This window comes from Oncorhynchus mykiss, chromosome 2, assembly GCF_013265735.2.
Source record: "Oncorhynchus mykiss isolate Arlee chromosome 2, USDA_OmykA_1.1, whole genome shotgun sequence".
Lineage (NCBI taxonomy): Eukaryota > Metazoa > Chordata > Actinopteri > Salmoniformes > Salmonidae > Oncorhynchus > Oncorhynchus mykiss.
Window position 1 is genome coordinate 71,413,608 of NC_048566.1, and position 72,089 is coordinate 71,485,696.

Genomic DNA, 72,089 nt, shown 5'->3' on the forward strand with positions numbered 1-72,089 from the left:
GAAATCGTGTTTGATTTACTTATTGGCATTTACTTTTTATTTCAAATACTAATATGGCTATGGGAACAATAAAGTATTACCTAGAAACAGGTTAGAATGAAACTTAAAAATGACTTAGGCCTATGCCACAATTTGAGCTGAATTGTCTTTCATTTTAATCCCCAAATAAAATACAACATAACATTGATTTTTGTAGGCTAATGTTGGACCACCATACATACATTGTAGCCTATATAGAATATTTGAAATGAATAAAACATACAATTCTTAGCCTTCTAGTTAGTAGTAGTAGGGTAGTATTATAAGACATTATTCAAAATGCTGTCCTGGACTCTTCTGCTCCATAGTCTAAAATGTGTTGCCTTCGACACGAAAAGCGTTCGACAGTCCATATAATTTTTCTCAGGAGTAATGAATAGACAGTATTTTGAAAGTAGGCTACAGTGTATTATATCAACAACATTTAAGAAGTTATATTTCTATGTCATATTAACCTTTACTTAGATATTTAATTAGTATACATTTAAATATAAACGCATAATGACTTTGATCATCTTAGAAACAAAGAATTGGATTGGGATATGAAGTCCCCACCTACATGCATTGAGGTGGTTGGTGTGCAAAATAGCGCCATCTCGCTTTTGAAGTGAGAAATTCACTACAGTTTTGTGCTCAGTCCTTCATTGAAAACCCACCCCGTATGGTTTTAATATATACTCCATCTAAGGTTGGACAATAACCAACCCCTGTGATTGTATGCATTACACATTTGATGATACATAGTTTGGTTGAAATATGTGTGTATTTGAAAGGATGGTCGTTTATATCAAGGACCTAAGATAATTCAAATAAATGTTTTCAACAAATGCAGCTCAAGTTGTGTTCTTTTCATCTGTCTAAGTTTACCAATTTTACGTGTCATATATCCTAAAGCTGTAATTCCGATTTATTTTCACTTTATTTGCTGTATTCCCCTGGTCATTAAATATTCAATGTACAATGTACTGTAGGGCAATATACATTATTTACTACATTCACAGGACGTATAATTAAACATCTAGCCATTAGTTTACAAGCAGTTGCTTTCGACTTCACAGATGTCGGTGTGTAACTTTTCCGCAGCACTTGATAAGATTGGGCGGTGGCTAGTGAAGGAGCCTACCATAATCATCAGCATAACCACCTCAACATGTAGGCCTATGGCACGGAGGTTTGGGGGGAGAGTAGGGGGGCATCAGAGCGAACAACCATGTAAAGATGCTGAACATGTTGCTCGAGGGGCCTGCTAATGATTGCAGGATAAGAAAGGAGGAACCAACTGGGCTCAGATTTCAAATTCAACATCTATTTTACATTTGGTTGAGTTGTCAACTAACTTGAATTTAACGTGAAATTAATAAAACGTTCCACAATTTCATTGGATTTGGGTGAAAAAATACAAAATGCCCTTATGTTGATGTCTTTTTGCAAATCCAATTCGTTTTACACGTTGATTCAACATCATCACATGGATTTTAGGGTTGAAATGACCTAGAAACAACGTTGATTTGACCAGTTTTTGCATCCCTCGCTATCATTAAAGCAAATGCTTACTCCTTCAAAGTAGGCCATCAAACTGTACAACTCTCTGATGTTCAGGTACACTAGGGATATTATGTGTTGCTGTCGACATGGCTCTGCCCTCACGGAGCTGCCTCTTTGTTATCACAAAAGGGGATACAAGTCCTTCAGGGAATACTAGTTTTTTTTACCACTACAACTTGACCACTATACCAACACCACCACCACCAATAACTGCTACGTCATTATTATTATTACTAGTAGCAGTACTGGTAGGAGGAGGAGGCTACGATAAAGGTCCGTACAGTCAGGATGCTCACACTTCTCTAGGTTTTGCTTGAGTTTAACCCATTATATTTGGTTCCAAAGTTGTGAAACTGTCCTCCAAGTAAGTATTTAAATGTTCTTTGTCAAAAACAAATAGGCCTACATTAATTTGTGATATCTTTTTTTGTGTCTAAGAGATGCCGGGCATTACGTTTATTATAGCGTTTTTAATTGCCTTCTTACAGAATTAAACACATAGGCTACTCTATTTTAAGTTATGATAGGCCAATAAAATAACTAATAAAATATGTAGGGATAAAACGTGTAGACCTATAACCCTTCAAAAACCTTCACCACCATATTTTCTAAATAATAATGTATTAATCAATTAACTTGTCTTACCATCAATAATATAGCTACTATCAATGACATGTCATGGCATTCCTTATCTAAAACTAAAATAGCAATGTAACATACCTAATATAACCTAAATACTATTATTTGCACCATGCCTGACTAGTGTGCAGTGGATATGAAGGAGCATTGCCAAGTGCGCGTTTGACATCTCATGGTCGCGCGAAAGGTGTTCTTCAACCTCCGGGTTGTGGTGCGTATCTCAAGGAGGGGCCTAAATCGGCTTTGAGAGAGAGATGGAAAAACAACAGTTCGATCACAAGCAGTTGGGGACAAAGCTGTGTGTATTGGTGACGCCTCCATAAGAATACACGACGTTGAGCTGATCCGGTATAGGCCTACATGGCATTCCATCCGGTCTTTCTGAAAATAGGCTAATGAATAAGCGACAAGTGTTGAATTAGGCCTAGTTGATAACTGTTTATATGGACTCATGAGCAGCAGTGAGCTAAATTAGCTAATTTTGTGAGGTATGTCACGATCATTAGCTTATGCCACTTGTTAGTTACATTATCATCAACCTATTATTATCCTTATCATCATTGCTAGCGCGTCAGGTTTCTTAAATCATGTCGCAATGAAATGTATTGAATTTCATGCTGTGTGTATTTTAACTTGTCTCTATTAGCAAGATAACTTCATGTGCCTTTTCCCCAAAATCCAACAGATACAGATACAGTTCAAGGTCATTTGCAATTTCTAGCCATTACAACAAAGCAACAGTGCTCAGCACGCCTTTAGAAAATAGCGAATTCGCATTACTTCAAGCCTATATTAAAAGGGTAGTTGTAGATAGAGACATGATGTCCAAAGCGTAATAAAATCGTGATATTACATATTAGCTTGATGTAGTATAATATAATTTTTCTCTAACTTATTCTCTCCCAGAGTTCTCTCTCCCCTCTCCCCCCCCCCCCCCCCTCTCTCTCTCTCTCTCTCGCACGCGCGCGCGCACACACACACACACACACACACACACAGTCAGCTGGTAGTCCAACCTTGCATTACTTTAATGACTTCAATTTTAACGGCGTAATAAAAAGTCCAGTACACTGAACAATAATCACGAATAATAACAACAACAAAAACACACACAAGACAAATAAAAAAATCTAATCCAATTTTAGACTCGACCTTATAAGAGTTTATGGTTATTTATTATTCTCCAAATGTTTCGGGAGTCTATATGCGCGCAACACGAAGTAATAGGCTACACATCCATACATTCTTGTTGCTATGCTTAATTACACATGCCACGTGTTGTAATTCAGTGTAATAGCCTACAACATTTAAGCTATAACTTCGAATGTGATACATAGTGATTATTAGTTTAATTAAGTATGTTACCTATATCAAACGTTTTTATAAACGAATACATATCAATACATTATCAATAAATAATCCATAAAATATCCATACACTTTTATTGTAAGACAATATAAAGAAGGTGAGCTAGTTTGAGGATGCTGTAGCCTATATGCTACATTTCGAACACCATAGATGTGACCTTTGCATTCTCTTTTTGTATGTTGATAAAATCGTCTCGGTCTGTTAACTTCATCTTACCACATGCCATTCCTCAGTGTAATCAGTGAGGCTCCAAGTCCCATCACTCTCCATTGGCTCCGCGCTAATTATACTTCATACTCAAATACTTTAGGAATGGTACATGCTTCGCTCTCTCCATAAAACGTTAAGGAAGTGCGTTTTCCGTCTTCTTGAAATAACAATATTCTGTGCTTACTTGTCCAGTTGTTTTCCGGTTTCCCGCACCCACTCTTGTTCCTACATTTGTTTGTTAGTCCTCTATTATATCAGTATAACGGCAAATAATGTTCTTGTGTTCAGTGTTCCATGTACAATAGCAAAGTTTCCCAGACCATGACCAAGAGCTTGTGCGTTGTCAGCACAAGCGCCTCAAATAACATCTTTAAAACACTCAAATATAGGCTATACAAAAAACACACTCTCACACTCCTACCTCAACTGCAGTTGTCGTTCTTTTCCCTCAATTCTATAATCACAAAGCCTTGTTCCCCTTTGTAAGTCGGTGCAGTTTTTTCGAGATGAACTTTGCCATTTTGGTGTCGACTGGCCCCTTTTTTTGCATTTGCTCTGAGAACTCACTTTTAGTGCGGGGAATAGGATTTCGTGCAGAAGTGAGTTTATAAAAAGTTCAGAGAAACACGTTTACAATATTACTAACAGGACTGATTTGCAACATAGCCTGCAACTATGTAATGTATCCTGGTGTTAGTACTGTATCCACGTCGTTGAAGGACAAGCTACATTGTCATTCAGCTATCAAGTGTAAATTAGGCATGTGTCACTTCACAGCTTACATTGGCAGTTAAAACTGGAGAATATGCCAGTGATTGTCAGGTAGACCTATAAGGTGCAGCACAGAGCTCGACGTACGTGTAAAATAAATGCGTAGAAATTAACCAATTCGTTAAACATGTTGGGTGTCAGTCAACATTGCGAGAAAGAGATAGTGTGAGAGAGATCTTATACATCAAGTCTGATAGCGTTAGAACAATAAAAACACTAGATGTTCAATGTTATTTAAAGTTGTTCATTGCAATCGAGGGGATGGTATAAAGCGAAGCCTCTCATCAGCCTCGTTGGTCTCTCTCTCCCTTTGTGTTAAAGTTGTCTCGAGGTCTCGGGAGGGCCTGGAAGTGACAGTTCTGTGAATAGCGGGTAGATGGCACAATTTTCTAACATTTAGAGCGAGAACGCAGGAAGCCGGGAGCACCAAGTCGATTTAAAAGCACTTTATTAAAAATAATAAAGATAGCTGAGAGGCAGTCGAAATACACAATTCTCTATGCAAGATTTTAGAGAATAAGCCTAATTATAGTTTTGTTTAGTACAAAAGTAAGTGCATGTTTAAAGCGGAGTTGATTTGGAACAAATATTATTTAGAAAAGAGCATAGGTATATACGTAATTGTAATCTCAATAGGCACAGGTCTGAAGATAAGACTATAATAATAATAATAACAATAATAATAATAATAATAGCCTAATACTTTCCATGTCTAACTGTATTAAAGTTTATTTGACATTTATTATATTAGCATAGGCCTACTATCAACAGGATGGTGACAGGTTTACCAAGGTTTGTATGTTCACCGCTTGAATGGAGACGATTTCAAATTTCTTTGGGCCGCACAGGCTCTGAATGACTGGGGATCAGTCCTAGGCTCAAATTCTGGATGGACGATAGCCCCTCAAATGGCCAGAGGAGCAGTATAGTAAATGACACAGTACTTACAGAAATGTAACAAACATTTTAGATGGACCTATTTGTCATCAAGGCCTATCTCTGAGCCTGATTCATAATCAAGTCAGTGGCAGATATAGGCTAGGTTACAAGCTCTCTCTCTGGGGGTCAAAATAGTGGGTTGCCGGTCGTGCCGGGCCACCACATTATGTATAGGCTACTTTATCAATTGGCCTGCAATCTAAAGAAAAGTCAAAACAAACAACAGTATAAAATAGAGGGACGAGCATGATTATGAAATCATCAGCTAACTATTGTCTCGACCTTTCACATTTTGTCCAGGAGCGTTTTGGAACTGGACCGTTGCTTTGTAGATGTGGACTAAGGTTTATGAGCAGCACATTGATAACACCGTGATAGTGATAATAATAGTACGAAACACAGTTAAGTCTATAAATCATGCTGTAATTTGACTTTAAGCGCGGTCATCATTTGGGTACTTTGCCTTTGACGTAGGCCTAATGTTCCCACGTTTTTCATCACAAACATGACATTTTTACATATAAACGATACACATGCACACGCCTTGCTCGCACGCAAGCACACAAGTACGCACAGCACGCACACATGCAAATACTTAGCTAGGCCTACACACAGCCTATGCAAACAGAGAAACATATAACATACAAACATACACATATGCTACATACATAGACTACAGGCATACATATACTGAAGAAGAAGAAAAAACGTTAGGAATCTCACAATCAATGAGATTACAAAGCAGTGTTGGTTGTTCGTTTGCAGAGCTCATGCAGTGTTTGCAGTGCTCGTGCAGGACACAGGCATATCACAGGCATATTGACTGACTTTCAGGAGACTGTTGTAGGCTTGGCCTACGTGGAGCCCACCGGAGTTGGATGTTGACCTGACGCCAGCCTCTGTTCAAGACCTTTGTTCAGCCCAATAACTATATATACATTGTTTTTTGTTTTGTTTTCAAGCGTCTTTGAGAATACATGTATAATGAAAGCGCTATATGAAATAAATATATTATTCTTAAATTCAAAATGTTTTGTTTTTTTCACGAGGAAATAAATAAAAGTGACATTGTACTGAGGGAGACCTCATTAGTTCGTTGTCCAACGCTAATAAATGAACAGAAGTGCAAATTATAGAGTTCAGCCTCAACACACGCTCTGTCAACTAAAATCAGTCCGGTGAAGCCATGATCCGAATTACTTAAAATGTATTCCTACCGGGCTATTATCGTAAAGCAATTCATTAAAAATCCAAAGAAAATAAGACAATTAATATTGCCCTTTTCATACGATTTCTGAGTTGTAGGCCTAATGACTTTAGACCTATTACATGTAGGCCTAAGATATTTAGTGACATAAAACGTGCAAGTACATACAGTATATTTCCTGTACTGTATCTAGGCCTATGGTCTCAGATCTCAAAAGGTTGCAAAGATACATTGACAGGTGGAATGTCTGCATCAAAAAAACGTAAAACATGTCGTATAAGGCCAATCATAAACAACCCTTTCATTGTAGTCACAATTTAGTAACACTAACAGGGACAAACACAAACTGCATGGAATTACAGCATAATTAGATTTAGTTCACTTTCACCATTAATTAGACAGAAGCATGGTGGGATGCCTTTGCAATCTGAGAAATAGTAAAGTCGTCTGAAATTTGATTTATTTACACAAATAAATCCTGACACTGTGTTGCACAGTGTGGTTTAGGCTACACTTTTATGTCCTTTATCTGGTGCTGTATATTTATTGTAGTAGTAATCTGTAGGCTAGTAGTAGTAGTAGTGGTAGTAGTAGGACTAGTGGTAGTAGTAGTGGTAGTAGTAGGTCTAGTGGTAGTAGTAGTGGTAGTAGTAGGTCTAGTGGTAGTAGTAACACTACTAATAATAATCTCAAATGTAGTATTAATACAATAAAGAATAAAATATGATTTACCTATAGGCCATTTGTCTTGGATAATATGAAATAGCCTGTTGTTTACTATTTTTTCTTACAGAAATTGTACACAGAATAGGCATATTGAACTTAAAACGTATATATTTGAAGGTGCTGGGCATTAGTAAGTAATGAAATAATCATCAGGCTTTTGTCAAATTCTATCATGAAGACAACAATTCATAATTCACGATTTTGCAAGATACTCAGTGCTGGTTAGGCCTACTAATCATGGAAGATATAGTTGAATACCTCCGATAGTTTTATTGAGGCTCTGGGTCTCGATGAAGGGGGTCTATTTCTTAAGCAATGTGGTTTCTATTATGGAAAACTGCTTTGCTCCGGGGAGCCGTAGCATGCGTTGGATTGCAAGACGCCATATTGACTCAACTAATAGGACATCGAGTTAAAGTGCGCTTTAAGGCTGGGGGATCGCACGCTTGATCTCGCTTTACACACAACACAAATGTCACCTAATACGCAACTAGAGAGGTAGAGGTGGTACTAGTGTAGTAAAAATCAAGCAAACGACAGCCTATATATTGTCTGCTGCTTCCGGTAAAAACATAGGGTAGCCTATAAATATAGCATTTTGGACATATTTTTAACGTCCACTGTAGCATTTTATTTATGAACTCAAGTCAGACCTGCCAGTACCTGCAGGGTTGCCTTATTCGGCGAGGTGTTATAAGTTCACTAAAGGAATTTTATATAATGTGCAAAAGCACCAAGGCTATGTACAAATATAAATGAAACCTACATACGAACAGTCCTCTCCTCTGCAATGGTACACATAGGCCAAGTTCACTTCAATTCGTGAGGCCAAAAATTGGCCATACCCAAAAGCCTTTCTCTCACTCTCTCTGTCTCGCTCTCTCTCGCGCTCTTTCTCTCTCTCTCTCACGCACACACGATTTTGACTGATTAGTAATAAGAAAACATGGAAATACGTATTTTTTTCAAATTCATAAATTATAATTTAATACCAAGAACAAATTTACAGCAGAATGCTTGTTTACAATAAGCTAACACAAACAAACAAGAATTGTGTTCAACTATAAACTTCCACACACACTCACATATATCACTTGCAATTAATAATCATAATAATCATAATCATTAAAAAAAAGTATCTATACGTTATCAATACCCTGCAGTCATATATTTTTATATATTTATATAAAAACGTGGGTCAGTTTAAACTGTTCATAATTACAATCATGTATCATTCTCTGGTCCATATGTGGCATGGAAACAGCCGAAGAGCACTGTTCAATCACCTACACAATATGATCCCTTTTTATCCAACCACAACATGGTGTCTCGTGTGTTGAAGAAAAGCCCCAAAAACAAGGACACATTTTTTTCACACACACTCTTACACACACTCTCTCTCTCTCACTCACCTATTCTCGCTCTCTCTCTCTCTCTCTCTCTCACACACACACACACACACACACACACACACACACACACACACACACACACACACACACACACACACACACACACACACACACACACACACACACACACACACACACACACACACACACAGACACACACACACACACACACGCACACAAGGCATTTGTCACAGACCAAAGGAGCAGAACACTAAGTCAAAATAGCTTTCCAGACCAGCTCACCCTGTTTAGTCTTAGCCTATTGTTGAACATTTTGTTTCTTTTTTAAATACAAGGGCTAGTGTACTGAATGCACAGATTATATCTATACAGTCAAAAACATTTACATTTATATATATCAAAGGTAAAATAGGTTAGCGACCTGTGGCCATGCATTCACAGTCTAAATACATGAAAAAGAAAACATTTTTGTCTTAATATGTATATACATTACAAACATAACTTTCAGTGATACTAGCTAAGTCTGCCACTGAATTGAAGACGTTGTATTACCGAAAAAATAGCAAACACAGTTTTTCTTAATCACATACTTTGTATAAAGGAAAATTCATTGAAATGAATTGACCTATATTTACAACAATACTGCCTCTAATTAACGTTTTTCAAGTGAAATACACAAGCATAAGACTGAAGTTTCAAATCTAATAGTGTTCCCAAAGTTGTATACTGAAACAACGTTTTGATTAGAAATTACTTCGCGCTTTTCAGGCACTTAATGCTTGCAGTGTATAGAGGGTGACATTTCAGGGATGTCATAATAATACTGCTATTAAACACTATTCCAGCTGTACTTAAAGGTATATGACCCTTGACCTTTCCAATTTCAAAATAAGGTATTGTATGGCTAGATGTTTTCATTGATGTTTAGGCCTACATTGCAAGACACAATGTTATATGCATTACCTGCCTAAATTAAAATAATAATTCATTTGCATCTACATTTACAAGCCACAATCACCCTTCAATAGCGAGGCTTCATACATTTTTTTTAACTGTCTTTAAATTGATGCAAAACATTTCGAGCTGGGTGCATGTGGGGATGCACAAAGTTGAAATGGGTTCATAAAGCATAGCCTACATACTGGTAACCGATATCACACACTGTTCAGCAATAGCTGTTTTGCCTTGAATCTTCTATGAAACGTTAAGAGCAGATGTGGTTCGACTGGCTCAACTAAGCAGTGACAAAACAGGGCAACCCTGGAACATAAAGTCTATACTCAATTGGAAAGAGCAATGATTTAGCTGGGTCAGAAAGTTGAACCTGAACTCCGAAAAAACACCCTTGTCCAGTTTATTGTGTGTCATTTTAAGAGTAAGTGCGTATGCAGCATTAAGCATGTAGTTATAAGCATTTTCCTATATTGCTGTGGATTTAGTTTTAATTCTTGAAGAACATTTTACATTACTTAACTGTTTCAAAAGAAGTCATGGTTTTAGAAAAGAACACCACTTGTACTACAGAATCACATAGGCCGGTTTGGAACCAGAAAGGAGGAACAAAAGAAAAGTACAAAAAACAGCTAGATACATGGACACAGGACAAGTAATTTGGAAAAAGAAAACGTACTTTTTTATTTTCTCCTAAGTTTTTCCAAATGTTCATTTTAAATGCACTTTATAGTTTCCATTTTCCTTTTGAGGATTACCAAAATCCTTTTCCTTATTTTTTTTCGTTTTCTTTTTTCTTAAAAATGGATAAGAAGCAAGTTGTTCCGAATGACACTGGGAGCTTTTATCTGCATTTTGAAAGTTCGCAGAATGTCTCAATTTTAAAATTCACAGTCATTTACAACAATGTCTTTCTTTGTGAAAGCAAGCTCTTGTAACAGCCGTTTTCCTTCAACAAAAGAAGCGCTAACCATTGTAGTCTTACCCCCTTTGTTCATTCCTTCTGCTTACTGAATTGACATGTAGGGCCAGTTAAAACTGCTCCCCGAAAGCAACATATCCCTGATGAGGGTTTCAATTGGGGTTTTACCTACCAATCGGACGAAAAACAATTGCTCTATGACCGATGAAGAGACTGTGCGCAGCGAAGGCAAGCGAAGTAACAACTTCCCAAATCGTGTAGGCTGGTTGGGATACTGGCTCCGAACATATTCCTCCAGGGCGCACTGTGACTTCTCTTGCAAACTTTCCACATGGGCCACATCTGAGAGGCCACAAGCATCTGAAAAAAAAAGCAAATTAACTAAAAATTCATCACACATTTATGACAGAACACTAATAGAAATGCTAAAGACCTCTCTCGTTGGCTATACGGTATATTACGTGACAGGTGCGCTTAAAAATGTTTGTAAATTTCAAGAAAACATCCCCCTTTTTCGGTGTTAAATTTGGTCGCTGAGGTGTATTACTGGCCTATAACATAACCTATTTTATGTTGATTAAACAATAAAAACCAATCAAACTGCATGTGATTACCATAATCAAACAGCAAGTTATGGCCACTAATATCGCCAACACTAACATATTCAGTAGGCCTACATTGTTTTATTGTTAAAGAAGACACCCATCTGTTTGCGAACATAGGCTATATTTTGTTGAATTTACATTGCATGTACCACGTTTTCTTGAGAAACTGTCTCATAATCAATAGCCTATATCATGTGATTATTAATGTCACTCTAGCGAAGTGTATAAGAGCAGGCAATTATCTGTTGCCTTATATTTGGAAACTGTAGGCTATTGTTCAAAAGAAACTGGACAGGCACTGAACTTAATTACAAATACTTACATTTGAATAGGAGTTTGGGTTAACACACACACACACACACACACACACACACACACACACACACACACGAATGCACGCAGAGAGGGAAAGAGAGTTGTGACATGGTGAAATCTGTATTGAGTTTTGATTTGGCTTGAAGAAGGGCTAGAACCCGAAGCTATCCCTAACATGGATAGTACTAACCAAGTCACCTTAATAACCAAGAAAAATGGCGGTCAATGATATGTAGCAGTGCAAACTCTAAATATTCATTGAATACATTGAATACATTTACTACACGCAATATAATTAACATATATTGTTTAAACCGCCCAGGTATTTTTGTAGAATAGGCGAGGCCTAAACCAATAGCCTAGTTTGTAAAATGTTGGCTATATAAAATAAGACAATGTTGTAGGCCTATTGTAAAAACAACTTATCAATTAGACAAGTCATTGCCTAATTCTGCATAGGTCTGTATTTTCACAGACCTATGTAATGTAATCATATAGCAGGGAAGTCTAGGTCATGACCCAGTTTTGGAAGAAGTCCAAAAAATGCATTGGATCCCTAGATCTCCCTAACAGAACAGAGGGGAATAGAAAAGTATTTTCCCACAATAACTGAAATGTCCGTCATGTGATCAGGCTAAATGTGGTAGAACGGCAAATTGTTGTTATTCTATTAATCAAACCGTCAATAAAATAAACTATTCCGTACAATTCCTGGCCCTCCCTGGCGTGAATAGGTTACGTTGTATGCTGTATGCCGTGGTTTAACAAATGGAGCATTAGGCCCGTCTTTCCTTTGCTATACCCCACCCCCTTAGAGCGTGACATCATTAATATCTGTCAATGCATTATAAATACAAACAAGTGAATCCACATAGAATATACAATATATCTTAAAGGTATGTAAATTATTCTCAAAATTTAATTTTCAATCAAATATCGACAGTTTGTTTGTGATGGCATGTCTTTGCTGAAATACTAGTTTAGTGCCTTTTATGATGTGGGTCAAAGTTATCTTTCAGAGCAGCCTATTTTGTTGACAGCGTGTACTCAGAATGTAAATTGAATCAAGTGTGTGGCTATGCCTGACCAATCAGTAAAGGCAAATGATTGGCCATTTTATGACTAATGCCCAACAGTGCATTGATATAGGCCTACAGGCGGTTAGTTGAAAGCTTATATGCTCTATGGGATTTTAAGACAGGCCAGGCATTTGCAAACTTTGCTCATTTTATATATTTCATTGCATGCCTAGCCTATATTGTTATCAAACCGTGAAAGTTCAAGCACACGTGACCTAAACACATTCTCATACTGCATAACTGGAAATGTAATATTCTGATGCAATTTGGAGTTTACCTGATGTGAAGAGCACAATTGCCTTTAAGCAGCTGTATTCAGCAGAGTCAACGTGCAAAGCTTTCAGCTTTTCCACTTGTTCTTGGAAGATCCTAATGTGGTCCATAAATGCGACCACTCTGTCCGCAGACATGGGGGAGGCATGTAGGCCAGCCGCCGCCAGAAGTGGAGCCACATGGAGAGGCATGGAGCACTGTGCGGCGTTGAGCACAAATAACTCACTCCAGGTCAACCGCAGAAGAGCCACCTGGTCAGTAATCTGAAGGTCTGGAAAGAAGGGGATATTCCTGGCCCACTCCACGGCGCTGAACAGCATCCTGGCCGCCAGTTCACATATGTTCTCGATGCCCATGATGTTGTTGGGTTGCATGCATTGACTGCCATACCGGGACGTTGGGTAGGGCTCCGCTCTCAGCAGTAGAGAGATATATCCGGATAAGTAGGAATGGCAGTGGAGTGGGTCCCCATTTGTCAAGGCGAACTGGCCATGGTGTGGCTGTGTGGGTGGCATCCGTCCCCGTTGCACCGCTGCAGTAAAAAGAGAAACTGCAGATATTGATGCCTGAATTCTACACATCAAGAGACATGTAACCCTTCTGACAGGACGCTATGGCAAATATTGTTACACTATAGCAGTTCGAGGAATACACATACTGAATACGAGTTTAGACATTGCTTTTGCTATTCAACTGCTATGATGAAATCTATGGATCCAACATTATAAACAAAAACAATACGCCTACATAGGTTACAACAATTATAGCCTAATATGAAGTAGGCTATGCAAACAATGACTTTCAATTACTGTAGAGATCGATACAAGCATATTGCCCGGAAAAGTCATGAAGCTCTATGGAACATTTTAGAAGTACAAATCTGTATTTAACATTCTCATTTTGTTGTTGGACTACAACAACATGAGCTAACTGAATAGAAGCACAAAGGCAAGGCAGTTATTGCATGTTGTAACCCTTAACCTACTTAGCAATCTATTCAGCTAATTTTATTTTGACTAATATTTTCGACTGATCATTGAATAGAACAATTGTAAAGATACACATATGCCCTTTTCTATGTACAGCTCCGTTTTTTTGGTCGAGATTAACACGACACATAGTGTGGGATCTAAACACGCTGTCTCTTCACTCCACACTCGCCATAATAGCGCTGTAGCCTCTATGTGCTTGTATTCAAATACAGACGCATATCCATTTTGTCTCTTCCAAGGGGACGGGTCAGCTCTAATAATCTACATCCAAACTCGTATGACTATTGTTTCTGAAGGCCACATTATTAATAGGGAGCTCAAGAAATATAACTCTTTAATCGAACGCGAAAATGGAGGTTTGTTAAGCTCGGTGTAGAGCACTAAATGCAGGCGGCTCTATTGCGTGCTTCGGCCGCACAACCTTGGGAAGAAGAGTCGGGGAGAGAATATGGGAGACGGCCACACATACAATTATTAATTAAGATAATAAATTCATCGCACGACATACAGGACAAATACATCAATAAGAAAATAAAAATTCCAATACCTTCCCGTCTCATGCCAACTTTCAGGCATTTTTTGAGGCGGCAGTACTGACACTGATTGCGATGGTGCTGGTCAATGGGACAATTCCTGTTGGCACGGCATGTGTAACTGAGGTTCCTTCGTACGCTCCGTTTGAAGAAGCTTTTGCACCCCTCGCAAGTAAACTGGCCATAGTGTTTACCACTAGATTTATCCCCGCAAACCACGCATTCTATGTGCTGTGGCTGCTGTTTCTCCGACTGCGTCGTCTGGTTTGTCGGCGTAGACTGTACAGTGTTGTTCGGGGGTCCTTGGACTGGTGTCTGAGGGGTCGGAGGGGCGACCTGAGAGCCTGACAGATTCAACTGAGGGGTCGGAAGGGATAGTCCTCCTTGAGATTGCGAAGAAAGGGTACCTTGGGTCTCAGCCACATCGTCCTGGGAGCCTCTCCACACTACCATTGCCATATCTATCAGTCAACGTAAGGAAACTTTTTGTCTGCCGTTTTTGGTTTCGCCGTGCTTGTTCTCTCAAAAGAATGCAGCACGCTGTAATCAAAATTAATAGTCAAATAAATAAATGACAAAAGCTTACTGATGTCGATTGTCCGTTGAATCTGGCGAAAATGTCAAATTGTATTGCTGTTATAGACGATGCTAAGCACACGTTTTAAAACTGATGTGATGGCGAGCTGATTCGCAGCATTGCGCTTAGAGGCCAAGTCCAGGGGCGCTTGCAGTCAGCCATTCAGGAGACTCGAAATGGAGAAAAAAAAGAGCAAATGATTGCAATAATGAAATGAGGTAGCCTATTCAAGAAACGAAGCAGTAAGTTGAACGTATAGGCGACGTGACAGCAGCATAAAACACACAATTGATGTAGGCTACACACTAGCAGCAGAGCGCTATCAAGTTCCAGCTCAAGTCATGAAGAAAATCATCAACTGGTAAAAAAAATATTGCTGCTTCTCCCTTTTCTTGTGAGGTGGTGCGAGCAGCAGCGCGCAGCTGAAGCCAATGCTATGAAGTCAACTCTCCGACAAGCAAGTGATAATAAAACAAAAAGATCACAACTTATAGAACCTCCTTCATGCAGGAAAAATCGTTTGAAAAAGAGCAGAGAATCAAAGTGATCAAATATGTTAAAAAGGGTGAGGTTAGGAAGTGATTGCGAATTGTAGGAGCTGGGCTAGCAGAATGCTTTCTCTCTGATCAGCTCACTGAGCTCTCTATATAGTGAACTTTGACACGACTGCTGCAACTTAGCACACGTTACCATGGAGATGAGCTGCCATATAAGGAAAGTGACTGTGTTTGACTGGTCAGAGCTCACGGACCTCCCCCTGAACCCCATTGGCTAGTCGGCACTTGTGCTACTTGGTGCCTTGCCAAAGCAAGGATAGATGTCGAGAAGATGCTTGGTCCTAAAAGGAGACATGTTAAAGGAGAGGACCATGCTCCCAATTCACCGATTTTCATGAAATACACATATAAAGTTCTAAATGTTCCATGATTACATTCTCTGACCACGTACTGTTTCTTGGTATGTGTTTGTAAGTTACTGAGTAGCCTAAAGTAAGTCGGTTGCCTAATAAATATTTGCCTGAAATGTAATAGTCTGAGAGATGTGAGGATGGTATTTTTGCGTCTGATATATGTCTGATATTGCCTCTGATATAGCCTATGTCTGATATATATCAGACACCAAAATATCACCCTGACCTCTCTCAGGTGTAGCCTATATATTGCGTCTGATAAAGGCTTTCATGAGATGCAGTAGCATATAGTGCTCCTGCATTTAACTCAAACTTTTGTATCTAGCCTACCATTACATTAGAAATAGCCGAATGCAATAGAAGTAGCCTATCAGAAGTTAAAATGAACCATTATTATAGGTTATGGCATTTCACAAAATAAATGATGAACAATTACGGCATACAATTGAATGCAGGATATGCATCTGTAAGTGAAAATGATTGTTAAACCTTATTGAAAATTGTAAGTCCTCTCGTTGCAACACATTTGTATATATGCTACATAGGCTTTCTAAATCTATCGTGAGCTGTATGAAAGGTGCTATACAAATAAAGTTAGGACTATTATTATTATTGTATTAGGCTGATTCAGGCATATTATCAGACAACTTAGCCTATGTTCAATCACAGTGTTGGGATGGTCATTTTTCTTACAATATAATCTTATTCCCGAACAGGCTACATCACGGTTTCTTTCAGTCAATTTAGTCAAATGCCTATTAGTAGACTATTTCTGACTGACAAGATAGTTGTTGATACTTCTGGTTATGATAATTATGAATATGTGTAGCCTTCACATTTGCAAGTATATGATAAAATTGCTTTTCATAGAGCTACAGTAAAGGAAACCCAAGCACGAGGGATTTTAATCATGAATATATAAAATATAACATAGGCTATCCTATATGAGAGTTGAGACCTCTCTCGTAATTTAGAAAATCCCGAGCTATGATGAGCTATTGTTTTATTTATTGGTTCATGATTCTAGGCTATAACAACATTCATGGACTGTATTGCAAATTGTTAAACTATATCACGATAGTATAGGTCTAAATTAAATGTTTCTGCCCCAAAAATAAAAACTCAATGCACTTTAATTATAGGTATATCCTAATCTACAATTTGTACATAATATCACAAATGCCTGAGTGAATGGTGTTTCATTTGAAGACAAAGCATATCTATGAAGTATATAGCCTAAAGTGGCCCCTATGTGCTCCTAGAAGTTTCTAGTCTGAGCATTTTTAGCTGGTACTTTCAAAATCACCAGGGTCTGTCAAAGTTGGGTCCTGTGAAAAATGTACACAGCTAAATGGAGCATATGCTGTCAATACAGCAGACAGGATCTATTACAGTATCTGAGTGCCCCCTAGCGTATGTATCGTTTCTGCCTCAAATCAACATTCAATTCGGAGGAGCCTTCCGACATGGAAACTGCCTGGGTCTCTCGTCTCTCACAGTGACCAAAGTAGCGTGCGCCCATTTCTAACTGATTCATATTTAAGAAAATGTCTTCTTATTGACTTGGACGTCATCGAGGTATGCGTGTTGATCACTGTTTCGCCTTTTCATAAACATAGCCTGAGCTCCGTAGGCACAGGGATTTTTTGTATTTTGCTTTTAATCATTGATTGATATAGGCTGATAATTGGTCTTGAGCGTAACACTTTCATTCTAAAGCAAACTGCATGGTCTAAATTATATCACTGTCTGCAGTTTATTGTATCGTTTTATTGTGGATTCTACTTGACCACTCCATTGGTGAGTATGAACAGTTTGGCATATTTGTTTCATGAATGAAATGTTTGAATGTGAAAACATGCTTGGCATTAGGCAATTGTTTCGGTCGTAAATAGAACGACTATCAAAATGGATACATCAAAAAGCTGTTTAGTCATAAAACACATTTCTAGCATAAAATATCACAAACACCTCATGAACCTTACCAGGCGCAGGCATAAAGATACTATAACGCATAACATGCTAATTATTGTCTAATTAAATGTTAATGGGAATACATATTGAGCAGAAACACATTATGTATACGCCTAAAGGCACCTATATGTGTTAAAAAATATATATTGTGAGATTATTGTAGACAAAAATGTATAGGCTATTCTCACAAACGTACCAAATGCATAGGTCGATTCGTCCGCAGCATGATGCATCTTCTGTCTTATCAGAATATACTAGTCTTCTCTTTCTTTTCGATATAATGTCGAGAATAGACGGGAAGGTGTACTTTCCACCAGATGGAATGAATCACAAAAATACTTGAGTTTATTTGAAGAACAATAAGCAAAAAACGTAAGACTGACAAAGGATTAATCACAGTCACTACATTTTTAAACTTATGTGCTGAACTTCAACCTTGTAATGTAAATTGTCTTGTCTTCATAACATAAGTAGCGGTTGTTATGGCTGTCTTTAAAAATGACAAAAGTAAAACAGTAAGAAAATGCTCCTGTGCGTCTTTCCTTTCTGTCCTACTGTAGGCTAGGCTATGGGTTAAAACGCGCCTGTATGCCGCTGCTTTTTGTGTGCTGGATGGGAGGGGTGAAGTCAGACTACACATAGTCAGACACCTGTCTGTTTGTATTGAAACTAGGGATGCTTTTATACATTATCACTTCATTTATGTTAGAATCATGAACGTAAAATTAATTTGACAACAATATATTATGAATCGATGAGCTGACAGAAGCGGATAACCAAAACTTGTAAAATGTGATATAGCAAAATGGCAATTAAACACATATGTTGAAAGCTAAATTAATTAATTAAATGAAACACAAATTAATATCAGTTTTAGATGGCAGATGCGGTGACACGAAAACTATTATTATTATTATTTTTAGGCTATAATTATTATTACAGCAATGATACCGGTAACAATTGCAATTATTGGTAGGCCAATTATTGCTGTTTTAATATTATGACTATTATTATTTTTGTTGCGGTTGACAAAACACTAACTGTTGTTATTGAACAGGGGAAGGAGAGGATTGCTTTCAAATGGGCGCATTTCAATTGACAGATATACCTTCTCTGATAGTAGGATCTCATCCTCATATGTCTACAAATGTACTTCCATTAACACACAGAGAGAAAGACAGGGAGGGAGGGGGAGAAAAGGGGGAAAGAGTGTGATGTGACATGACCTCTACAGAGAGAGAGAGAGAGAGAGAGAGAGAGAGAGAGGGAGAAAGAGAGAGAGACTAGATGGTTGTAGATATGCAGTTTTTGTTCCTAAAACTGTGAAGTTTACGTTTTCATATGGCCTTAATTGCCCTTCACGCTTCCATATATAAACCGTTACTTTTGTAGATCAGCCGGGTTAGGCCTATAGAGTCATGTCTGGACAACGAAAGTTGTAAAGAAATACAACTAGTGGGCCAACATTCTATGTGATGTTTTGTGAGTTGAAAAGTAAGCTACTAAAATCTTTGTCCTATCCTTTTTCACATTCTCTGGATAAATATAGGCCCTATGTCTATGAAGAATCAATGATAGAGTTACAAAAAGCATTTTCTTTATCTGTGCTGGTGCACTTCTTGGGGAAAATGCTCTCCTCAAGACAGAATCTCAAGCATAGGGGCACGGGAAGCCACTATACGCAATAGCGCACCTACATCGATTAGGACGAGACTCGAGGATGACGCTGACTCGCCACACTAAATAGTTACTGATCACACACAAATTGCAGGATCTTTAACGATTTGTCATGCTCATAGCACGGAAAAGCGGTAAATCACTTTATTATTGTTTGTAAAACAATGCGCGCACAGATGAGCGCAGTTCGATAGAGAGTGAATGGCCGAGTCAGTGGTTGAGATTCATGGTCGTCCTTTAAAAAACCTTTCACTCGTGTTACAACTAACAAATGAAAAACAGTACACCTTTTGTTCAACTAAAATCATGTGGAGTCAATGAATTGACGGACATTTTGAAAAATGTGTTGCCTACAGCCCTACTTGTTGACGGAGCTGCACTCAAACACAACAGTATATGCATTACCTCCCAACTTAACTATATTTTATAGAAAAGGGGAATCTATTCTGAATAATAATGTAGGCTTTAAGGAGTCGGCAATACTGGAATAGTGGGATCAGGCGGGGGCAGGTTAGCCTCCGTGCATTGGGGAGAGGCAGCAAGACAAGGATGAAAGTTCACTTTAATCTTATCTTTGCCTTCAGCAAGTCCTTCAGAGGGATACTGACCTGAAGGTCTCTTAGATCCCAGCCTGATTAACCCCTCCAGACCCGACTGGGTGCAAAGGTTAACCCGGCTAATCAAGTTGAAGAGGCTGATTGAATTAGATGACAAGGAGTCAAGGGGGAAACAACTGTCCTCCCCCAAAAAAGTCAGAGGCCAACCACTGGCAACACTTTAGTCTGTGTGAATCTCACTCTATAACCTATAGGCCTATCAGGAATCCCAAAATGGGAATAATCAAATGTCTAGTTGAATCTACACAACAATTATGCTAGTGTTGAAGTATTTACTTGTAAGTTATTAATAGTATAGTCATAGCTCTGTATTACAGAAACAAGTCATATTTTTTTGTAGATAGTGGAGTTATGTTCTCTTCACCTAATTTCTGAGCATACTAGCTCCTAGTGTCATTTTTAATGAAAATAGGCAAGTCAGTTATGAACAAATTCATATTTACAATGTATTGGTGTACAATACAATCCCAATTGTACACCGCCCTATGTTGCCGGTTGTGATACAGCCTGGATTTGAACCAGGGTATCTGCTGTGATGCCTCTAGCACTGAAATGTAGTGCCTTAGACCACTGCACCACTCGGGAGCCCTGTGTTCTAATGTAATTTGTCCTGGGATATAACTTGTATTTTTCCCTCGGCCCTCATTTCCTTCCAACAGAATTGACATTGATTCAATGGCTCTCTTCAGTGAAGCAGTTTGACAGGTGGACAGACAGCCCTCACAAATGAGCTCTAATAATCTGTGACAGGATAGGAGCTCTAGTGGCCCTGCCCTTTATTGGTCTTTCTTCTTGAGTGGCATGTCAACTGTCCTTAAAAACAAACATGTACATTTCTCAACTTTCTCTTAAAAACATAGTCATGCAGTGTCACATATGATTCAAATTCCACTATGATAAAGTTTATAATGGACCATTCAAGTGGGGACGTTAAGGTCAAATTCATGCTTCTCAGACTCATTTTCAGACTATTAACTTTGTAGATAAATTAGTACATGAAAACATGAAACATGAAGTCCTGATGCTTTTGTTATACGCAGAGTGCAGCATGAGAGCACATTGTTCTGTGAAGAACGGCTCTGCCTCCGTCTCCATAATTCCCAAAGCAGCAGAGTTGTCTTAATGCTGAAGGTAATGTTGTTGAACAAATTACAACATATTTGGGCATCAAGCCAGACTTCTTTGCGGATAAAAACATGATTTTATTTAATTTGGTTGTAACTGTATTATAGGCTTTTGAATAGTTACAAAGATTAGAGGAATTACTTTCAGGGATTCTTAGTGTGACTTTTACATATATACTGTAGAACTTGATGCTACTGTATTACTTTAAGGTAAACTTAGTCAATAGTATCAAACTATTATAATCTATACAAATAAGGTTGTAGTGTCTCATAATGCTATGTGACTTAAATTATTAATTGAAATGTTGCACTTATTTATTATGCATACGTGAGATACACAATCTACTTGCAGTGTCATTATATTTGTCCGGGTATCTACCATTTGTAAATGTTTTTCTAAGCATGATTACACATTATCATTTTGATTACATTGATTATGAACATGAGCACTTTGTTAAGGCATCTTGTGTGTGTAGCAATGTCATATCTACACCAACATCTTAAACATGACTGATCTTATGAATTCAGCATTAAAGCAATGTTTACTGCACCTCATAAATAGTTTGTTCTTGAATATTAATTGTTTAATAGTCAGCAGATTATTTGTCCATCTTTAATAAAACAAACCAGATTAAAGTATAATCTTCTGTTGCTTTTAGGTGAAAGAGGAGATTGTGGGTAAAACGCATGCCTAAATGGCAAAGAACTGGGCAAAATGAAAGGTAAATAACATAGCAGGCTACATGGGCCCCTGAAAGACCGCATTCGTTGACGTTGTAAGAAATCAGAACACGTAGTGGCTTAACATTACATTTGAGGAATGGTTAAATCTCATTTGGGGTAAGGGAGTGTAATTGGAAATAAAAATACAGTTGCAGTATATATTAAAATGAATGGGCAAAATGTCAACCACTTGGTGTGTTAACCATCACCAGCACACACACATAGTTTCCTCTTCGTATGTGATGTTTTGTAAAACATATTCTTCTTCAATGAACAAGTACTGTATATCACTAATGATTGACTCTGAAGTAATAAATTATCATGTTTAAAGAACTGCTCAATAAGCTGTGTGTAGAGTACAGTATATGTGTATGGGTGGAGGTGGGGGTGGGGGTGGGGGGGGGGGCGTTCTGGGTGTTTATGGAGTTCATTCAGCAGTGTAGACTACTCTCTTTGCTCTCTGTGTCTGTTTGCCCTGCGGGCCAATCTAAGAAGGCAGCAGTTTCAAGATAGCTCACAGAGTTCGATTTGCCAATGATGGATTACCGTGTCAATTTAAACAGCAATGGATTCATTTGTTTCAATGATCCCTCTTTAGGCGGATTGCCAGGGTGCTTTCTCTCCCATCCACTACATTTCCTATAAATGTTGGGTATAGTTGAAATCATGATGATTATGATGTATATAGCCAGGAAAAGAGTTAACCTGTTCAAGTGTTGTTATGGTCTTTGGGAGCCAACAACCAGCCATGCTCTTTTTCCATGCTACGACCATGATGCTATTACTGTGTAATAATAATATCTGAATTTTCTTTCTCTGACCAAATGAAAGCATCACATTTTTTGTTTCACCCAATGTACCCCCCCCCCCTCCCCCCTCGGTGACTGGTGACCTCCAGTTGACAGATCTGCTCCTGGCTTTCCTGAGAGTCAGACTGCTGAGACATGGTAGGGATGTGGCCACCTATTGAAATGTGATGGTGAAGATTAAAAGGATTTGTCGGGAAAAGTGTGCTTTGGTGTACATTCACTTTATGCCAAAAGAGATTGATTACAGTCATTGTTTTATTTGAAGGCCCAATGTGGCCATTGACTAAACTATTGACTCAACTTTTGACTAAACTAAACTAAATTCTGAAAATCATGTTAATTGATGAACTGAATGATTCTAGATGACCTGGTGTAAATAGCGTACACTTGATGACCTTTTGCAAAACTATATCACAGATAATAGATTAAGATGTAAAGATTTGTAAAACCATTAGAAATTGCTTTATTGCAGATCTTATGTTGTCATGTTTTAACATAATTTATAGATTTACACCAATACTAATGAATAATACTATCTTTAAATTGTGGATCACAAATTTTAAGACATTAATAAAATCTACAAAGCAACTTACTTCAGCTGTATTTGTCTCGTAATGTTGAATTGATACACAATTATTCTCATTCTCATGTCTGTCGTGAAGGCCAGATGGAATTGGCGACATTAACAAACAATGAAAAATGCCTTCTTTTGTCATGACTTGCACAATTTATGTTTATCTTTAACATGAAACAATAGTGTAAAATTCTTTAAAAAATGGTTTGTACAAGCTTTCAATATCTATTTATTACACAGCTGAAACTGACATTTTTATAGCATACATTGCAAGGTTCTATTTGGAGGCAAATGTGAGAACATACAGAAAATACAATGTTTTCGCTGCCTTCACCGTCTGAGTCTGGACTTAATCATGGGCCATTGGACTAAACTCAAGTTATTAGGAAATATAAATATTTTCTGAAGTAATCAAAGAGTGAGGGAAGGAGAGAGATTGATTTGGCGTGTGGATTGTACTCTAATTGGAAGCAGGTTGTTTTCTATTGAGGACCGCTTGGAAACATGGACTGAGGTTTGATTCGTCCTGTCCCTGGGCAGTCTTTCAGCAGGTTGTAATTGTATATACCTGTCTGCCTTTTACCTTTTTCCTAACCAAAAGTCCACTCTAGTGAGTTTGATCTTTTTTTAAATTTTCGCCTAAAATTACATACCCAAATCTAACTGCCTGTAGCTCAGGCCTTGAAGCAAGGATATGCATTTTCTTGGTACCATTTGAAAGGAAACTCTTTGAAGTTTGTGGAAATGTGAAAGGAATGTAGGAGAATATAACACATTAGATCTGGTAAAAGATAATACATTTTTTTTGGTACCATAATCTTTTAAATGCAAGAGAAAGGTCATAATGTATTATTCCAGCCCAGTTGCAATTTAGATATTGGCCACTAGATGGCAGCAGTGTATGTGCAAAGCTTTGGACTGATCCAAAGAACCATTGCATTTCTGTTCAAAATTGTGTGTCAGGACTGCCCAAATGTGCCTAATTTGTTTATTAATAACTTTTCATGTTCAAAACTGTGCACTCTCCTCAAACAATATAATGGTATTATTTCACTGTAATAGCTACTGTAAATTGGACAGTGCAGTTAGATTAACAAGAATTTAAGCTTTCTGCCAATGACATATATGTCTATGTCCTGGGAAATGTTCTTGTTACTTATAACCTCATTCTAATCGCATTAGCCTATGTTAGCTCAACCGTCCCGCAGGGTCTAAGTTTTAAACTGTAGACTTCTTTTCAGAATCTGAAAATATTAATACAATACATTATTGTATCAATGGGCTTTTGAGGTAACTGGTATTGCATGTAAATAAACCTAACATTTCAGTCATGACACTATAAAATGCTCCCTTTCACCCTTTGACACTTTCCTTACAGAAGAAGACCATCCTGCTGACTCAGGATCCACCTCAACACAGAGGTCCCTCTTTGGCCTTCAGCTCATCAATTCAATTAATATGTTCATTTCAATAAAGCCAAAATGGAAAATTATCCATTTAAAAGTAAGGCACTTTCCATTGAAACAAGGGAAACCCCACATTTGTGTGGTTGAGCCATGAATCATCATATGGCATGTGTGGCGATTGCATTTAGAGAGTGATCAGAGACAGTACCAAAGACTGGAAACATCCCATACTCGGCACTAGATTTAATGAGTGCTGAGTTGTAGTATTTACAACAGTGCCAAAAAGGCTCAGCTATGTTCAGGAAGCATGTGAAGTGTCTGCAATAAAAAACATTGTCAAACAAGATTTGGGAACAATTACATAGACAGATAGTGTAATGTTTATATGATCCCTCCAAACCAGAGCAGCTGCAGTAACCAGACCAGCAACATAACCATGCCCCATGTGACTAGGTCTTTCATCTAGTTGAGAGGCCAGTAGTTTGTTAATTTTACATCAGTTCTCACAATTTATCATGCCTACACTGTGAAACATTTCAACAATTGTACTTACCTTGTGGCCAAACGTCTTGAACTTCAGATGAACAATTTGACATTGCTTGTCGTTGACTAGGGTAATCACTAGCTACCATGCAGGCAGCTTTGGCTATTATGTGTCATTGCTATTTTAGAAGTAACCACTGTAAGTTTCTCATTGCTAGGTATTTGAACTAACATTAACGATAGTTTGTGACATCCAACCTTTATGGGTGTGATGTGATATACTAAATACATTGGACATGAATGCGTATAATTTTGTATCCGGAACAAAACATTATTGTGATGGTATCAGCTGTGCATGCCAGAGAACTTTCCACAACACAGTTGTTGGCAAAAATGTGGGTTTTACACGTCATAATTATCACCTATAACAGTTGAAGTAGCAGAAATGTGGACAAATCTAGGATGAAGTTGAATATCAAAATAATTTACTGTACCAGGCATTGGAAAGGTAATATATTGTAAGTAACTAAAGGTATGTAAAGGTAAAGCTACAAAATAACAATATTTTAAACTGTCTAGCCACCCTTGAAACTCCCACACATCTTGTTCGAAATGGCAGCTCTATCAAGATAATCATCTGAATGAATCTGTTACACCACGACCTATCAGGCTTGTAATTATTCATTGAGACCCTTCAGGCTAAACCAAAGTAGTGAATGACCAGGAAGTCACCTTATTGTCTATACAACTCATCATATCAGGTCATATACTGGCTAATGCTTCAGGTCATATGCTTTTCTTGTTGTAACATTTGTTAACGTTAGCACCGCTGAGCACATGAGTAGCAGCAGATTGCATAGCTTTTGTCCAAACCATTTCCTTATTGTGCAAGAAATAATCCTTTATTCAATTTATGTCTGAGGAGGCTTTTTAAAACATATTTTCACAAGATCAGTAGACTGTTCAAGAGTGTTAACTAATACGGCCACTTGGCCCTCTATGGTCTAGATTTTCCTTCACGGATGAAACATTAGCAGAGCTCACTGCTGAGAAGGGTGTGGCTGTGGCTATATCCCTGGGAGAAGGGCACAGCTCCTGACAGAAAGGTAATGCTGTTGATACCCTCATGTCTAGGTCTCAGCACTACCAGACCATGGACCGCTTGCTCCCCATTTATCCCTCTGTCAATCATGTAAAATCAAACTGAAACTGCTGTGAGAAATGTCTCAATATATTTAATCCCTGACTGAAATTACAAGTCAGGTTGGTTTCTCTAATGAAATCTTACTCTACATAATGAACACAGTGGAAGTCAGCATTCTCACCATAGGTAAACATCCCAATGACCTTATTATACATTTTGACTTTGTCAGCTTCCTTTTTTAATGAACTTAGTGTCAATGACTAATGTAAACTAAGGGCATGAATAGGAATATCAACAGTACACAAATAGGATTCATTACAGGATTTGGGTCACACTGCTCATAGACTTAGGGCTCTATTCAATCCGCATCGCAGAAGTTCAGCTTTACAGCGTGAATGAAATTTAAAGGCAATGTTCCCGCCTCAGCGGAGACTGCTTTCACAGTAAACACTGCATCAATCAGAAATTACCTTTACATTTCTATTGCGGAATCTGTAGTGCTTCAGCCTTACATATTCAATAGAGCCCTTAGGCTGTTACTTGTTCAAAATGTACAAATCAGGTCACGCTTGAAAAATGTCTTTAAACAAAGAGAAATGCTGAACTTTGTCAAGCACCATGTGTAGGCTACAATACCCATTCTGACATAGCAGTTGTATTCTGCAATTGCGTAAATTATGTTGACCTGTAGATGAACAAAGAGATATGAAAAAACTTTGTACAGAATTCCTGTGCAATGAGTCACCTTCTCTCATGTAATTGTTTCCATATTAGACCCCACTCACCCCTTCTTGCAAGCACATCCCTTCCAAAGGAATACTTGTGTTATGATTTGTTTACAATCACTCTATCCAATTCCACCTGCTGACAAGAGGTACCTCAGGGTACAGTGTTGTTACCCTTACTATTTGTTTACCCACAGCAGAACTCAGACACATTCTGGATATGAACAAATAGGTGTTTTCCATATATACAGCTATAGTTACAGAGTGATCGCTAGAAATAGACAGCAATTTCAGATTCTGAAAAGGTCCCGAGAACAATTATATATGCCTTCCTCTGTGCTCACCAAAAAAAAAGAAAAACGACTGCCCAGCACTAGGAATTAACTCTTGATGCTCAGAGCTGGAGCTTAATTGCAGTTCACATAGATAACCAAAAAACACAGATGGCGATTTCCAGAAGTTAAAAAAAAGTTCAGAGATCATTGATATATGCCACCTTCTGCGCTCACCCAAGAAATTAAAAATGATTGCCCAGCATTAGAAGCGAATTTGTGATGCTCGGAGGAGAAGCCTGCTGCTTAAACCACTGCGCTACGCAATTCACAAAGCTCAGCAAGCCACGGGAATACTGAGAATACGGATTATACCTGATGGTAATAGCGCGTCATTTTATATTATTTGGTTTTAAGCCTTCCCCAAACCATAGCCCTGACCTTAACCACTCGGTATTAATACCTAAACTTCACCCTTTGAGTTGTTTCTGTTTCGATCCTGTAACGCGCAAAAATAGATGTTCATACATATTACGTTGAATTTAAAAGGGAAACTAGAAGATCTTGTTGAGAGTTAGGTCTGTATCTGGAGGGGATAATCTTATTTGTGGTCTCACTGAGTCATTCCTCTTTGTTGTAATGACTAAGGTGTTGGATTGACAATCTCAGAGACCCAGGTTCAAGTCCCAGTAGGGCTACCACTGAATTAGCTATATTGTTGTCAGAAGTGGGTTGGCACTGCTGGGAGAGCCATTGGTACGGGAGCAAGAAACTTGTGCAAATTAAGCACAGGAAAGCACTTTCTGAAGGAAAGGCGTAGTGTAACAACCTTAGTACAACACCTACTGACTTTGTTAATTGTTGTACAAGATCTACCAACTTCGTCGGTTGTTGTACAATACAACACCTACCAACTTCGCCAATTGTTGTTTGACAATATTTTCCACATAATTGTAGAAACCACTCAGCACCTAGGAACAGGACAGCTCTTATAATAAAACTGTTATGTTTTGTTTGTGAGTCCTGTAACAAAAAAATATTCCAGGCCTCAGCATTACTTACACAAGGCTGTTAAAAAGGTCTTTGTCACTTTGGCACACTGCACCTACACAGTATTTGCCAGCAGCACCACCATCATCATAGGATCTACTTTCTTTCTTTCTTTCTTTCTTTCTTTCTTTCTTTCTTTCTTTCTTTCTTTCTTTCTTTCTTTCTTTCTTTCTGTTTCTTCAAGTTTGCATTGTTCATTGACTGTGCTGGTCATGAGCTTGTGTCAGCCAATGCAGGACAAAGCCCCCATAAACTATAACACCACTTCCTGTATGGCTCAAGGTGAAACAGTAGCATAAACTATCAGACACTTCATTATAATATCGGTTTACATATCCAGGACACTAAAAAGTAGGGGCCATTTCATCAAGCTAATTGCCTGTTTGTAAGAGGGAGCAAACTTTTTCACCATCAGTCTATTATGGAGCCTGTTTCTTAATCACAAATAGAGCCTTTGTATCCCAGAGGGACTTGCATTCTAATGTATAATTGAACCAAAGACCAAAGCTATCAATCTTTCACAGACACTTTAGTTATTTTTCTCCTCCTTGGTATAATTGTGGTGACATACAGTAACAACAAACACTGTGAAAAGGCTGCTTCCACAGATCTGTGGAAAGGATGGTATTCCTTGTTTATTATGTACAGTGCTTGCATTGTAGAGTGGAACCAGATACCCTATCAATAATAAAGATTAAGGTGTCCAGACCTCTGTATGACCAACTTTAAACTTTAAAAGGACAGGAACTTTGGCCTTTGGAATCCAAGAGCAGCAATCACTCATCTAAGGATCTCTAAGGGAGAGAGAATGTTCTCTTTTGCATGGTCAAAATTAAGTAATGGTGCTGTAATACATGTGGTACCGCAAAAAATATATATATATATATGTGATCGGGATTTTGGAGAAGCTTTACTATTCTGGTGTGCAGACCAGTGTCTGATGACATGAAAATAGCTGAGTTGACAACGTAGACCAACAAGACCTGTAACTGCCCCCAGGGATTATTAAAGTCTCCATCAGGGTGCAGGAGGGCCATGGTCACATTCCTCACTGCAGTGTCACCGCCCCTGCACAACGCCTATGGTCCCCTTGATGCCTTTAATGATGAGTCTTGCCGTTAATGAGTTAATGCAAAAACTCTCAATGTCATCGGTAAAGATAAGAGAGAAGAAAGCAGAGCATTGTACACATAATGACAGGCTCCCCGCCTGCCTCTGAGATGTCACGGGTCAGCCATGTTAAGAATGTGTGTGCCCAATCATCTAGTGATCTTTATCTAGCTAGCCTGTAGCTAAGCAAGACATGGGCCCAATCAGGGGTGCTGATGAATGAACAATGAGGCCCTTGAATTGTTCTGCCTGCCACATGACTGCTTCTATACTAACACATGATGACATTAACAATCAATATACCGATTACTGAACTTATGGAGGATCTCTTCAAGCCATTGTTTGTGCTACAAGTGTTTTGTACTCATGTACATAATGCAGATATGCTCTATTTGACCTGATCCACATGATCCTTCCAGGATCCAAACAAAGAGTAACCAAATTCTGTTTAATTTCATGGTGGGCCACAGATATTGCTATACAGACTTCTGTTTGAAAATCATCTGAAAAAGCACAAGGCCATTGCAGAGCTCACTCTGTAGTTTATGTTTCCTCTCTGGCCCTAACAGTTGTTTGTTTTTGTTTTGGAGGAGCGAGGGAGCCTCATTTTGGAGGACCGAGGGAGTATCTTTGCAGGTGCAAATTCAAAGAAGTGCAACAGGTGAAAAGATTGGCATATTATCGAGCAATGTTTATGTTCGGGTTTTGTATCAGTAGTGATTGTGTTTGTTGCGCAACCACAGGGGAAACTACAGAGTTCTCCTTAGATGGGTCCTGATGAATGATGGTGTACAAAATTACAAATTAGGATCTTAGATGGCTTTTCGTGGCGTAATGAGATGGAATTTTAAAGGTTAAGGGGATGAATTTCAGCTGTCACAAACATCATAAAACCTGACAAATTGTATTATAACAGTCAGTGAATTCCACACTGCACTGCCGTTTTCTTCTCTTCAAGCACTCACTGACATAGACTGTCTCAGATTCAGGTCTCCAACTCCAGCCAGGCTCAGACAAAGGGCCCCTGCCAGTCCAGTGGCATTTGTCTCGTTCAACATTATCTGAAATCAAATGCTCTATTCTACTCCCACGATTCCTCATGGAACGGTCAGCCCAGCCCTAATGTGGGAATGTCTGTAATCCTCACAAAAGGACACTGACATTTATACCCACCAGAAATGAATTATAAAAGACAAGGCCAGGATTCTTCCAGCGGCTTTGTGCAGGGTACACAAGACTGTGGGCGTATAGATAATGACTCTTTATTGTAGAGTCACTACTGCAGGTAGTGATGACAAAAAGGCAGATCCAGTCACATGGACAGCTGTGAGACAGGTGACCCAGCATGTTAACACAAATAGGGAATGAGTATTAAGGGAGAAATATATTCAATGAAGCCCGAGGGACTGATCCACAAGAGCTGGTGCCATCAAGACGTTGCCAAGGTTGACACATCGTAATCCTAGTGAGAGGGAATAGGCCTAATTGTTGCATTTGTCATAAGGAAAACAAAGTGAATACATTACAACAAAAGGACAAGATAAAAAAAAACTGCCTTGGATATTCCATGTCATAGACTTCCTCTTGGCCATTGTCTATGGGCTCCCGAGTGGCGCAGTGGTCTAAGGCACTGCATCTCAGTGCTAGAGGGGTCATTACAGACCCTGGCTTGATTCAAGGCTGTATCACAACCGTTAGTGATTGGGAGTCCCATAGGACGGCACACAATTGGCTCAGCATCGTCCGGGTTAGGGTTTGGTTAGATTAAAATAAAAAATGATGAGGGTGTAAGCGTATTTCGTAGCACTAGAAATTGTTAGGATATTCAGACTGTTATCTAACACCTTGTCACAGGGCCAGCCGTTTACCCCATGAGATAATAGGCTTCAGTAAATCCTATAACATGAGATTAGGCCCTTTGACCTCACTGACGAGAAAATGACATTAGCTAATGTCTGAACACTACACAACCTCTGTGTGACAGACACACGATGTCACTTTATAGGTGCACCTTCAGCATGCTTAAGTCTACTTCAGTATCTGATTAAGTTTTAAACTGTTAACATTCATCAATACACTGTGATCTAAAGAGAGCTCCCTTTTCATCCTGGATCTGTGTGGGAGTTATTCAGTGTCTTTCTGCTCAGAAAAAAAGCCATTTACCTGACAAGGTAAAACGACAAGGCAAAACAATTATGCCAAATGATTGTGCAACATGTACTAAGGAACTCCTTTCTCAGAGTACATCATGTGGGACAATGTTTGCTGTTTTAAAAGTGTCAGTGTAACAGGCATTGGTGTGTTTAAGCTTTCACGGTTTGTTGTGTGGCATCAGCATAACTCAGTTGACTTAGCTTGTTGTCTTACAGGGTAATATCTTTGACTAAGTTAAATTATCATCAAGAGTGGTGTAAAATGTTACCCCCTTAAAATTTAAAGTAGCCTAATACAAACACATGCCAGGATTCGTTAGATTTGGCTGACCATGAGCCCAATGCCATGCCAATCAGTGTGTTTCTTCTTATTTTGTTTTATTCAACTAACTATCTACTAGCCCTTACCATCACCCTAGTTTGTCAAATTGCTGAAAATCAACATGGCTGTATATCAACATAGCTGTATATCAACATAGCTGTATATCAACATAGCTAGCTGTATATCAGCATAGCTGTATATCAGCATAGCTGTATATCAACATAGCTGTATATCAACATAGCTGTATATCAACATAGCTGTGTATCATAATTTATGTTTATCAACATAGCTGTATATCAACATAGCTGCATATCATAATTGCTGTATATCAACATAGCTGTATATCAACACAGTTGTATATCAACATAGCTGTACATCAACATAGCTGTGCATCATAATTGCTGTAGGTCAACATTGCTGTATATCAACATAGCTGTATATCATAATTGCTGTATATGTACATAGCTGTATATCAACATAGTTGCAAATGTTGCACCTATATACTATAAATAGGCGACAATCTGTATAAAGCAGGGTAAAATGCTATAGGTAAATATTTAATTGTAACATTCAATCTAATATTGTTTGTTGTTAGATATATTTAGAAGTAATTACAATTATAAGAGGCTTAAACTTTGAAAAGTGTTCTCACTCCACAATTAGAGAAAGCCCAAACAAGTTTAAAGGTAAACAAAGAGTGAAATTCCCTCAGCCATTGAACTCTGTGACCTGTGCGTTTTCCATGTGACCTCACCAATAAGAAATGCCTTTGGTAATTTGAATCAAATGGAGGTGTCAAATGGAGGTGTGCTCCCCTGGGCAGATGCATGTATTTAAAAATATATATATATATATTTACAAGAGTAGAAGCTGATCGTTGCAGGTGCGAGGCTGACACAGGGGCTGGCTTGCAGACCTACACAGAGAGGATATCCAGTGCCTGTGTTTAATCAAAGCCAGTGGGATGGGATGGGATTCATTGCTCTTTGATGGAGAAACTGTTATGAAGATGGACAGTCACTTTCCTCTCTAAGTGAAACCATCGTTTAGCCTCAATTCCCAGAGAAAAGGCCCATTTGTTATCCACAAGGAAGAGCAGAAGGAGTGGTGGTGCTGGGTGGGTACTGCATGCATTTTCCCAATTACATTGCTCAGGCATACATTTTTGGTAGTAGAAAACGGACTTTCCCAACCCAGTGTCCAGATAGGGTACACAGTTTAACTCCTTAGCATCATACAACTGGATATTGTGGTAAATATGCCCCCCATTTCTGAATAGAAAATCCTAGACATGTGGGTTTTGTATCAAAGATATCAATGGGCATATCATTATCTTTATACGTAAACATAGACGTGAATAGGACTGATGAAACATAGAAAGTTGGGACTGCACACCAAAGCTCATTCAAACTTTTGGCAGTTGCCTGATGATATGTGTCAATGTTGAGGAAGAAATCCAATTCCCTTGTCCAGTTTAGGTAGGGGTTCCATGGGTGCTTAAAGAGACAGTTCACCTTTCTTTCAAATTTTAGCTTATTTTCAACTTCCTAGGGTGTTGTTGTTTACGCCAAACTATTTTAGCATTTGTTTGGTTATTTAGGAACATCCAGAATGATCTGTTTATCTTTTTTTGGAGAATATAGCAATGCTAGTGGAAACTGATTGTATCAGTTAGAAGTGCAGTCAAAATCATTGGGGAAAGGATTGGGTTAGGTCTCCCTCCATCCACTGTGGAGGCATAAAGTACTCTCTATAAAAGCCTACATTAATACTAACGTTAATTCCACCATCAACCTTTTAATTGACTATACAAACCGAGCTCTTGTCAAATGTACACTTATAGTCAAGTCGTTAACACCCACATGGCAGAGATTGAGATGGTTAGAGGCTGCATAACTAACTACAAAAGAATGAACTCTGCCAAAGCCACGACATGGTGAGGAAGGCAAGTGTATCTGTACTCCTAATTCCTAACCCAATCATCTCAGGAGATGGGGATTGCATTCTGACAAGACAGCCTGCTACATCCTTGCTCATGGAATTTGACAGCGATTCCAATATGCTAAATTGAGAATTGTCAAGAAGGTTAATATAAGAAAAACCTCCTTAAAGTACCAACATGTCAAGCCAACGGGAAGAATTGCTATTATAATGACTTTCACTAATCAAAATGCAAAAGGAATCAATTAGTGTAATTAAACCTTGTGTTGCTCAATTTTTTAAAAGTGGAATGACCAACTAGTAATCCCTATCATAGCATAATGCATACACACATCCACTTCACACGCAAGAACGCACATACACATGTTTAAATCCAATCGTTTTTTGTTTCACGACATCTTGACTGTTATGCTACTGTATCTGTGACTGGATTTAAAACTATTACAACAAAGAAACTTGCAATTTCTTATTTTTGATATTAAAATATTTCTAAAATATTATCATCACTACTTTCTAGCTAGGTGACATGCTAACCTTTGTTGGGGATTGAAGCTAAAACAGCCATTCAGTAGACCACACGTTGTAGTGTCAAGGAATGAGCCTTGGCCAAAATAAAGATACTCTCTGGCATAAAAAAAGCTCATATCAAAACACCTTGAAGGGATCACTTTCCTGTTTTGTTTATCAATTCCTTTTTAACACAGCTTGATAAGCTCACTGTGAACTCATCTCATGGAGTATGGTATTAGAGTAAATGGAGCACTTCACACTTATTTTGCCCTGTCTCAGCTATCACTGTGTTGAATTTAATGATATCTCCAGCTTTGGATGACTGATACCAGCCTGAGCGGTCAGAGTGTTAGCACTCCCCCAATATCTATTACAATTAGTTTTTGATTAAGGGACCCAGCGCGTCTGTTTGAAGCCTTTAATGTTGTGTCAACTGGATGATGATAGAGAGAGCAGCATGGACACCTCCCAGTAACAAAGAGGCTGGTAAAATACTCCCAGTGAACCATTTTATCTTAGTGGAAACCAGATGACCCTTGCTTTTTTCTCATTTTTAAATGTTACACTATTTGCTGGGGTGATATATACTTGTACAACCCTCCCACTTGTGTAGTTTATGCCAGTGTTTTATTTCCTCACTCCTACAAAATAAGGTTTCCTCCACTTTTTGCCTATTGTCGGGTTTATGATACCAATCTAGGTCTTGGGGGGCTTAATAACAATGAAAACATCACATTTTTTGATTAACACAGACTTGAGTTACTAAGATTATGATCTTTTAGAATACCACAAAATGATTTGTATGTCATCCTATCTCAGCTTGACCCAGGTTTACCAAATTGGAAAGATATGCAGTGGTCACACAGGAATGTGACATTAGGTAAAGTCATATTCCACATAAATGTAGTTTCATGTCCGAGAGACTATACAGGAGTACTGCACTGGTTGAAGGAAAGTTAGATCCGATTTATTGATATGGTACTATAATAAGGTATATTTAGTTGAAACTACATAAAAGCAATCTAGCCAACATTTGCAAGAGTGCAGTTATCTGAAATAAATCAACACCATTTCAACCAGTAGTATAACAGGTAATAATTGTTACTTACTTGGTGTTCTTGATTTTTTTGTTGTTGATTTACTCTATAAAAATATATTATAGATTAGCTTCACGCCATTAATTTTGGACAAATTACACCACCCATACAGAAACACCTTACAAGCACCAACCTGACCTGACATCAACCTGGCCTGACACCAACCTGGCCTGACATCAACCTGGCCTGATATTGAGCAACTATTGACAGAAAACTGGCAAACCTTCACACTTTCAACAGTAGCTGTATCTCCAATCCCGTCTGATGGAGAGTTGAAGTGCATGAAATTTAAAGCACTCTAAAACATTTCACAGTTTATTTCCTAATTTTAGGGTAATGAAAAAGGAAAAAACATGTACACAAATATGGAGGTTTTATGCATATGTTCCTATGGTGTTTATGGATGATCAACTGTTGAAATGGTTCATACAGAAGAAGTAATGTCTCCATGCCCTGACACATTATTCAAGTGTCAGAAGCATGGTGGCGAACAATGAGGAAACGCTTCACATTTCCACAAAATCATCAACAGATTTTCATGAGGGCAAAAAGATGGTGAATTCCATTGATGCCTATGATTACCCTCATGTTTCTCCTGGACCCTCAAGGACTGACGAGTGTACACTGTGAAAGGACAGTACTTACAGCCTCGTCACTGAATCACTAGCCTTGAAGTAGCCTTCAATTCTCCTCTTTCACTAGCTTGACATTTCATTGAACAAGGTAACCACATTTTTATATTAAAAAAAAAAAATGACCATGGACAAACAAAAGGGGACACTTTCTTTTATTTCATGGCACACAAAAATGTTTTTTTTTCAAGGACTTTAAATGTTGGGGTTCAAAACCCAATTTAAATGTTTTTATCAAGTATGTGTATCATGTCCTTTCTGCAATAAATAAATACAACTCTTGTATTGTATTAATTTACAAAGCAGAAATGTGTGAATTGTTATCTTGCTGATGTTGAATACTTGTGCTGAGGACAGTAAGCTCACTGTTTTGTTTTCAAAAACATTCACACTCACAAAAGTGAGAAAACAAGAAAAAAACTCTGGCATGCAGGCGGCTTGATAAGTTGCAGCTTGTGCAGTTTCGCTCAGTTTACTTTATCCCTGGGCTGGAAGTGACCTTGTGAACTTGAGAGTGCTTTTTGTCTTCATTTTTACAATGAACAGCCAACAACCCACCCACTATACAATACCTGCATAAGAGTTCTGATGGCTTTCAACAGGCATATTTTACTGCTGTCCCTGCGATCAAGTGTCTGTGTGGCTCCCCAATTTTCTAAAGTGCTCCAGAGGTACCCTCTAAAACTACTGCTTTCACACATCACAAGTCAAAGATCCCTGTCCTAAAACAATTACATTCGCTCCTTAGCGCCGGCATGAACCTGCTTTCGCCCAACATGCTTTTGTGCACACATGGCCTATAACCTAACCAACCTTGGCTTAATCATTACCTTGACCTGTTTATCTGGTCGTCATGCAGGTAACCATTAACAGGTGTTTACTTTCCGATGACCTCCGCAAATGTGCATGGAGCCTTTGCCCCATAAATGTCAACACTGTCAGAGGGTTTGGCCTGATTTTTTTGTTCTTTGCAACACAGCTGTGGTCTTGAACTATTCAGGCATCAGGTAACTTTGATAAAGTTAAAGATCCTGTTGCCCTGTCGGTTTTACAATCATACGGAAACAGGGTGAAACATCCCCCATCATTTGCAATGAACTATCAAATAGAAGAATTTTAGCAAACACACCTGGTAACACTTTATTTAAAAAGTCCATCAGTAACATTTCAACTAACTATCTACTAACCTTAACCCTAGCCCTAACCTTAACCCTTATCCTCACCCTAAACTTAACCCCTACCCCAACCTTAATCCTTATCCTAACCCTTATTCTAAACCTAGGCATAACTGTAACCTTAGCAAGCAGTTGCTTATCAACAGATAGTTTGTTGATAGTATGATTATCTGTAGAGCATCTACAGATGGACTATCTGGACTACTCAAATAAAGTGTGACGCAAACACCTTGTTTGAATGATCAAGGATGTACTTCATTCTGCTTGTAGGCATACCTGGCAGGTTACCTAATATAACTTACTAAAATGAAAATGCTTACTAACTCTGTGTGACCTCTGAAAATAGTGATATGCATATTTATAAAGCATTTATGCAAATACCGGAAAATGTGTAAAGCGCCATGTTTTGAGATAGATGTGTCTCCCGCTCTGTATTAAGCTCATGAAGAATGATAAGTAATCTCTTGTCTTCCTCTGTGAAGCGGGTAATATATAGCTGTGAGGTGTCCTGACATAGATATATCTGTTGGTGTCCTAGAAAAGACAAGGAGACTCAATTAGAACACCTTTAAGAATGTCAACTCCCAGTGAGACGGCTGTGATAAATAACACCTGACCTCACACCAGGCGGTAGTTTCTCAGCAGCACCCTACAACGAGCATGGACTAAGAAATTAGAACTCAAGATGAAGCAGGAGGAGCTGTAGGAGAAAGGTGAGGTTCATAGTGCAAAAGGACAGGGGACATCTGAAGATGAAATACAAGGATACAGGCAAACATGTCTAGCCATCGTTTGTACCATTGCTCTACTGAAGGGTGGGCCACAGTGTTTTAGAAATATGAGACTTTTTCACAGGCGCTGGCCCTGCTGCTGTTCATACCCTGTTCTGACAGGAAAAATAAACCTGCATCCATTCCCGCACATGCTCTGTTCATCCACATGAGTCAGGGAGCAGCATGTTGGGTTGCCAGGAGCTCCCACTGTGCTCCTCTGAGAGTAATCTCTGTTGGCAGAAAGCAAGTGTGGATATCAGGTCACTCTTACACAGCACACACTACAGTAAGTAGTAATGCACTCTGCAGTGCCTCTCAGTTCAGCAAAGTGAGTACTCATATTATTGATACTCTAAGTGTAGGGACCTTCCCCACATGGTTTTGACCAGACTGACCCTATCAGGGTTGACTGTGCCCCCCCCCAGAGTCACTGTCTGCTGTGGCAGGGTTAGGGGAGGCACCAGGGCCAGGGTGAGAGTGTGTGGAGGGAGGTAGGGCAGACAGGGGCATGCGGGGGAGTCCCAGGGCTCATGCTAGACGCGCTGACTGAGAGGAGGAAGGAATGAGCAACAGGCAGACACAAGGGCACAAGCAGTTGTGTGCAAGGATAGATGAGGAGATAAATCACTGCCTGTCTGGGCCCAAGGCATTTGCATTCCTGAAATGAAGCTCCAAGGAGGAACACTGCTGTACAGTCAACTCTGACACCTCAAAGGAAGGAATTCCAGCCAAATGTAAACTATGCTGTAGAATCAAAGGAGGTTGTCTTAATTCAATTCTAGGGACAAGCTCAAGGCTGACCTTCCTCTAGTAGACAAAACTCCACTCCATGGTGAAGGAAGTTCCTAATGAACTTCACCAACAGTGTGGAGCCGAGACCAGGCTTTGTGGAATCCAGTTCCAACTACATCGATTTGTCCAAGAAAACGGCCACCTTGTTTGTCCTCCGCAGTTGCGTGCCTTTCTTTATGTGCTGAAATCCATACTTTTTCAATTTAACGTTAATCAAATACAACCACCGGCTGTTTGTTCATTGTTGTTTCTCTAAGATGGCAACGCAGAGCAAATGGTTGTTGTATTTTATTAACGTTCATTGAAAAAGTATGGATTTCAGCAAACAAAGAAAGGCACGCAACTACAGATGAGAAACATGGGAACAAGGTGGGCATTTCATAATTATATATTTTTTTAAGTATTGACCTTGGGCAAATCAATGTAGTCGGAGCTAGACTCCACAAAGCCTTGTCTCGGCTCCACGCCGTTGGTGAAGTTCATCAGAAACTTCCTTCACCATGGAGTCCGCTAACCATGGAGTCCACTAACCATGGAGTCCGCTAACCATGGAGTCCACTAACCATGGAGTCCACTAACCATGGAGTCCACTAACCATGGAGTCCGCTAACCATGGAGTCCGCTAACCATGGAGTCCACTAACCATGGAGTCCACTAACCATGGAGTCCGCTAACCATGGAGTCCACTAACCATGGAGTCCGCTAACCATGGAGTCCGCTAACCTTCCTCATGTGTTAGTGTGGTAAACCATACCTCTGTAAACAGAAGAGAGCTCTATCCAACATTCCGAAGCAGTACTACCGCCCCCTATTGATTGATTGTTGATCATACAATCACACGCGATCTTCATAAAATTGACTTAGCAAACATGTCAAGTAAAGTGTCAAATTCTGGTTACAATTTTCTGTACTGGCTAATAAAAACATAAAAAGATCTAAAGGATCTGTGTATTTCAAAACCTGAATCCCTGTGCCTGATAGGTCTCAAACTATTCAACATTTGGTCGGGGAAAAAATGCACATGGCTTATTTTAGGCAGCCTGTGGGATGTATGGAGTAAATGTCCTGGGCTGGTTCAATGCCATATGGCAGGACAGGCTCTCCTTCTGGGAACTGAGCATTCCTTATCAGAGGCCGATGTCCATGTCACTGAATGGAAAGCAGAAGAGAAGGAAGGCTAAGAAACACACACCATATACAGACGAACATGTGTCAAAACAATATGGAATCAAAATGAGATCTTACATATAAATATCCGAACTTGACATTTGTAGTGTTTACTTACAAATGATAGTGTAAAAGAGACCCAAGATGCCTTTTCTTGAACTACATACCAGCCCGTGCACCTCATTATGATAAATGATTTACTAGATCTATAAGCTCTTCTCTTCCTGGATGAACACTTCACCCTTAACTTATGGGAGATTGGCTTTCTCACGAGCAGAGCAAGGGAGAGTCCCGGAGCCCTCATGGTGGGAGGTTCTGAGAGTGTGGGAGGGAACAGGGTGGGGAAACTGTCAACAGGAATTCCTTGTCTGGCAGCCCAAGAAGTGTTGAGTAACTAATGAGCATGTTTTACAAGTGAAATGTATCATGGTTGAAGAGACACAGCTGGATATGCATCCCACGCAATGACAGATCCAGCTAAAACATGTCATTGTCTTAAATGTAATCCCCCTGTATAAATGACCTGTTTTCCCTTAGCTCATTTGGGGGAGTTTGTGAGATGTACTACATAAAGTGTGTGTGGTGTGTGTGTGTGTGTGTGTGTGTGTGTGAGAGAGAGAGAGAGAAAGAGAGGGAGAGGGAGAAGGGGAGAGAGAATGAAAGGAAGAAAGAGAAAGAGAATGAGGGAGAAAGAGAGAGAGAATGAGAGGGAGAAAGAGAGAGAGAATGAGAGGGTGTGTTTGCAAGAGAGACAAGGGGAAACAGCTGGGTTTATCAAGCCGCAAGGGTGGTTGCGGTTGGGAGATGAGAGAGCTACTCTTTGTACTGTAGCTATAGTGGGCTGGGAAGACAGAACCTAGCAGGAAGACAGTCTCTGGGTTGCAAATCCTGAGAGAGAGAGAGAGAGAGAGAGAGAGAGAGTAGACAAGGGCTGGATCAGACACCACACATTATGAATGACTAATAATGAAAAAGAGTTACATAAATGTATTTGAAAGACACAAAGCAGAATGCATTTTTGAGATGAGATGGACTGAATCGGATGGAAAACATTTCAAGGACGTCTTTGAAACAGAATATGTCACCTGTGGAAAGAAATCATGGAAAAAGTCAGAAAACGATTCATAAATCATCCCTCAGTTATAGTCTCCCCTACTTTGTTCTCATTTTTGCACAATTTATTGTGAAGGAAATTGGTTCCATTGAAATGAATGTCTCCCTGATAGGTTGGAATAGGAAGTAGTGAAAATGTGGGATATAGGCACATGTTCTCAACTAGTCCGACAATTATTTTACCTCAGATTTACTGTTGTTCTTAATTAAAGAGCCGTTTGGCAACAAACAATAACATGTGTAGAGATGCTGCGGTGGAGCCAAGTTGTTCATATTATAACTCCAGCACTCCTGGCCTGACCAGGGCTCATGCTGTTTTGTTTTCTCCTCAACAGCGTATTCATAAGTCATTACACATGCCAAGTTTCTGTTTGCCGATAATGAGGTAGAAAAATCCCCCACCATCATACAAGGGCCATACCAGTGTTGCAGTGTTGAACTCTACTGTTTCTGCTACTCAGAGTTCTTCACCCAATATAATCCATCTAATGAGCCGTTACTCCAACTACCATTTATGGCCTCTCTGTATTCCAAGATGTGTATTCACATGTTGTCCAAAGTCATCATTAAAACATATTAAGATATTTTAACAAAGCATGAATTGGTATTTTCGATCCGTTCTTGAATAAACTATCGCAAACAAATGGTTTGTTGTTGAAAGAAGCATACACCAAGAACTTTGGTGGGGTAATCTTGTCAAACAAAGTGCTTGGTGCATCATTTGTCCAACAACATTACCCACAAGTTAATTTAGCGGTGTGCTCCCTCCATGTGTGCTTACACCACATGATTACATGATGACAGCCCATGTTTCAGGAAGTAATTAAGGTTTAGGGAATATCTGAGGCTACTCTAAACGGAAGTCACATATTTCAATTTGACCATCCAAGCTGTTTTAAGACACTTAAATGTGCGCAATTCGATACAGTGTTTGCAAACCGTTTACTTGTGACCTGTGCTCTCACATTCCTTAAGCCATCCACACGGCCAGGGGAATTGAAGTGCCTTTTAAGGCCCTGAGTATTGCCAGAGTCTTCCTTATATTACTGATGATATCTCTCCCAAGGAGTTCACTGACAAGAGCCCAAGGATCAGAAATGGCCATAAAGCAGATGGGAAATTACATCTTATCCCAACATATGCTGTAATGGCCTGTCTGTTGATGGAGCAGGCTTGTGATGTCTTTAAACAGAGATTTAGCCTCCGAGCCCACCTCCCCAACCCTAGAGGAAAATGGCTCTTGTCATGGAAGTCCATTGCATCACAAGTCAATCACTTCAGCTAGCTAGACTGGTGAGAGTACTGTAAGTGTCAAACAAGAATACCAGAGTGCCCCGATTCTGAGAGAGAGAGAGAGAGAGAGAGAGAGAGAGAGAGAGAGAGAGAGAGAGAGAGAGAGAGAGAGAGAGAGAGAGAGAGAGAGAGAGAGAGAGAGAGAGAGAGAGAGAGAAAGAGAGAGAGAGAGAGAGAGAGGGGAGCATTAATCCGTTAAGCCCTGCAGTGATGGCCCCTGACCAGGCCATATGAGATCCACTACCCTCCTCTACTAATCTGCTCCAAACAGTGAGTAACCCAGAAAGTGGCTCTTGCATTTAACAAACTGTCTACAGCAGGATTATCCCGTTTGTCGTAATGCAAAGTTCAGAAATCACACAGTAATCCCCGACTCTCGATGACACACGTGGTTCTATGCAGAACAATGGTGTTTATCCACTCGTCAGGGTCCTTCCCTGACCTTGGGTAGAGATGCTGATTAACTTTAACTCTCCACCTGCACAGAGACAACTGACTTGGGGTTTTCAGTACCAATCTGATGGGATGGTTGTGGTACAAGCTACTAGGCACCTAGGCATCTCGCATCTGAGCCCTGTTGAATGGAATATTTTGTGTTGGACAGAACGATTAAAAATCTGTGGTAAAAAAAGTGCATGTTTGTTTGGAGGGGGAAGCAGGAAATTAGATTCAAGTAAGGAGTTATATTATGTTAGTGTCATGTTTTTGTTTGCTAATGTTTGCTACCCTTAGCCTTAAAAAACCTTAACCCAAACCTCAACCAGTTGCTAGCGTGCCAAACCCTAATCCCAATCCCTAACCCTAACCCTTCGAGTTAACAGCTAGCATCAAGATGGGAAGCTGACTGGTCAGATAGTATACTTCAAATTAGCTGTGGCAATTCTTGCCTTGTGAAAGTGTAAACATTTTTTATAGACTACCTTCACTGGTGACAGCACATATTTCGTAACATTGCTACAAGATTGTATAAAATGTAAGAATTTCAGTTGAAGTCAGAAGTTTACATGCACTTAGTTTGGAGTCATTAAAACTAGTTTTCCTACCACAAATTTATTTTTAACAAACTATAGTTTTGGCAAGTCGGTTAGGACATCTACTGTGCATGACAGAAGTAATATTTCCAACAATTGTTTACAGACAGATTATTTCACTCATAATTCACTGTATCACAATTTCAGTGGGTCAGAAGTTTACATACACTAAGTTGACTGTGCCTTTAATCAGCATGAAAAATTCCAGAAAAGTATGTCATGGCTTTAGAAGCTTCTGATTGGCTAGTTGACATAATTTGAGTCAATTGGAGGTGTACATGTGGATTTATTTCAAGGCCTACCTTCAAACTCAGTGCCTCTTTGCTTGACATTATGGAAAAATTTAAAGAAATCAACCAAGACCTCAGGAAAAAAGTTGTAGACCTCCAAAAGTCTGGTTCATCCTTGGGAACAATTTCCAAATGCCTGAAAGTACCACGTTCATCTGTACACACACTAGTACGCAAGTATTAACACCATGGGACCACACAGCCGTCATACCGCTCAGGAAGGATACATGTTCTGTCTCCTGGAGATGAACGTACTTTGGTGCGAAAAGTGCAAATCAATCCCAGGACAACAGCAAAGGACCGTGTGAAGATGCTGGAGGAAACCGGTGCAAAGATATCTATATCCACAGTAAAACAAGTCCTATATGGACATAACCTGAAAGGCCACTCAGCAAAGAAGACGCCACTGCTCCAAAACAGCCATAAAAAAAGCCAGACTACGGTTTGCAACTGCACATGGGGACAACGATCATACTTTTTGGAGAAATGTCCTCTGGTCTAATGAAACAAAAATATAACTGTTTTGCCATAATGACCATCATTATGTTTGGAGGAAAAAAGGGGAGGCTTGCAAGCCGAAGAACACCATCCCAACTGTGAAGCACGGGGGTGGCAGAATCATGTTGTGGGGGTGCTTTGCTGCAGGTGCACTTCACAAAATAGATGGCATCATGTGGACGAAAATTATGTGGATATATTGAATCAAATGGGTCTTCCAAATGGACAATGACCCCAAGCATACCTCCAAAGTTGTGGCAAAAGGGCTTAAGGACAACAAAGTCAAGGTATTCGAGTGGCCATCACAAAGCCCTGACCTCAATTCTATAGAAAATGTATGGGCAGAACCCAAAATGCATGTGTAAGCAAGGAGGCCAACAAACCTGACTCAGTTACACCAGCTCTGTCAGGAGGAAGGGGTCAAAACTACCCAACTTATTGTGGGAAGCTGGTGGAAGAATTCCAGAAACATTTGACCCAAGTTAAACAATTTAACGGTAATGCTACCAAATATTAATTGAGTGTATGTAAACTTCTGACCCACTGGGAATGTGATGAAAGAAATAATAGCTGAAGTAAATCATTCTCTCTACTATTATTCTGACATTTCACATTCTTAAAATAAATTGGTGATCCTAACTGACCTAAGACAGGGAATATTTACTAGGGCTAAATGTCAGGAATTGTGAAAAACTGAGTTTAAATGAATTTGGCTAAGGTGTATATGAACTTCCGACTTAAGCTGCTTATGTGGCAGTTCTTTACAAGAGCAATTCACCAATGTATTTGTTTATAGCAATATGACTAATCACATTTCTAAATGTTCCAGTTGCCAGAATAAGAAAATCTGTAGGTGAAGAAACATTCAGTTAGATTTTTATTCTTTGGGATACCTGGGGAAGTCTGCTGTCATATAAATGATCAAGGTCAGACCTGTAAAGCCTGAAGTGTTCTGTTGCGTTCAAAATGTTTCTTTACAAATGTGATAGTGCAGACCCAGTTAAAACCTTGAACGTTTTGAGGCCGCACTCTGCCACCGCCAAATTCAATGGTACTTATTAATAAGCTTCTCAGAAAAAATGATAGAACCATTGAATTACACATTAATGTTCTATCCCATTTGTGGTAAGCGTTGCAGAAATTCTCAAATAGTGAAGAATGATATATTCAAGGATGTAAGGAGGTCTCTGTATACATGTGTGATTGGTTGGTAGGCTGTTTACCCATAGTTGATTGAGTTATATTAACAAAAAAATTAAAGAAAGTAAAATTTGCACGTTAATTTTTTTTATTTTAAATGTAACTTTACATTTTGTTGATTAAACACAACAACAACAAAAAGATTTCCTTTCCGTCTTTTAATTTCAGTGTGGAAGGCTAAGTGAGTGTAGAAAGGTCAGAATACAGTTATGCATCCTGCCAGGTGCCAAAGGCTTTTTCTGACATATTTTTATCTGCCTTTGTTCAGATGTGGACCAGGAAATCTACAGGATTTTCTCTCCATGTAACTAATGTAACTATTCATGTCCAGTGTGACCAAAATCAGCATCCTTAACATTCACACCTGATTGCACATTCACAGAAGAAAATTCAAAAGAAAGTATCCTTAACGAATTCAAATCAGAAACAACTTAAGAGGTTTTAAGAGGATGGAAAGATTTGCAAGCTAACAAAGTTTCCAGTTTACCATATAACCTTCAAAGACAGGCTTCTATGTCCAAGTACTATATACTCCCTTAGCTTCCCTATTGAGGTACCCTACCCCCACCATGCAAACACACACACACACACACACACACACACACACACACACACACACACACACACACACACACACACACACACACACACACACACACACACACACACACACACACACACACACACACACACACACACACACACACACACACACACAAAACAAAAAGTTTTATTCTGGTTGGCTAGGAACCAGACACAGCTGAAAGAAAAATCTCCCTTCTTTCCATCCTGATAGAGACCATTGAGTCAGAGACCCCACACAATGACTAATAGCAATGGGAATCAGCTGAAAATATGCGACATAATCACATTAGTGTCTTAAAGGACACAAAGCGCTTAGTCAACTTCCCTTGATCAAGGCACATCTGGAGGAGCGAGGGACTTGAAACATAGTCCTGGCTTTCTCCTACTGAAATTAAAACAAGCTGTTGTGCCATGCTTCCAGGCCGGAGCAGAACAAGAACTTTGACACAATAATGGATTGCTCCGGCAGCAGTGCAGTTAAATGTGGGGCTTGTGAAAAAAGGATGGATCTTAAAAGGTTTGGGAATAACGCCCACAGCTTTCCCAGGGAGTTTGAACTCTGACCTGGAAGACAAAGCGTTTATATCTAGATCTTTGTTATTCCCTCCAGATATCAGTGTACAACACATTGCAATACATTTTTGTTTGTCAATATGTACTACACTTTGTGATTCCAGTAAAGGAAAACATGTGACAATTTAAGGCCAGGCACCACACCCTAATAGGGATTGTTTTCCTTTAATCATATCGCCAGTTGAATGTAGATACAAATGTAATACTTTTTTGTATTAGTTTTCTGAAATATTGTATACAAATATAGAAATGAGGCTATATTGCTTTAAATATGCACATATTTGCAAATCCCACAAAGTCCCTACATGTTTTTATATAATTTTGTGAAGACACTCCAGGACGGGACTTACTCAGAGACGACCGTGGATGAATATTTTTTTCATCTTTCTATCTGTCAAATATTAAAGACATACGTAAAATGCATATTTGGCAAATTGTTATCAATACAAAATGTAACAACAAATCAACAATTCCCTCTGAGCAAGTCTGGAGAGTATATCGAAGGATAACCACACAAAAGCTGGTGAATGTAGACGCTTCTGAAGCTGAGGAAAATGACGCCAAACACTTATTTAGACCCAATCACCATATCTTCAAAGTAAGTTACTACACAAAGTCCAGTTTGTTACATTCTCTATGCAATGGTCTTTTAAATGATGTACAATTCAATGTAGTGAGCTTTGAAATGTATGGCTGCATGTACACTTTAAAGTGGTTAAAATTCATAAAGTTTTGATGATGGCAGCATAATAAACTAAAGAAAATATACATTTATCAAGATTTTTACATTTTTATGTTTACTTTTTGAAAATACTAATATTACTGGACCAAAATACCAACGAATCTCAAAATTGATAAGTAGGGTTAGGGTGTCAAAAATGTAATTTCAGTCTGTGGTGCCTGGTCTTAACTACAAATGGGTGTGTTTTTGGGGATCAACAGTACTGTAATAGCATAATGCTGATACCTAACATTCATAAAACCCAAATTAATTCCACGATAATAAAAAATAATGAGAAACTATACCACGACATTGAGTTGGATATTTCATGGAAAGGGGTTCTGCATCATTTCCAAAATAGCCCAGAAATTGCAAATACCAGGTTCCTAAAGGGTTTCCAACTCCACACTTTAGAGGTGACAGTCATTATAACTGCCTTCAGTTTCACTCAATTTGAGCTTTCTTTTTTACTGTGAATGCCTGTTCATATTTTCCAGAGGACCTTCTACACACGTTCTAGCAGCTTTTTGTCTTTTTCCTGTCCAGGGAACAAAGCCCGGATTCTGTTTCTGCTCTCAGCCTGCTGTGAGAAAGAGGGCCTGGTCGTCTCATTATCACCCACAGGCACCTGGGAACCCAATACAAATCAATGAGGGAGCTAATTACAAACACTGGCTGGGCTTAAAACCTCTTAAAGACAGCAAACAAAAAGAGAGAGAAAGATAGAAATAAAGAGAGGGGGAGAGAAGGGAGAGATAGAGTGAGAGAGGGGAAGAGAGAGAGAGAGCGAGAGAGTGAGAGAACTGACATAAAGTAAAAGAGGCCAAGGGAATGAAGAGGGGGGAACCCGAAGAGGCTTATGAATCCATAGGAAGCTCCACCCCACTCCTCTGACATGACATACACACTCCCATTCAGAACAGAGGGAAGCTTAAAGAATGTTCTGCCTTTGTCTCTTCTCTAATTCCTCAAGAGGAGATGTGACGTGAAAGGTATGTGTGCGTGTGTGTGGTTTAGGGGGATTACACAGCATCTATCCCCAAGGGCTCAAAATCAATAAAGTAGAAGATAATGAAGTAAACAAACATTTTTGGAATAAAATGACCATTTAATTTAAATGTTTGTAAATGTTTACCTGCATGAGTGCATCTAAGTGTGTATGTCATTTATTGCATATTATTTGCAATGATTACATTGTAAAACAATGTCCCACAAGGCCTGGGTCCAAGCCTTAAGCCCCGTTTCCCTTACTGTCCTATAGCCTTGATTAGATCTGTTGTCTTACCCTGAAGCTCACAATCCAGTTGTTATATAGATAAAGCAGGAATCTATGAAGTTCTTATGATTCAAAACAGTTGTTCCTTCACCACAATGTTTGGAGTGGGTTTGTAGAAAACCACAGGTTGAGTGCAGAGAGCTTTGAAAACAGTTGATCAGTTGTTTCTGATTAGTGATGCTTCAAGTTTGCATCCAGACAATTCCTTCATTCAGATTACGAATGTAGAAGCCTCTATGCAAATTTAAAAGTATATTTTTAACAGATTAAATCATCACAATACTTGAAAAACAAAACATTTAAAATGTCAGACTTTTGTAATCAGATCTACTATTTTTGACAATGGTTTTTGTTTGCCTACTGTACATTGTAAGATCCTCCCACATGGTCTCATTCAGAAATGCCACGATGACATTCACCCCAAGCTGTGGTTACAGAAGTAGCTCCCACGTCATTTGCTCTAATCAAGTCCTGTGCGTAGACGCCTCAGGCACTGAGATTGAACTGATCTCAAAGTGTGCCATCAACCACAAATTACTGGCTTTGATTTTAGTTTAGCTACATGCCACTCCTCTAAGAACAACAGTGACAGTTGCAAAACTTATGTAGGAACCACCTGTAATAGAACATAAGCAAGACACATCTCAGAATAAACACACAAATAGTATCACTTATTTAGATTTTATTGATAGATCAGCAGGCATGCAAAGAGGACAACCTTTTTGGCAAATGGAGTTATGGATTAAAAACAGTGTGTGAATACTTTGGTAACATATACTGTACATGAAGGATTTCATTCTAAATGGCTATATATCCACTTTCAGAAATGTTAAATGAGCTTTTAATGTTTAAAGAAATTATGAAAGAGATTGGTGTTTTTTTCACCATATAATCGAGGCATAGGGTTGTTCAATGACAGGCAGGTATTTGTTTATAGTTTCATTTCCGAGGCAAATAATCATGTTTTTTTTCCAAACTGCTATACATCCACCTCACTCGCAGATAAATAAGTTGTACTGCTAGGTTTTACACAGTCAAATGTAACCAATAAATACATTTTTAATAAAGAACTGTACATTTGTGACATCAATATTTGAATAATATTAAATGCAGAGATCTGAGATCTGATAATATGAGATCTGTATGTATGTACATTTTAGTAATTTAGCAGGTGCTCTTATCCAGAGCGACTTACAGTAAGTGCATTCATATTAAGATGGCTCGGTGAGACAATCGCATACCACAGTCAAATATACAGGGTACAAACATTCCATTCCAGCTAACCAATGGATATATAGCGTTTTGCAAAAAAAAAAAAGATTTTCATGCACATCTAAAATCTCTGAATTAAAAATCTGAGAACAGTAATATTTTACACACACATGAAGGAACCCATATGCAATCATTTCTGATGAAAAAACACATGAAAAATAGGTGGATATAGCATTTTAGAAATAAACTCTTATATTTATGCACTTTGACTGCACATACAGAACCAATAACCACCCCAAAGTGTATTTTAAGGCACATGTATAACAGCTCAATACTACTTCTAGTCTTTAATTGACTAAAAGCTACAGATGCCTTCATAATACATTACACAAGGCCAGTAATAGGTATTCTAAAACATAACCGTTTATAATAGCTCTTTATTGTAGGCTACAATACACTTTAAATCATAGATGCAAAGAGAGAGCTTTTATGCATTTATTGTGTGTTTTAGGGATAAACACAGGCTCCGTTTATGAAATAGCATCTTGTTTATGGTGGATTGAAAAGCTGGAGCTAAAAATTGCCTTTACAGATAGATAGAAAACAGGCTCTCCTCTACCACTTTGTTTTAACAATACTGCTCATTGTCTATAACTGCATAGCAGATTTACAATATTTCACTTTTCGTGAACACAGTATAAGAATACTTAATATTGGCTGTCATGTTAATAGAACCAATGTATTCTATGGAAAGTTGTGGATCTGTTCCTTGCACACTTGATATTTGAACCCTTAACACAGGTTAAGACACAGCATAATGACCAGTATGAGCTTCAAATCCGTCAAAATATGTGAATGCCAATGTCAAGCTTGAAGGAATATGTGACATTCCGAACATTTGTACACGTTATAGAGTATTATTGTGTTCGAACATGTGTTGTAGCGTTTTGAGAGACAGAGAGAGCGAGAGAGAAAGATAAAGATAGAGGAAGCGAGAGTGCAAAAGAGCGAGAGGGAGAGAGGCTGTAAAGTTCAATACAAACTAACCTAAGCATAATCTTCTAATTTTGTATGTATGAGGTCATCTGAGGTGAAGCTACTTGTTCAGCAGTTTAGAGTAATGACATTTGGGGGGTTGACCAAGCAGTTAAAGCGCATGTGTCAGTAGTCTCAAAATGAGATTCTTTAACAACCTGCACTCCACACTATATGTTAAGCTTTCCAAAGTCTGCGCAAGTTGCTTGTCCAAGGCAAATTCCAACTAAACTATACCGTAAAAAATAAAGACAGAGTAAAATATTTTATTTCATCTGGCTGGGGCTTTTATTATGAGACTTTTTTGGCAGGTAAGCAGGTCGAGCTGGTGGTAAGTGAAGGAAAGTGAGTGGCAGGCTGAAGTCCCTGGCACAATCATAATCCAAGGGGCACCACCACATTAATGGCGTCATTGTTTTATTTGTATTTTTCATACTGCTGTGAACTTGGTCAGTGTCCATGGGTCCCACGTCATAAAGCTGTGCAGACAGTTTCCATTGTAGCTGACACCTCTCAAGAACACTTTTAGTCCTCTGCAAGGCATGTGGTGGAAGGGTAGGGTACAGCACAAACATTTGTTCTCTGTTTGGCTGCAGTTATCACTAGCATGTCCCAAATGTGTCCCTTGTATTGGCTTAGAGGCTGTGTGTGCCAGTCCAGTTCATGTGACGTGTGGGCAGGCTGCTAGGAGTAAGTGTCTTCCCACTGTTCATCGACAATAAATGTACTGCCTCATTCCATATTGCTGTTATATTGTATAAACAAGTTTAATGCCCCTTTTAATTGAGCACCTGGTGACAGAACGTGACCTTGCTATGGGTGGCTGTTACTTGGACAGGAGCATCCAGGGATTGGTTAGTGATGGTTTCACTGAGATATGCATCCACCTATGGATATCCTCCAACTGTAGTTGTGCCCAATAACCTAAACATATGGTTTGAATTGCACATTTGATATTCATTTAGGTTGAGTACGTAGCATAATTCATATTATTGAAGGACAAATAAAACGTGTAAAATGACCATGTTGAAGACAGCAAACACATTCTAATTATTCCTTCGAGTTGAGCCCACATACTGTATATACCCCTAATTTCACCTTACTTTGAGGTCTGTCTTTTTTTAATGTCTTTAAAATGTAAAGCCCTCTTTTTGTTACCTCAAAAGAGGGCTTGCCGCTAATTGAGCGTTGTAGCCAGATCATTGGGCCCGAGGACCTATCCACATGGAGAGGGTGACCCTTCTAACCTGGTCCTGAAAAATAGACAAAACAAGGAGGAGGAGTAATGTGAGTTAAGAGATTCTCAGCAGCTCTTGTGAGAGCTTGTTTCACATACACCACGCAAAGTGGGGCTAATAACTTAACACGCTGGTGTGTTTTCCCTCTTGAAGAGTCTTTTCCCTGGGATCTAGAACGTTCTCCCAGATCCCTCAGTAAGGACTCTTGAGAGACTTTCTTGCCAAACTCTTTACAAAGACACACACACATAACACACATTAATTATCTGCTATTCAACAGGACTTGGACACTTGAGAATTGTGGTGACCGCACTCTGTTGTAGAGGGTACTCGCAGTTGTAGTTTTTCAACAAGTATGGAGGCCTCTCTTTGTGGCTGGCAATGAAGTATAACTCCCCAACTAAAAGCTCTTTTTTTTTACTGGTGTAATTATGGTTTGCAGAGGTAGTTTTCTTGAACAAAATATGTATTTTGTAGACAACAGAACATGTCTTGTATGAGTTGGTGTAAGGGATTTCCTCCTCTTCTTCCGAAGAGTAGAGGCGAGAAGGATCGGAGGACCAATATGCGGCGTGGTAAGTGTCCATGGTTCTTTTAATAAGAAATAGTACACATGAACAACTGAATACAATAAACGTGGAATGACCGAAACCCAAAACAGTACCGTGTGGTGAAAAAACACAGACATGGAAACAAACAACCACACATGCACAGTGAAACCCAGGCTACCTAAGTATGATTCTCAATCAGAGACAACTAATGACACCTGCCTCTGATTGAGAACCATACTAGGCCGAAACATAGAAATCCCCAAATCATAGAAAAACAAACATAGACTGCCCACCCCAACTCACGCCCTGACCATACTAAATAATGACAAAACAAAGGAAATAAAGCTCAGAACGTGACATTTGAAGCATTCTGTCATACGTGAAACAAAGGCTCCAGATTCCCTGATAAACAGAGGGCTTAGCCAGGCTCACTCAATGTTGTATAGACAAAATTGACACTTTTATTTTGCTTTAAAATAAAGATCATGACATTTTAAGTGACTTTATGGAGTCAGACAGAGAGGACTCTGTTGACATAAATGGCTGTCTTATGCTTTACATAAGGTTTCTAAACACACATGAATATAAATAAATCAGGAAATATGTTTATGAAAGACTGCATCCCTTCTGTTTTATGTGATAAACTGCATTATTGGAGAGTTATCATTGTGTTGCAGATAGGCTGTGTTGAACAATAATGTAGCAGTGTTAATGAGGCCCTCAATGCTCTCGCCCACACATACGCACACACGCGTGCGCGCGCGCGCACACACACACACACACACACACACTCCTCTATCAACAGGACATGCCATCCTGCCCTTGACTCAACCCCTCCTCCAGTGGTACCCCTGCTCTCTCTCCCCCAGTGACAGTTTTGCACCAGCTGGCCTCCAGTTCCTATCTGGGCTGCTTTTTACTATCCCAGGCCTGATGACAGGAGCTTCAATTCATTATAAGCAAGAGGCTTTCTATACGCTGTGTCCCAGCTACTGTACCTGCCAACCAAGAGTATGCATTCAGTCGTTCATTTTCCTTGTCAGTCCACTGGATGACCGGTGAAACATAAGTATTTAAAGGGAGAGGGATGAAGAAGTGGTCCTGTAGTGTTTCACCTGGTGAAAAAGAGTGTTCTTTGTAAAAATGAAAAGAAAAACAGCTATTATGTGTAATTCATGATTGTGATGGAATCGTACAAACTTTGCTGCTAAACAACCAGATGTCCTTTTCTTTGCATTTCATGTTGGCTGTGATCTCAAAAGAGCAGCATCTCAGTCTGGTTGTAACTTAACCCTGCCCCTTCCATTACAGTTCTTTGTTTACCAGTCATTCTCAAAGGTAAATATACTTGTACCATATTGCACAGAACCCTAAACATTCAAACTCGGATGTAACGATATGAAAATGAGACTTGGTTGAGACATGGATTTTATTATGACTTGAAAGTTCAGCAGAAATGGGCATCATGGTTTTGCCCATTGAGAAGCTCAGCAGACGTGAAAACTATGATCTGATGGAGGATTTGGATGCCCATCAACTGCCTATCATGCTAAAATGCTACATGTTTTTCCTTTTTCTGGGTAACCATAGAGCTACAGGGAAACAATATGCAACTATATTCCGTATTCAACACAAGGTATACTTGGGTGAGGTTGGGTAAAAAGGCCTCTGGTAACAGGCCACAGTTCCACACATGGGAAATGATGAAAGAAGACATATAACATTACATAATTACTGTTTGTCTATGTTGTATGTACTCTGAATATCAAATGGCATTCTATTGATGATGAACTGTGTGTCAACTCTGGGATGAGGTCCAAATATCTCTGAAAGGTCAAAGATTTGCTCTGTCTATACAAATAGTTTACAATTACTCTTCAGTGCACAAGGAAATGAATACAGATCCAGTGTCTCCAGGGATTGACCCTGAGGGATTGATTTAATGCGCCAAAACAAATATGACACAGTGTACTCTAAACCCCAAGAAATAGACAGTAATGACACTTAAATCTCTACTTCCTAGGAATGTGGAAATAAACTTTGATTATAAAAATACTGGACATGCATGACATAATGTTTGACCAATCAATTGCCAGTACAGTTACAATGACTCTAGTTCTAATGTTTTAGTGTGACAAGTTGGGGTGTCAAGTTCCAGTACAATCAAAGTACAAAACATACAGTATCACTGTATATCATAGTAAAGTCTAGAGATGTTCCTTACCACACGGCCTGACCAAGAACAACTCTCAGGGTTGGAAAAAAAATCCTTCCCCTATCATCATGTCATGTAAGCATTTATAAGACAAAGTTATTTGAATTCCCCCCGAAATAGTGCTTTTAAGAATGAACACAGAGTAAATGTTGCTGTCTCTTTGATTCTCCCATAGCTGTGTATCTGACTCACATGGTTAAATACTTTAGATGGTATGGGGAGACCAATGGCAGCGGTTAAACCACAGTAGCAGAAAGGTTAATACGCTCAGCACATGTTGCCTCTTACAACAGGTGGTGCGCAGCAATCGGCGGCTCCCAGAATTTCCAGCTTCTCCATGCCGGTGGCCCCTGGTATTCTGGGATTTACACTGCCTCCCCTCCTTCCAACCACAGAGGCCTGACTGACAAGCTAATCGTTAGGCTGGGATCCCCTCAGCTATTGATTCCACTGCAACACAACACCTCCCAGTCAATGAAACTGCAATATAATGCTTGAGCTGAGAAGAAAAGGGGAGGATTAGCGTGTGGAGCAACTGGAAGAAATTTGCTGCTGCCGCCTCCACTGCTCACTCCTTCTTGCAGCTGCTGGTATGTAGAAACAGAGCGGCACAAAAAAAGTGGGGGAAAAATGTGTCTCAAGGGGGAGGAGCTTGGAGAGGCAGGTTATTAAAAGCCACAAAGTGGAGCTCATGCTGTGCAGAGAGAAATAGCTGCAGCGCTGTGAAGACACAATTTTAAAAAAGGGGGTCCCTTTCTAAATTGTTCTAATCCTCTGAGTGTTTTATTTCCTTGGGTTTTGTAGTTTAGCAACATGGCCTTGGCCTGTGCATATGCTTCACCTCAGCGATTACAGGTCCAAAAAGACAGTGGTTGTGGGACCCAGCAGGGCCATATGTTGATATGAAATGATAATAGATATTTATAAAATATGTAATAATTTGCAACTCAAGCAGATAAGCAAGATATTTATAGCACAACGACATATTTTGTCCTATATATTTTCAGAAGGGTTGACATGCATCCTTACAATTATGTTAAACAACCTGCAACAGCTATGCTCATCTCTCTGATAAAGCTTGACAAGCCGTGTTCAGTTTTTTTGAAACACTATACCACGCTTCTCTAAGTATTGATCCAAAAGGCACAGTAGCTAAAACAGAGATTGCAATTAGTAGTATTATTGTTGGTTTCAGTCATTTAGTCAAGTATCCAATTTCCATGCTGTGTGCACACTTAATTAAAACAAATGTGTTACATATATCAGGGATCAACAGCCTTCAAAAAGCCGCTTGTAGCTTAGTGAGTCAATGCAACAAGGAGGATGACAAATCAATGTATTTGGTCGCTTTATGCCACAGGGATTGAATTAAACACTTGAGTATCGACAACTGTCCCCTGGACACTGAAATAGTTTAACTCCCCAAATGGAGTTATAGTTCAATTAAAGCATCATTTCTCAGGAATTTTTCCTCCTTCAAAATACTTTTCTAAAAGATAATAAAATATGTTGATGCTGCAGGGAGGGGAGAGAGGACAGTTAACATTTTATTACATTTTAAAATAAATACCAAACACTTGACCTTTTGGCTCTCCTCCCTTAACTCTTTGTGATACTTAAAAATATTCTTCAAACTGAGCTATAGTATCATGTCAGGTCAGAACACAACACATTTTCAGCGACATCTATTGCGTCCACGTTTGTTTGTTATGATAGTCAATGCCACCTCATGTTTTTTTATGAAGCAACCAGTAGATTCCCCATATGTAATTAAATTAGATTTCCCATATGTAATACTCCCTCTGCCTGCCATCTACTGCTGAAAGTCAAGTAAGATATGTAGTTATTGTTCTGTCACTGTGACCTCTGCAGATATTTGTCACCTATTCATCTTTGGTCCTTAATATGTCAAGATAATTGGCTGGATCATATTTAGATGCAGCGAGGGCTTAGTTGTTTGTTTCATGGTGTCCCACACAGAGGGTATATTGATAATGCAGAGAAATAGCTAAACTGTACTGACAGAGGTCAGCGGGAGGACTCTATCTCACTCACTACTGTAAGTCGCTCTGGATAAGACCGTGTGCTAAATGACTAAAATGTAACTGTAAAATGTATATTTGGTCAGTGACATTAAAACAGTGACATTTGGAACTTGATACCCCATACACATCCAGACTAGTATTGGCAGAGGAGGCTCAGTGTAAAAATAGCCGACTTGTGTCAAAGCAAATGTCAAAGGTTTACAGCACATTCCACAGCTAAGGCAACGCAATAACCAATGGATGAGTGCCACGTCACCGGCTGTGTCATTGACTGACACATTTCTGTAACATATAATGTGGTTAGCTGATACTTAAAATACCTATCCGAGTGTTGTAAGATCTGCCAGGCGTCAACAACGTCTAAGTATAGGAACGCGCCCTTAACCTCTCTTACCCTCAACATTGACTTCAAACCCTGAAGCCTACTGACCAACCGCGAGAAGCCGGCTGCAGACATGGCTGCCTCTGATTGGTCTAGAGGCCACTGTATAGACTAACATGCAAATTAGTAATGAAATAATATGTATGATCTTTCTATAAAATGGAATGGAAGTTATTAATATGCAGCAACAAATTTGCCAACAGTTTTTTGGAAACTGATCAAATTTTTTAAAAATTTTTTATTTTTTATTTCACCTTTATTTAACCAGGTAGGCAAGTTGAGAACAAGTTCTCATTTACAATTGCGACCTGGTCAAGATAAAGCAAAGCAGTTCGACACATACAACGACACAGAGTTACACATGGAGTAAAACAAACATACAGTCAATAATACAGTATAAACAAGTCTATATACGATGTGAGCAAATGAGGTGAGATAAGGGAGGTAAAGGCAAAAAGGCCATGGTGGCAAAGTGAATACAATATAGCAAGTAAAACATTGGAATGGTAGATTTGCAATGGGAGAATGTGCAAAGTAGAAATAAAAATGATGGGGTGCAAAGGAGCAAAATAAATAAATAAATAAAATACAGTAGGGAAAGAGGTAGTTGTTTGGGCTAAATTATAGGTGGGCTATGTACAGGTGCAGTAATCTGTGAGCTGCTCTGACAGTTGGTGCTTAAAGCTAGTGAGGGGGATAAGTGTTTCCAGTTTCAGAGATTTTTGTAGTTCGTTCCAGTCATTGGCAGCAGAGAACTGGAAGGAGAGGCGGCCAAAGAAAGAATTGGTTTTGGGGGTGACTAGAGAGATATACCTGCTGGAGCGTGTGCTACAGGTGGGAGATGCAATGGTGACCAGCGAGCTGAGATAAGGGGGGACTTTACCTAGCAGGGTCTTGTAGATGACATGGAGCCAGTGGGTTTGGCGATGAGTATGAAGCGAGGGACAGCCAACGAGAGCGTACAGGTCGCAATGGTGGGTAGTATATGGGGCTTTGGTGACAAAACAGATTGCACTGTGATAGACTGCATCCAATTTGTTGAGTAGGGTATTGGAGGCTATTTTGTAAATGACATCGCCAAAGTCGAGGATTGGTAGGATGGTCAGTTTTACAAGGGTATGTTTGGCAGCATGAGTGAAGGATGCTTTGTTGCGAAATAGGAAGCCAATTCTAGATTTAACTTTGGATTGGATATGTTTGATATGGGTCTGGAAGGAGAGTTTACAGTCTAACCAGACACCTAAGTATTTGTAGTTGTCCACGTATTCTAAGTCAGAGCCGTCCAGAGTAGTAATGTTGGACAGGCGGGTAGGTACAGGTAGCGATCGGTTGAAGAGCATGCATATAGTTTTACTTGTATTTAAGAGCAATTGGAGGCCACGGAAGGAGAGTTGTATGGCATTGAAGCTTGCCTGGAGGGTTGTTAACACAGTGTCCAAAGAAGGGCCAGAAGTATACAGAATGGTGTCGTCTGCGTAGAGGTGGATCAGAGACTCACCAGCAGCAAGAGCGACCTCATTGATGCATACAGAGAAGAGAGTCGGTCCAAGAATTGAACCCTGTGGCACCCCCATAGAGACTGCCAGAGGTCCAGACAGCAGACCCTCCGATTTGACACACTGAACTCTATCAGAGAAGTAGTTGGTGAACCAGGCGAGGCAATCATTTGAGAAACCAAGGCTGTCGAGTCTGCCGATGAGGATGTGGTGATTGACAGAGTCGAAAGCCTTGGCCAGATCAATGAATACGGCTGCACAGTAATGTTTCTTATCGATGGCGGTTAAGATATCATTTAGGACCTTGAGCGTGGCTGAGGTGCACCCATGACCAGCTCTGAAACCAGATTGCATAGCATAGAAGGTATGGTGAGATTCGAAATGGTCGGTAAACTGTTTGTTGACTTGGCTTTCGAAGACCTTAGAAAGGCATGGTAGGATAGATATAGGTCTGTAGCAGTTTGGGTCAAGAGTGTCACCCCCTTTGAAGAGGGGGATGACCGCAGCTGCTTTCCAATCTTTGGGAATCTCAGACGACACGAAAGAGAGGTTGAACAGGCTAGTAATATGGGTGGCAACAATTTTGGCAGATAATTTTAGAAAGAAAGGGTCCAGATTGTCTAGCCCGGCTGATTTGTAGGGGTCCAGATTTTGCAGCTCATTCAGAACATCAGCTGAGCAGATTTGGGAGAAGGAGAAATGGGGAAGGCTTGGGCGAGTTGTTGTGGGGGGTGCAGTACTGTTGACCGGGGTAGGAGTAGCCAGGTGGAAAGCATGGCCAGCCGTAGAAAAATGCTTATTGAAATTCTCAATTGTGGTGGATTTATCAGTGGTGACAGTGTTTCCTATCTTCAGTGCAGTGGGCAGCTGGGAGGAGGTGTTCTTATTCTCCATGGACTTTACAGTGTCCCAGAACTTTTTTGAGTTAGTGTTGCAGGAAGCAAATTTCTGCTTGAAAAAGCTAGCCTTGGCTTTTCTAACTGCCTGTGTATAATGGTTTCTAGCTTCCCTGAACAGCTGCATATCACGGGGGCTGTTCGATGCTAATGCAGAACGCCATAGGATGTTTTTGTGTTGGTTAAGGGCAGTCAGGTCTGGGGAGAACCAAGGGCTATATCTGTTCCTGGTTCTAAATTTCTTGAATGGGGCATGTTTATTTAAGATGGTTAGGAAGGCAATTTTTAAAAATATCCAGGCATCCTCTACTGACGGGATGAGATCAATATCCTTCCAGGATACCCCGGCCAGGTCGATTAGAAAGGCCTGCTCGCTGAAGTGTTTCAGGGAGCGTTTTACAGTGATGAGTGGAGGTCGTTTGACCGCTGACCCATTACGGATGCAGGCAATGAGGCAGTGATCGCTGAGATCTTGGTTGAAAACAGCAGAGGTGTATTTAGAGGGCAAGTTGGTTAGGATGATATCTATGAGGGTGCCCGTGTTTAAGGCTTTGGGGAGGTACCTGGTAGGTTCATTGATAATTTGTGTGAGGTTGAGGGCATCAAGTTTAGATTGTAGGATGGCTGGGGTGTTAAGCATGTTCCAGTTTAGGTCGCCTAGCAGCACAAGCTCTGAAGATAGATGGGGGGCAATCAGTTCACATATGGTGTCCAGAGCACAGCTGGGGGCAGAGGGTGGTCTATAGCAGGCGGCAACGGTGAGAGACTTGTTTTTAGAGAGGTGGATTTTTAAAAGTAGAAGTTCAAATTGTTTGGGTACAGACCTGGATAGTAGGACAGAACTCTGCAGGCTATCTTTGCAGTAGATTGCAACACCGCCCCCTTTGGCAGTTCTATCTTGTCTGAAAATGTTGTAGTTTGGAATTAAAATGTCTGAATTTTTGGTGGTCTTCCTAAGCCAGGATTCAGACACAGCTAGAACATCCGGGTTGGCAGAGTGTGCTAAAGCAGTGAATAGAACAAACTTAGGGAGGAGGCTTCTAATGTTAACATGCATGAAACCAAGGCTATTACGGTTACAGAAGTCGTCAAAAGAGAGCGCCTGGGGAATAGGAGTGGAGCTAGGCACTGCAGGGCCTGGATTCACCTCTACATCGCCAGAGGAACAGAGTAGGAGTAGAATAAGGGTGCGGCTAAAAGCAATAAGAATTGGTCGTTTAGAACGTCTGGAACAGAGAGTAAAAGGAGGTTTCTGGGAGCGATAAAATAGCATCAAGGTATAATGTACAGACAAAGGTAAGGTAGGATGTGAATACAGTGGAGGTAAACCTAGGTATTGAGTGATGAAGAGAGAGATATTGTCTCTAGAAACATCATTGAAACCAGGAGATGTCATTGCATGTGTGGGTGGTGGAACTAATAGGTTGGATAAGGTATAATGAGCAGGACTAGAGGCTCTACAGTGAAATAAGCCAATAAACACTAACCAGAACAGCAATGGACAAGGCATATTGACATTAAGGAGAGGCATGCTCAGTCGAGTGATCAAAAGGGTCCAGTGAGTGGAGAGGTTGGTTGGGGGTCACGGCGATTTAGACAGCTAAATCGGTAGCAAGCTAGCATAGGAGCAAGCTTGCATAGAATGGAGGTCTGTTATTAGCCAACTCTTGCATTCCGTCAGTAGATTAGTGGGTTTCCGTGTGGTAGAGGGGATTAATCCAAATCACACAACAACAACAAAAATAAAAACAATAGATATAGTTATAGAGGCCCAAGAAGAAAAATAAATAAATAAAAATAAAATAAAATAAAAATTGTCCGATTGTCTATTCAGATAGCAGCCGATAAGATAGCCAACGGCTAGCAGGCCGCAGATGGGCGCCCAGGCAACGTTGCGCCGGAGGAGCCAGCCGGACAATTCCCTCGGGTAGACAACGTCGGCAGTCCAACTGTGAAGGCCCGGTGGGGCTCCGCGTAGGCAGCAAAACGGGTCCGGATAGGTGACTGCAGCCCAGGAGTGATTGATGGAACTCTTCATCTGGCTAGCTCCGGAACAATTGATGTTAGCTCCGGAATCGACGAAAGCCGATAGTCACACGGATAGCAGCTAGCTAGCTGTGAGATCCAGGTATGGATGTCCAGAGCCAGCGGCCGAAATCCGGTATGTTCCGTTCCGATCCGCGCTGCGCTGCACCGCACCGTACAAAACTGGCGATAGATTCTCGAGCCAAAGGACAGCCGATGACCACAAACCGTGGTTAGCTGAGTACTAACGATTAGAAAATACACTGAACAAAAATATAAACGCAACATGTAAAGTGTTGGTCCCATTTCATACATAAAGCTTATTTCTCACAAATTTCGTTCACAAATTTCTTTACGTCCCTGTTAGTGACCATTTCTCCTTTGCCAAGATAAGTGACCATCCACCTGACAGGTGTGGCATCCCTGTTAGTGACCATTTCTCCTTTGCCAAGATAAGTGACCATCCCCTGACAGGTGTGGCATCCCTGTTAGTGACCATTTCTCATTTTTCCAAGAGAAGTGACCATCCACCTGACAGGTGTGGCATCCCTGTTAGTGACCATTTCTCCTTTGCCAAGATAAGTGACCATCGACCTGACAAGTGTGGCATCCCTGTTAGTGACCATTTCTCCTTTGCCAAGATAAGTGACCATCCACCTGACAGGTGTGGCATCCCTGTTAGTGACCATTTCTCATTTGCCAAGATAAGTGACCATCCACCTGACAGGTGTGGCATCCCTGTTAGTGACCATTTCTCCTTTGCCAAGATAAGTGACCATCCACCTGACAGGTGTGGCATATTAAGAAGCTGATTAAACGGCATTATAATTACACACGTGCACCTTGTGCTAGGGACAATAAAAGGGTGCTCTAAAATGTACAATTTTGTCACACAACACAATGCCACAGATGTCTCAAGTTTTGAGGGAGCGTGCAATTGGCATGCTGACCTCAGGAATGTCAACCATACTATAGCTGTTGTCAGATAATTGAATGTTCATTCCTCTACCATAAGCTGCCACCAATGTTGTTTTAGAGAATTTGGCAGTACCTCCAACCAGCCTCACAACCGCAGACAACGTGTATGGTGTTGTGTAGACGAGCAGTTTGCTCCTGTCAATGTTGTGAACAGAGTGCCCCATGGTGGCACTGGGGTTATGGTATGGGCAAGCATAAGCTATGGACACGAACACAATTGCATTTTATCGATGGCAATTTGAATGCACAGAGATACCGTGACGAGGTCCTGAGGCCCATTGTGAGGTCCATTTCTTTAAATGACCAACAGATGCATATCTGTGTTCCCAGTCATGTGAAATCTATAGATTTGGCCTAATTAATTAATTTATTCAAATTGACTGATTTCCTGATATGAACTGTAACTCAGTAAAATAAAAAAAATTGTTGCGTGTTGGGTTTATATTTTTGTTCCGTTTAAAATAAATTGTTATTCGCCACATGCTTTATAAACAACAGGTGTAGACCAACAGTGAAACACTTACAGACGGGCCCTTCCCAACAATGCAGAGGGAAAGAAAATAGAGAAATGTAATACTAAATACACAATCAGTAACGATAACTTGGCTATATACACGTTGTACCAGTACCGAGTCGATGTGCAGGGGTACAAGATAACTGAGGTACAGTACGCACGTATAACTAGGAATAAAGTGACTACTGTAGGCAACAGGATAGATAATAAACAGTAGCAGCAGCAAATATGATGAGTCAAAAAAGTTTGCGCAAAAAGGGTCAATGCAGATAGTCCAGGTAGCTATTTGGTTAACTATTTAACTATTAAGCAGTCTTATGACTTGGGGGCAGAAGCCGTTCATGGTCCTGTTGGTTCCAGACTAGCGCATCGGTATCGCTTGCCGTGTGGTAGCAGAGAGAACTATCTATGACTTGGTTGGCTTTAGTCTTTGACCATATTTGGGGCCTTCCTCTGACACGGCCTGGTATAGATTGAATGAAAATTGTTTTGATATTTATTGACAATATATTTAGCTGAGCCCTATCCCATCTGAGTTTGCTTATTTTTGTCCCTGCAACAAGAAAGAAAGTACTATGGTGAAACCTTTATATAACGAGAGGGTGCAGTGGAAATGTGGGCCTGAATTTCTGGAGCCGTTTAATTTGCTCACCTCTCTGCTGTGAAAAGCTTCATTCACACCAAATTACCCCCCCCCCCCCCCCCCCCCCCCCCCCCACTCACATGAGAGTGAGCCCTCCTTACTCCACCTCTAATGCATATATCAGCAGGCAGGCCGGGTACCCTTTATGGGCCAAATATTCACATTATAACCTGATGATTTGCCAGATTAAAATAAGGCTTAACAAGGTCAGAAGATAGTCCCGACCAGGGTTTGAACCTGGTTGCTAGGTGTAGGGATAAGATTGCTACACTAGCCCCTTCCTTCAGTGAGCGCATCCTCAAGCTTCATTCTTTCAAGTTCCTTATGCCTGATCACAGTCTCAATCTCTGCATACGCGGTGGCACAATTCTGACCAATGTAGCGAAGTCAGGGGGTAGTCCCAACTGGGGCTTGAATCCGGAACCATGCTACTGTCAACTAAACACCATAGCTGATAGGCTAAGAGATCCGAAACCTATAGACGAGGTTGCTAGGTGTTGGGTTAAGGTAGCTTCAAACGTTTTCTGCCTTATCAATCTGATCGACATTAGAAATATTGTTTAACATTTTCAATTGTGGTTTTGATTCAATAAAACCCATATTACAATATTACGCCGCTCTGTAAATAACGTGTTGCATTGTTGGATCGATAAGGGGCTACATACTAGTAAGCACTAGTAAACTTGTTTGCAGCTAGTTAGTAATTAGGCTCTTTCTGCGAACACTAGTATCTAATGTAAGCAATAACTCATTAAGTCTACAAAAACTGCACACAACAGCTCACTTTAAACATTCTCAACACTGAGTGTGCAAAACATTCTGATCACTTGCTCTTTCCATGACATAGACTGACCAGGTGAATGAATCCAGGTGAACGTTATTGATCCATTATTGATGTCAACTGTTAAATCCACTTCGATCAGTGTAGATAATGGGGAGGAGACAGGTTAAAGAAGGATTTGTAAGCCTTTAGACAACTGAGACATGGATTGTGTATGTGTGCCATCAATGGATGAATGTGCAAGACAAAATATTTGTGCCTTTGAGCAGGGTAGGGTAGTAGGTGCACGCGCACCAGTTTGAGTGTGTCAAGAACTGCAACCCTGCTGGATTTATCACGCTCACCCGCTGGACCACCACTCATAGGGCATCTAGCCAATGGCAGGCCAGTGTTTGAAAACAGGTCATTGATGAAAGAGGACAAAGGAGGCTGACACAAATTATGCAGAGCAATTGACAGGCTACTGTTAGTCAACTGACAGTCCAGTACAACATTGGTGCCCAAAGACCCATAAAAGAATGCACAACTCATCGTACCTTGATGAAATATAGAGATCTACTTCTTTCAGCAAAACACAATAAACTGCGGTTGCAGTGCAGGAACGAAAAATCTGGACACTGGAGAATTGGAAAAACATTGTCTGGTCTGATGAATCCCAGTTTTCATGACACACACTGGGCCCCTTGATAAAAGTTTGAATGCCACAGGATATCTGAACATCATTGCAAATCAGGAGCATCTCTTCATGGCAGCAGTGTAGCCATCTGCGAAAGGATTTTGTCAACAGGATAATGCCCCATACCATAAGACTAGGATTGTCCAGGAATGGTTCCACAAACATGACAGTGAATTCAGCTTACTGTAGTGGACCAAACACCAGCCACCAGATCTCAATCCAATTGAGCATGGGAGTCAAAATGGGTCAGCATCCATTTGGAACGCTTTCGATACCTTGTAAAGTCCATGCCCCAATGAATTGAGGCTATAGTGAGGGCAAAACGGGGTGCAACTCAATATTAGGAAGCTGTTCCTAATGTTTTGTACACTCAGCGTATGTTAGCTAGCAAACATTTACAGCCGTCAACCAGCAAATTGATGGTTATTTGTCACGCCCTGGCCATAGAGAGGCTTTCATTCTCTATTTTGGTTAGACCAGGGTGTGACTAGGGTGGGCATTCTAGTTTAGTCATTTCTATGTTTTGGCCGGGTATGGTTCTCAATCAGGGACAGCTGTTTATCGTTGTCTCTGATTGGGAATCATACTTAGGCAGCCTTTTTCCCACCTGTGTTTTGTGGTTAGGTGTTTTCTGTATAGTTTATGCACCCTACAGAACTGTTTCGGTTTTCCCTCTTGTTGATTTTGTTTGAGTGTTTTGTGATCAAATAAAATCATGAACACATACCAAGCTGCGCTTTGGTCCGATCCTCATTACGACGAGAGCCGTGACATTATTAGGTAGAATTCGATTGGGAACTGTACACTGGCCTTGTTCTTAATCTTAGCTATACCTGCACTTCAGTTTTGCTCAAGACGACCTCCACTGCCTAGATTTGTTCTCAATACATTTGCATGGGCCGTGAGATGAGAAGCAACTAAGGATGTATCAAAGGGATAAAAAAGGTTTAGGTGCACCTCTAGGACCCTCAAAGCTTATAACTCTCAAACAGAGTGCCTGGGTCAGTCAATAAAGGCCAATAAAGCCCAAGTGCAGGCACAAAGAGGCCGTCTTCTCCCTGAAAATAGGCAGTTTAGCGATAAAGCTGAAGACAGTTATTACATGGTGACTTTTAATGCAGACGCGATTTGTGGCCGCTAAAGCCCAGGCCTGCCGGAGGCGAGCCTCAAGCAGCAGTGTTCTAATGGGACCAGTTCGTTGACTGTCAAGATAATAGAGAAATCAGTAGCAGACGGCCAGCGCACCGTAAATAGCAAAGGTAATTAGAGAGCCTGTCAAAAGCCGAGTATGGGTGGATGTTTCTGGTTACAGAAAGTGTAGCAGGTACAAGAACTGATGACACAAATTCAAGGTTAAGAGGCGAATCCCGGCTGTATTAGGTGGCTACTGACAATTGGTGACATGCAGTATAAGTGCAGTTTCATGTTGTGGGATTTTGCTGTGTCCTGAAAATGGTTCAGTAAGGTAAGAAAGAACCTGCTTTACGGCATTTGAAGATTAAACTGGGGGATTATTTGTTTAGCATGTCCTCTTTATCAATGAGAAACATACTGTATTAAACATAATTTTCCATTACATGTGGGCACAAACCTTTACTGTCCTCTTGGTGTTATGTTGTTGACATATTGGATCACTGTAGCCTGGAAATAAATAAAAACGTTCATATTACTGCTAATGATTGGCTATGATCTTTTTTATGTTGCATGCAATCAGTACAAAGAATACATGTGTGGAAATGCTTTGCATTCATGTGAAAAGGAACTCCCTGCGATGTTTACACATATGCGTTTCTATGTTACACATTTACTATGGATGGTGATTGTGATAGGACTATTGCAATTCCTTTGAGATATATCCCATATGTGACATTAGAGCATATAACCTTATTACTCCAGGTTATGGACATTTTAAGATTGGTCAGTTGGTTATTTATTCCAGGTAATACACGTTTTGCTCCACGACTAACATGCATCATCATGAAAGGAATGAGGGTGGAATCATGCCTGTCTGTACATGTTTAAGCTAATATTATCCCTGTTTTAAATGTGGGGATAAAAAGACAAGCAAGGTTGAGGATGCTGTTCTGGGATTCAGAGATGTGATGATTATAATTGAATCTTTAGCACATATTAGACATTTGTTCCTAATGCCAAGGTGTCTAGCATTGTCTGCATATTGTACATTGTGCCATTTAGTATATATTTGTGTTGGTTATGAGGGACAATATAGACGCTATAAATATCAGTCCTAAAATACCTAACTAAAAGTAATGCACTATAACATTTCTTAGGGAGTGGCTATTGTTGTGTCTTTGCAGTAGGCCATAATGTATCAGGGAATATGCTTGCTTTTCCCTGTTCTCTAACGTTGAACATGAGGTCTGCATAAGCAGTGGTGCTCTAACAATGTTTTTCAGCCCTCAGCCTTTTCTAGGGCAAGCTCAGTCCCCTGGGAGTTCACAGAAATATCCCAAATATCAGAGCGTCTGACTCTTTTGCAAGACTTACCTTTGTTGTTTCCAAGGGCCACAAAAGTCAACTGTAACTGCTTGACAACTGACTGTAAAGGCCCATGAAATCCTGCTTACTTGCACTTTTACAATTGGCTATAGTGTATACCCATTATTGTTTTATTTGAAATGAAAGTAATATTTCATATGCAGCTTATGGACAAACCATGCAGTGTTCTTTTTAACTAGACTGTAAACTTAAATATGAGTCTGCTGTGTCTAGGTACTAGGAACCTTTAGAAATAATAGAGCATTGTTTTAAATGAAATGGAAAATAAACACAAATTATTGAACGCAGAAATGGACTGTTACTTATTTTGTCTCTGGTAAGCCGTACCCCTCTATTAATAACCCTCTACTGATACTGACTACGGATATTTTGCCGGACTAAAAGGCACATATAATCTGTATTTTAGAGAATGTCTAACAAATGGATATATGAATTCAGCCAGGAATGTACAAAAAGTAAATACATTATATGTTTTTGAAATGTATAGCTACGTTTTTGGATAGAAAGTGAAGGACTGACACTCATTTCCTGTCTACGTCTGTGGCAGGAGGAAGTTGGAGACACATCCTCTCTTTGCCCCATGGAAAGAAAGAGGGGTGTTGCTCTCTGACCTCTTTGTGAAGATAGCCATGGTCCGACCTTGAAGCATTGCTGACAGGCCAGAGTAAAATACCTCCGTCAACTATTTTGTGTGGAAATTAAGTTGAATTCCGTTGTTTGACAATTTTACTCATCAGTCATTGTGGACACAATTCAGGGGTGAAATAATAGTGTAATGTAGACTTGACTTGACAAGGCACACACGGAGGGGCTATAGACATTGTTCATAACCATTCTAAGCAGGTGAAACTTTGCAAATATTTGGAATGACTTGAACAAACTAATCTTTACACCATTTGCTTAAAAGGTTTTGGCTTTCTGAGTTGTAATGCAAGAATGCATTTCAATAGATAGTCAAGCATTGATTTAACAACAAAGACAAATATTACATTAGCAACTACTTGACTGTATGCATTTTGAAACCTACTGTACTATGCTTGCTTTTTTTTTGTCTCAGAAGCTTTTAACTAACTCACACAACACATGCTCTGTCAATGGTTTTGTTAAGAAACAGGCAAATATACAGGATAGTAGGGACACATTGGGTCTTGAGGAAGACCATAGGGTTCCTATTACTTTAAACTGGAACTTGTGAAAGTTTTAGTACAGTTTAGAAGCACTTTAAAACTCTCAGCATGGCTTGACCAGCACAACCCTATAGTGAAGGACCCTCTGAGAAACAGGATAACCTTTATTCCTTTATGCTACACAACATGTTATTCAAAGTAACAATTCATTACTGCTTTCTTACATATTCCTGACACAGTAAACCTTTTTTTGTATAAGACATGCTGATGGAGGATTAGATATGGCATTATTGGGGCCATCCTGTTGACCAAAAGTATTTATTTTCAAAGCAACCCCTTTCTTCAACACACATGCATTCTCCCTGCATGCGTTGGACCATAAAGGTAAGCAGTGACTTGCTGGATTTATGAGCCCAGAACATAGGACGAAGCCATTTGGATTTTATTATTCCATTTACTCTTACCCGGACCACAAAGTGGTTCTGAGAGCCTGTTTTATGTATTCAGCTGCCTTCCCCTCAACAAGCATGTGGAGCCCCTTAAATAAACCATCAACCGGAGCACAGCTGCAACAACAAGCGATCGATCGGAGGCAGGTTACCGTCTGAACACAGCGCCGCCAGCACGCTGGCTTCAGCAGGTGGGGTGGGAGTTGTAATTTGCTGCTGAAGGGCTTTTGTGTCTGCCTGACTTCAGAAAAACTGTAACTTCTGCCTCCCTTGATAGATAGCCATGCGGGCTGATAGAATGTGTGTTTGGAAAAGATTCACTGCTGTATAAACAATCGACTCCCTACCTACCACAACATCTGGGAACTCTCAAGTATTGAGGCAGAAACAAATAACCAGGGACTTGTTAGTTTCTGATTAGATTTTAAACAACTCATCATGGCCCATGGAGCTCCCCTCACTACCGAGCATCTCCAGTCATACAGGAATAAAAGAGGAAATAAAAAATAAAAACAATAACGCAGAAGTTACTAATGAGCATAATACCCCTATTACTATTCATTTGCTCTGTCTCTGGCTCTCCATACATGACTTATCAAAAAGCAACAAAAACAGCAAGAATTGGAAAATATACAGTTGGTCTGTAAGACGTTAGGGTGCAATCACAGATAAAACAAACTTTTATCTGCATGGCTGCTATAAACCAAACTGTGTAAAACCCAAATGCCACAGAGCCCTAACTTGTGGTACATACTAGAGTCACAAAGAGGCAAATCCCCCTATGCTATTTACCTTCCTGAATTCTGCATCCTCTGTCTAATCCCCTCTTTCAAACAAACAGGCAGCACCATCAGATTCCTTTTCCCCCTCAGTCAGCACCCAAGCATGTTTGCCAGATCAACTTGGGAGAGGACTGCCCACATTATCAGTAATCCTCTTGTCTACTTTAGACTAAAGCTCAGATGAGTTGGGACACTAAGATCTTAACCTCTCCTTGACTTGAAAAAAATAAAAAGCATTCCTCTTTGCATCAGGGAATTTCCATCTTTGAGCATCCTCCACCTTTGAAATTGTACCTTTTGCCACGATGACTCTCCCTATCTCAGTGTGTTGGCAGAGGAATTTTTGTTTTTGTTATGAGTGCAAGTGTGAACGTGAGTGTGTGCGTCTGTGTGCACATGCATGTGTTACACTCATGCACGTAACCATGTGTGTGGTCTGATGATTGGCACTGAGTACCTGATTACAAATAGAGAACGAACAGCTGGTAATTTCTCTTTTTAGTTGTTGCTGTTTCTCAGGATAAGGTGATAAGGAGATGAGGTGGAAACAATATCCCTGTCTACCCCCAAAACACAGAACAAGATTTAACGGTCCAACCCTCCTCCTTTGTTTTCTTTGCAACATAGAACGTTTAAGAGTTCTCCCTTCATTAAGGATTTGTCAGCTAGAACACCTGACACAGCAATGTACCTTAATTTTCATACCTTCAACACTCCCTTCTGTCTAACTTTTACTTTTTTTCCTCTCTTTCTCTCTCTCTCTCCCACACACACATAAGCACGTGCACACCACCAGGCGTAAACACACAATCCTGTCAGGCGCAGCTGAACTTTTGCACTGTGGTACAGGGCAGGTTTCCCCCCCTGCAAATCCAGTTGCTAGACAGTCTAAGCCAATTACGGTGTGAGGGCAAATGGTTAACCTGCATAATATACATTTCTCAGCCCCTTTCTCTGCACTTGCCTGTCATCCCCCGGGCAGAGTTATGTACCAGGGCCCAGGGCCCAGTGTCCCAGGCGACCCAGTTTGAGTTGGCTCAAATCATTAAGCCAGGCCCCGTGCACAGGCCTGAGTTCACACGGCAAAGGCACTTGCAGCAAACAGCTGCCGCACATTCCTGATGGGAGGGCCAGGCAGATGTCCAAGGACAATCAAAGGGAGAAGCAGGGGAAAGTTTATGAGCCAGCGTTTGCCAACCTCAATGAGCAGCTCTCCATCCGATCTCCTCCTCAAAGATAGGGTGCAGCTGGTGTGACTCAAGGCCCTGTCCTGGCTGGACTCCCTCTGCTCTGTCTCTCCCCCTTAAAACAGCACCACATCTCCACTTTAGCATCCTGACAATATCAGTTGACTCCACGGTGCACTCGACAAGTACACACCCCTGCTTCCTTGGCACCAGGAAAGGTGGTCCTAGCCAAGGGGTTGGGACAGAGGGATGAAAGGGGAGATTCACAGTGCTGAGAAACTTGATACCATCTGCATTGTTTTGAATAATAAACCTGAGCACAATACACAGGATAGCTGCATTATATTATTCTTGTTTTATTACAAAAGCCATCATGTATCTAATTTAAGAGGAAATGTTTATTATTGTTCAAAACAGTCTGCCTGCTAAATGATCTAGTTTAGCTTTCAGGATTAGTCAGAGTAGATTCTTGGCCAACATTAACCCTTGCTCTTACCTTTCAGTCACCTCACTTTATCTAAGACATGTTTACA

At 39.9% G+C, this 72,089-nt stretch overlaps 1 protein-coding gene and 1 long non-coding RNA gene across 5 annotated transcripts; one reads left to right on the forward strand and one right to left on the reverse strand.

Moving 5' to 3' along the window:
- Window positions 1-8,401: 8,401 nt before the first annotated feature.
- LOC110495486 (COUP transcription factor 2) lies at window positions 8,402-18,514 on the reverse strand. 3 transcript variants are annotated; one of them, XM_021570764.2, is made up of 3 exons: window positions 14,502-15,720; window positions 12,967-13,512; window positions 8,402-11,050 (listed from the first exon to the last, which is right to left on the reverse strand). In XM_021570764.2, exons 1-3 carry the CDS (start codon window positions 14,944-14,946, stop codon window positions 10,776-10,778), a joined length of 1,266 nt encoding a protein of 421 aa, XP_021426439.1. In that variant the 5' UTR covers window positions 14,947-15,720; the 3' UTR covers window positions 8,402-10,775. The 3 variants fall into 3 exon arrangements, with proteins under 3 accessions (XP_021426439.1, XP_021426458.1, XP_021426447.1); XM_021570783.2 differs by lacking the exon at window positions 14,502-15,720 and adding an exon at window positions 18,145-18,514 and having other exon boundaries at window positions 10,553-11,050; window positions 12,967-13,494; XM_021570772.2 differs by having other exon boundaries at window positions 10,553-11,050; window positions 12,967-13,494; window positions 14,502-15,716.
- Window positions 18,515-18,730: 216 nt separating this feature from the next.
- LOC110495497 lies at window positions 18,731-29,156 on the forward strand. 2 transcript variants are annotated; one of them, XR_002469432.2, is made up of 4 exons: window positions 18,731-21,373; window positions 22,026-22,088; window positions 22,988-23,036; window positions 24,851-29,156. It is a non-coding gene; the product is annotated as an uncharacterized LOC110495497 (long non-coding RNA). The 2 variants fall into 2 exon arrangements; XR_002469431.2 differs by having other exon boundaries at window positions 18,731-22,088.
- Window positions 29,157-72,089: the final 42,933 nt, after the last annotated feature.

Coding starts and splice junctions, on each gene's coding strand:
- LOC110495486 (XM_021570764.2), bottom strand. CDS start 14,946: ATGGCAATGGTAGTGTGGAGAGGCTCCCAGGACGATGTGGCTGAGACC. Junction 13,513..14,501: donor AGTTGGCATGAGACGGGAAG/GTATTGGAATTT, acceptor CAATATCTGCAG/TTTCTCTTTTTACTGCAGCG. Junction 11,051..12,966: donor AATTGTGCTCTTCACATCAG/GTAAACTCCAAA, acceptor TTTTTTTTTCAG/ATGCTTGTGGCCTCTCAGAT.